The sequence below is a fragment of the Schistocerca serialis genome, chromosome 2, assembly GCF_023864345.2.
Source record: "Schistocerca serialis cubense isolate TAMUIC-IGC-003099 chromosome 2, iqSchSeri2.2, whole genome shotgun sequence".
In the NCBI taxonomy this organism is placed as follows: Eukaryota; Metazoa; Arthropoda; class Insecta; order Orthoptera; family Acrididae; genus Schistocerca; species Schistocerca serialis.
The window spans coordinates 314,602,706-314,674,794 of record NC_064639.1 but is presented as its reverse complement, the minus strand read 5'-3'; the positions used below and the strand labels follow the sequence as shown (position 1 = coordinate 314,674,794).

At 40.6% G+C, this 72,089-nt stretch overlaps 1 protein-coding gene across 1 annotated transcript; it reads right to left on the bottom strand.

Moving 5' to 3' along the window:
• Window positions 1-27,521: 27,521 nt before the first annotated feature.
• LOC126455938 (ankyrin-3-like) lies at window positions 27,522-29,546 on the bottom strand. The gene has a single exon (XM_050091696.1). It carries the CDS (start codon window positions 29,544-29,546, stop codon window positions 27,522-27,524), a length of 2,025 nt encoding a protein of 674 aa, XP_049947653.1.
• Window positions 29,547-72,089: the final 42,543 nt, after the last annotated feature.

The window sequence follows — 72,089 nt, the reverse complement described above, 5'->3', positions numbered from 1 at the left end:
CGTCTGCCACTTCTTGATCACCCGCCTCAAGGAAGCTTTGAAGAGGCTTTCACTGCTTTCGTACCACCATGGGATATATTCCTTCGGTATCCTCTGGGAATGCACTTTTTAGCGGTGCTTAAAACTGCTCCGAGAAACTTGTCGTAATTTTTGCTAATTGGTGGTATCCAGCGTAGGCATTTGTCGAGGGGTGCAGAGCAGTTCGTCTCCACGTGGTTGACCCTGGATAAAGCTAAATGAACAAGGAAATACTGGCGGTCAGACAAATCAAGAAAGGTTTTCCTGACCAAGCAAGACACAAAACAGTAAATCATTTCGTCAATGGTCATAGGTAATATGATATTTGCATTTAAGTAAGACACTGCCCGAAATTCGAAAAAGTTTACTGTGAGAAAATGGGATCGCTATGCTTTTGTGTTTGATCCATATTACATAATATGCAGCTGTAAATGAAATTTAGCTAACACACTGAATTTTTCTTCAGACTTGAGTGGAGGTCTCTACCTGTCACCAATCTCGAGAAAATTGATCTGGTGTAGCACACTCATATGCGATCACGCGTGCCAGTGACAATGCCCCACTGAAATATTCACAACATTCCTCATATTTCATAAATGGTTTTAGATACTGAAAAGAGAATCTGGCAAATGATAGCATGCAAAGAGAAGAGTATTTCGCCATATGGTTAATATGCAAAATATCATTATTTACTATGTTATTCCACTAACTACAGACTTTTTCTACGAAAGAATGTAGTTTTTGGGGGGCATCGATAGCTGGTGGAACAAGAAATATTGTGGATTTGGTACAGCGTAAGTGAAGAAATTACACGTTTATTCTTGTAGTAAGGATGTATTTTTTCATAAGTTATTGACATTACTTTTCCTCAGGTCCTCACTTAAAAAACCACTATTCCAGGATTCTCTCGCAGTTGCGTCTGCAGAACATGTTAGTGACACGATATTGCAGTGCCTGTGTTAATCTGATGAAGATGTGCGACCACAGCCGTTACGAAACACATCAAACGAATTCACTACCAGCAACAGTAGACGCATGATAGACGACGTATGGAAGTTTGGGTCTGAGCGTGAGTCGCGCACGCATAGCCAAATGGTAAGGCGACCGTTCCCGATAAGCGGGAAATCTGGGTTCCAGTCCTGTGTTTTGAAGAAACAAGTACAGTTTAATACGATAACAAGAGAAATGTAGGTTTTTCCCGAAATTCGCCACTTATATTGCTTCTCTGAAAGGGTTAACAAGCCAGGCGAAAATAGATCTCTGTTTTTGTTGCATTTTCAGCGGAATTTTTTGTAGATAATATCCAAAGCAAAGATGACAGTAGATCTTTTAGAGTGGTCACCACATTGCACTTCCCCTCCAGCTCTAGGCATCTCAATGCCTGCCCGCAACTCCTACTACCACCGTTCTCCAGAGGCACGCCCTGCCGACTGAGCATCTACCGACCACGTTATTCTGCACACACTCTACGTGCGTGTGAGTTTGTTGTGTTTAGATGGTGTATAGCACACAAAGAAGTGAATCTGTATAAATGGTTTCATCTCTTGACAGGGCGTCATTCTCCGGCATTTTACTATTTGTACAGTTTGTTCGTCAATTCATGACCATCCTTCACTTTCTTCACAAAGTACCTGTCATAGGATTAAAAGGCGCTAAGCACATGAAGCAATCAGAAGCAATGCACACAGAGAAACCTAACCTATACCCATACCGCTGAAAATACTTGACGTTACAAGAAACATTGGAAAGTGAGCTGGTGCTACTGCACATCTACTCAAAGCAATGCATGTGTATGCGTGCAAACAGACAAATACAATTCCAGTTATTGTAGATCTTGTATCACTGATAATAAACCTGTTGCAAATTTAATGCTCATTCTCAAGCAAAGCCAGGAAACATGATGTTTCTTGGGTTTAGTTCATGTGGTGTTCAGTACAACGGATATTCTCATAGCTAGTGCTTACCTTTCATATGTCCGCCCTATTAGCTGAACGGTCAGTGCGTTTGAATGCCACGTACAGGAGCCCGGGTTCAATTCCCGGGTGGGGTGGGAGATTTTCTCCCTACGGAGACTGGGTGTTGTGCTGTCCTCATCATCATTTCATCCCCATTGTCGACCCGCAAGTCGCCCAATGTGGCGTCGCACTCAATAAGAGTTGCATTTGGCGGCCGAACTCCCCGCCTGGGAACCCCCGGGCACTGACGCCATACGATCGTTTCCATTTTTCCACCTTTCATATTGTTTATTAACTGATTTTGCGTATTCTGAAACTTCTTCAGATCTTTGTGTGGGTACAAACCTTGAATCATATTGCTTCTAGGACTTGTGAGCAAATAATAATCTGGGTGTGGAATGCTTGTGATGACATATGGTTCTTTATAAAGTAGTGCCAATTTGCTGTTTTTTCGTTTGAACTGTGAAGATTTGCGAAGAATTTAAAGTAAAACATAATCTCCTACTTCACAATTTTGCATGTTTCTGAGATTCTTGTCATACTGGGATTTTACAAGATGAGAGGGTCTACCTACTGGTTGCTTTCTCTGACATTTAACATGAAGTCTGCAGGAATGTATTGTGTGTCATAACAGGAAGATGGTTTCCTACCTGCTCAAACAAATCAAGAGACTGCACCCGACGTTATGCATGTGAATCTGTTCAATTTGGGAAATGCTCCTTTGCAGGCATTTGTTTGCGGGTTAAAACGTGATATTAAAATTATTTGTATGCCATTTTCTTGCAAAACTGTCTCCAGTTATAACCAGTGAAGCAAGATGCATTGTCTGTGAGTAGTGACTTGGGTTTATCCACTGTGAGAATAAAATCATTTGAGATTCTTTTGATTATTACAGCAGCTGCAGCAGACTTTGCAGAATAAAGCTTTACAAACTTGGGAAAAAAGTCATATTATGCAATAACATACTTCACACATCCACAGGTGGTCGAATATGGACCAGCGGTATTAAGGGCTACACTTTCGAGAGATTTACTAGGCAAAATTGGGTGGAACTCAGCCTTATTAGTTTTGTTGAATGATTTCACTTTGTGACGGATGATGCAAGTGCTCAGTAACCAATGTATATTTCGACTCATATTGGGAAAGTAAAAAAAAAAATACGTTAATGAAGTTCCAATATAGTGGAGGGTAGGACCAGCAACTTGGGTATGAAATGTTTTATTTTTTCCGGTATCCGTCACAATTGAGATAATAGTCATCTGTTTGTGGCGTCTAGTTTCGAACCACCATGTCCATTTTCAAACCTAGCCTTAAGCGTAAAGTGCAATCATACAGCCCACCAACGTACATATGAGTAACAGATGTCCATATTCATCGTTAGAAACCATTTCTTGAATACATAATGTTACATTTCATTGCAGTTTTTGCGTTCGATTGGAAGGTAACCATACTATATACTCGTGTGAAGTCTAACTTTCTGTATTCATGTAATGGTTTCTAACGACGAATATAAACATTTATTACTCATATGTAAGAGAACCCAGGGCAGAACGAGTTACCGGGGCGGAAAGAAGATCGACGTTTTTAGTTGTCAAGGAAGTGTTGTCTGCGAGCAGCAGTAAGTTGAATTATCGTGTTTTAATGAGCGCTGATGTGTAAAGTTTCTGTTGTGTGATATTTTGTTCCTGTCTTGTGAATCCTGATCATTTTATAACCAAGGTAACGTTTACATACATGTTTACATTACAGCTCTTGTTTGTACATGGTTGAAGTGCAAGTAACTGACTGTTGTGTCGTGTTGTTGAATGCTTGTTTACGTATCTTTCTCAAGTGACTTTACTTCCGAACCTAAATCGTATCCCTGAAGCAGAACAGGTGCGGTGGAGTGGGATAGTAACCCGTTCTGTTCCGCATTGGTCTGAACTAAGAGATGACTAATAACCTCAGCAGTTGAGTCCCATAGTGCTCCGAGCCTCTGAACTAAGAGATCGTTTTTAGAAGGTCCCTAATATATTTTTCATTGATTTCATATGGTTCGAGTATATGAAAGAAAAAGAAAGAGGCCGTCATGATCTACTGAGGTAATGAATAATGCTGTCGATGTGATTATTTCTGGTCATCAAATCAACATGCTGCTCTCCAGTCTACTCCGGAAAGATACGTAGGAAAACAAGAGAAATCGTAGACTAAAGAACTGATAAAACGGCTAGAAAGTTTAAAAACGTATTTAAAAAAACAATGGTGATTAGGTTATTCGGTCTAACAATGAAAAACGTGCGTAACTTAGCTTATTAGTTGGCTGTAATAAATGGCATTGCTTAAAGATTTAAAACTGAAATCGCAGACGAAGATTGAGTTAACGGATTCCTTAAAACCCAAAGCAACATCTGGTACAAGAGCCACGGGCTTTAATAAAGTAGCTGTAGAATCTTTTTTTCGTTGCTAACAAGTTTGTTTGTCAAACACAAACTAACCGCTTCTCAAAGATTTAATTTCGATGAAATAGGCGTTTCACTGAACACCAATCAAAAATCATAGCTTGTAAGAGCAAACGTCAAGTCGAATTGTTAACATCTGCAGAAAGCGGCGAAAGTGTAACCTGTCTCATTTGTACGTCGGCAAGCGGACCTCGATGCTCATTTTTCCTCGAAAGAAGGAACAGAAGGAATCTGAGATAGGATTGCCGCCAGGAAGTTGGACCGAGGTACACAGCACTGGATGGATGATTGCAGAGACATTTTTTGTGTGCTTTAGAAAATCTGTGGAATTTTCTAAGTCATCAAAAGATTTCCGAGTTCTTCTTATATTCGATGGCCACTTAACACATACCAAGAACCCTGAAGTTATAGTCTACACGAGAGAGAGTGGCGTTTCGTTGTTGTTTCTACCACCATACTGCTCTCACAGGATTCACCCTCTTGATGTTTCTTTTATGAAGCCTTTAAGTCTTCATTATGGCAAAGAGTTTCGAAAATTGCGGAAAAGCAACCCAGGAAAAACCGTAACTCTCTTTCAAATTTCGATCCCTTTTTGGATTAGCTTTTGTCAAAAGTGCAGCAATGAAAACTGCAATAAAAGTTTCGAAGCTACTGGAATATGGCCAACTGACCCACCTATACTCATCGACGCCGATTTTGTCCCAGCGGACACAACTGACATTGAACCTGAAAGGCCTATAAGTAAAGAAGTAATTATTTATGGAGCTGATAAGAGGAATTTTCTTCGTATAGTAGGCCCACACAAGTCAAGAGAGACATCCCTACCACGTTAGATGATTAAGCTGTCAAGGTTTCAGCTAACTGTAATGATGGTGCGCCGGCTAAGAAGATCTGCTTTGATGAGGCTAACTGTTCCACTCCTGGGTGCTCGTGTATGACAACAGACAACAGGGCCCCTTCATTTCACGTTTCTCGTGAAATTACAATGCCTTTGCCAAAAGTCAGTGAAAGCATGAAACGGACGAATTGGAATAGGGAGAAAACAACGGTCTTAAGTGATTTCCCATACAAAAAAGAGTTAGAGGCAACTCCTAAGGTAAAAGAAGAAAAGAAATTTGCCAAAGAAGAAAGACTAAGGAAAAAACTATTTAATAAAGATAATAAAATTAGGAATGTAAAAAATACAAGAAACAGCCCGACGATAACTACAAAAAAGAAGAACAGAGAACCAAACACTAATGAGAGTTATTCTGGCGACTGTTCTGACTGTGAATGTTCATACTATAGTGACTTTTCTTCAAAGTCAGTTGAAGACTAGGTCGCTTGTTCCATGTGTAAAAAATGGACACACAGCTCATGTGCGCGACTAGACAGCAAAGGTGATGCGGTCGTCCTAGTGTGTGACGCAGGAGACAGGTCACGCGCGATGAATACTGTAATTAAATCTTTATAATCTCTTAAATATAGAGCAAAACAAGAAATTTGGATTTCCACAAGTTTCGTACGTTTTTATAACTGCTTGTCCTTACCGCCCCATAGTGCCCCATACCCGGGGACATACTTTCCTCTTTTGGAATAGAAAAGTTTTGTTATTTTGTTTTCCTAATATATTATTGTATTTATGTGATAAAAAACCATAATGAGTTTACAGAAAACCTTGCAGCTCCCTTGTTGTGATCATCAGCCCAGAGACTGGATTGATGCAGCTCTCCATGCTACTCTATCCTGTGCAAGCTGCTTCATCTCCCAGTACCTACTGCAACCTACATCCCTCTGAATCTGCTTAGTATATTCATCTCTTGGTCTCCCTCTATGGTTTTTACCCTCCACGCTCCCCTCCAACACTAAATTGGTGATCCCTTGATGCCTCAGAACATGTCCTACCAACCGATCCCTTCTTCTAGTCAAGTTGTGCCACAAAATTCTCCTCTCCCCAATCCTCTCCAATACCTCCTCGTTAGTTATGTGATCTACCCATCTAATCTTCAGCATTCTTCTGTAGCACCACATCTCGAAAGCTTCTATTCCCTTCTTGTCCAAACAATTTATCGTCCATGTTTTACATCCATACATGACTACACTCCATACAAATACTTTCAGAAACGACTTCCTGACACTTAAATCTATACTTGATGTTAACAAATTTCTCTTCTTCAGAAACGCTTTCCTTGCCATTGCAAGTCTACATTTTATATCCTCTCTACTTCGACCATCATGTTATTTTGCTGCCCAAATAGCAAAACTCCTGTACTACTTTACGTGTCTCATTTCCTAATCTAATTCCCTCAGGATCACCCGACTTAATTCGACTACATTCCATTATCCTCGTTTTGCTTTTGTTGATGTTCATCTTATATCCTCCTTTCAAGACACTGTCCATTCCGTTCAACTGCTCTTCCAAGTCCTTTGCTGTCTCTGACAGAATTACAATGTCATCGGCGAACCTCAAAGTTTTTATTTCTTCTACATGGATTTTAATACCTACTCCGAATTTTTCTTTTGTTTCCTTCACTGCTTGCTCAATATACAGATTGAATAACAGCGGGGAGAGGCTACAACCCTCTCTCACTACCTTCCCAACCACTGCTTCCCTTTCATATCCCTCGACTCTTATAAGTGCCATCTGGTTTCTGTACAAATTGTAAATAGCCTTTCACTCCCTGTGTTTTACCCCTGCCACCTTCATAATTTGAAAGAGAGTATTCCAGTCAACATTGTCAAAACTTTCTGTAAGTTTACAAATGCTAGAAACGTAAATTAACTCTTTTGCGTCTTTAAAAAGTATTTTCAACTTTGTTCCTCATTCTACCGCGAGTTCCTCTACATTGGTGGACTGTTTGATTACACTTACGTTTAAGGGTGTGGTTTGGAAATGGTCCAAAACTATTTGGCGCAAACTGTGATGGATACTGGAAGAAATTTAAAAAAGTTAAATTTCCTTACACACTTTGTGGTACCGTAATGTCCCTAGGCATGATGTGTATACCAAATCAGTTTCTCTACACTTTCAGACTGTTTTAATCTGTTTTAACACTGTTCTCACCTTGTACCATCGTGAATCTGTTTCTTTTAGTTCTTTCATGTTTCTGTAATATTACTGGTTCTAGTTAAAAACCGTTCCAAAGCCAAGATAGCACAAAAAATTTTTTGTTCGAGACAACCGCTTTCAACAAACTTTGCTCGGTTTTTAACAGTTAAAGCAGATCCCCCTTCAATGCTCTCGTAATGAGAAAATTCAGTCAACTTGTTCTAATAATTTTGCATTTTCCGTATGACTCTCTAGCAGTCTGGATAATGCGTCAGCTACAGTGTTTGTTTTTCTGCTATATGAATTACGTCAAATGAATATTCATTTAAAACCAATGGCCAATGTTCTAAACATAGGTGTAATAATTTGGACAACATCAGAAAACTCAGAGCTTGGTGAAAGGTATATATCTTTACGTTTCTACCAACTTCAAGGTGACAATATTATTGAACTAGGCGAATAAAAACGTAAATTAGTTACAAACTACGGCGTGCACACACTTTATTCAACATGTAAACGTCGCTGCAGATATTCGGATTTAGGTTATGACATGTTCGATATGCCTGCCATCATTGGCGATAGCGAAATTCTGCATGACCCGCTGAAGTGTGGGCACATCGATGTTGTCAATGACCTCCTGAATGGCTGTTTTCAGCTCAGCAGTGGTTTTGGGGTCATTGCTGTACCTCTTGTCTTTAATATAGCACCACAAAAGAAATCGCATGTGTTCAGTTCTGGAGAATATGGCGGACAATCGGGGCCCATGCCAGTGGCCTCTGGGTACCTCAGAGCCAGGATACAGTCCCCGGAGTGCTCCTCCAGGACATCAAACACTATCCTGCTTCAACCGGGTGGAGCTCCGTCTTACGTGAATCAGGGTCACCGTGCCATCAAGAAATATCGCATCGATTATTCCATGACTGGACACTGCACACCACACAGTCACCTGTTGTTGTTGAAGAATCTTCTCGATCGCGAAATGCGAATTCTCAGACCCCCAAATGCGCCAATTTTGCTTACTGACGAACCTATCCAAGTGAAAGTGGCCTTCGTCGCTTAACCAAACCATGCATGCCCATTCTAATTCCAATCATGCCCCACGACCAACCGTACAGTTTGGACGTCCAAAAGCAGATGATTTTGTTTCATATAATTCAATAATTGTCACCCTGTACCCAATTGCTAGTGTTTCTAATGCTCGCATTCAGTGAGTGTTCTACTTGCCGATTTGATCTCTTTTACTTCATACTTACCATGTTCTCGATCAATCTGAAACAGACGTGAGCCCAAGCCTGTGTATGAGCCATCTGTATCGACACAAAAATCTTGGCTCATATCAGGATGACGCAAGATATCTGAATTAACTAATACGTCTTTAATTGTGTTAAAGTCATTGGTGTATTCTTGTGTCCAAAACCATGAAGCTTTCTTCTTTAGTAAACTTAGTAATGCTGTATTATTTAATAATTGGGTTCGATCGAAAAGTCAGAATAATGAGCAGAGGCCAAAAAAATGATTTTAACTGCTTCTTGGTGTTTGGATATGTGACATTCTTGACTGCACTAATTTTATCAGTATCCGGTCGTATTCCTTGTGAGGATAATATGTGCCTTGAAAATATAATCTCCCCTCTTTCAGCCTTAGATTTTGTAAATTTGCCTTTACACCCGCTTATGAAACTTTTCTAGTATTCCTCCTAGACTGTGTAGGTGTTTTTGTCAAGTATACGTTGCTGTGAGAATGTCTCAACATAAAGTGTTGCACTTTCTACCAGCTCTTGGACCTAGACTGTGTCTGAAGCAGTGAGGAATACTTCAGAGTGTGAGGTAACGGGCGAATTGTGGCGCCCTGAAAATATTGTCGGGCGCGGCCCGCCCCCACGTGGTGCCGGACGTTGGCCGCAGCAAGAAGGGTCCAGCCGGATCGCGTGGCTGGGAATTCCATGTTGAAGCTGCGACGAGGATGGTGCTTTGCGTCGATGAAGGAGATGCCTATGCCGGGAGTGCCAAAGATGGTGGACTTTGTGAAACCATAATAGCAGACATTTCACAGTTCATAGAAATTAATAGTAGCCAGATGAATGATGATACGTCAAAAAGAAACATGTACATTACCATTATTTGCACGAAGATTCTGATGGTGTAATCAGATTTTGAATATCTTAATATAAGTTTAAAGTTTATTATCTGAGTGTAAATTATACAAGTAACACCCAGCAATGAATTTCCAAAATGTAAACGCTTCATCCGATTTTCTCGATCGACGTGTCTTTAGAAAGCTATTAGTGTAAACCTAAATTGGTGTAAATTACATGCATTTAACTTGAATAGTACATGAGTTATTGGAGGTCAAAGTGGCCGATTGCTCTCGATCGCGTCAGGCGTAAGTACTCCACAATTACACGAAAAAACGGTAGTAGCATGCTTATAAATATATTTATTCATCTATGTCTTTGTTTATATCCGATATACGCTATTCATGAAGAAATTGGTCAGTTATTTACTATATTTTAGAAAGCACAGAGACGTTAGGCTACTAGCCTACTTTTGCTTGCCCTTCCTTTGATATATGTCTATTTAATTTGTTTATGTATTTAATAATGTGTGTTAGAGCGTGTTTATGGTCCAGCCATAGGAATATTTATTTAATTTCAAATTGTTAAATGTAAATCCAGCATTTCGTATGTGTTTCAATATGTTTGTGAGTATGCGTTGGCTTGGATACATGGAGGGAGCCAATCACAGCGCTCGTGAATGGGGAGACTGGATGGAAGGGGGAGAAGAGCATCGTTTCCGGGGTGGACACGAGGGGTAGGGAAGGGTGCAGCTCGAGGGGTGCGACGGCGTGACGGAGGCGGACGCAGGAATGCCAGGGTCGCGGGGAGAGACTTGGAGAGTGTGGAGCGGTTTGTGTGTGGTCGCGGCAGATAAAAATACTTCGGAATGCCGACTTGTGCACTTGTGAGATATCCGTGGCTTCTACAGTGAAGACGTAGTGTGCGTTTAGAAGTGAATATCTCACGAGCTATGTTGTTGTTCATGATCAATTACGTGCAGTAGGAATCTATTATTTCCCTGTTATTCAACTTATATTTTATTTAATTGCTGGGCCATCGATACCAATAAGTGTTTTGCAGAACTATACCGCATTTTCAAAACTACTTCTACTATCGTAATCATCATTTAAAGTCGTTAAGATAGTACCTGCAGATTTTATTTAACTACAATCTTTCATTTATGAATTTCTACGTTACATTCGAGTGATAGGAACCTTCGAGCATTCGAGTCACGTGTATATTCATATTGCATACTGTAGACTCAGCAGTATTTGGCTTGTAATGCGGCAACTACGTATCCCAGCATCTAGACAACATAACCAGCCAAAACTTTTAATATTTCAGCTCTGAGTCAGAACGAAAGGTAGCACACAAAACTGATGACTGCTACTGCCAAAGATAAAAGCCGTATACCTTATAAATTCTCGTGTTAGTTTAACCTGCCAGTATGAACTTTTCAAATCAGTACTCGTAATGTATTTAACGCAGTGGAATTTTTGTAACTGCTCATCAAGGTTTCCAGATCTTGTGCATAGAGGTACAAATATTTTACTTATGGCTTTTGCGTCTAACACAAGATTAATACTTCCATTGGGCTTCGTTACCGGTAACAATTTACTACAGTTTGGTGATATAGATGGTTCGGTTATGTTCCAGTCTAGCATTTGCTTGCTCTCATCTGTCACTACTGCTCGCTTCAACTGGGGGGATCATATATGTGTTGTGGCATCAAAATGGTTTCAAATGGCTCTGAGCACCATGGGACTTAACTTCTGAGGTCATCAGTCCCCTAGAACTTAGAACTATTTAAACTTAACCTAAGGACAGCACACACATCCATGCCCAAGGCAGGATTCGAACCTGAGACCGTAGCAGCAGCGCGGTTCCGGACTGAAGCGCCTACAACCGCTCGGACACAACGGCCGGCCAAAATACATCATGGGGGCGAACTTCCATATTGTAAACATGGGTTTTAATAAGATTTGGTTTTCGTGTAGATACCTGTAAATGGTGTAATAGTAGATCCTATAACTTACCTTGTTGTTCTTTTGTAATTACTGTAGAGTCAATCACTTTGTTGCCTACGAGTTCCTTTAAGTCTGAGATTTCGTCTTTTGTTACAGGGTGCCTAACGTTATGACTATCATAGAGTGTTCCATAGCTCTGGCAGTATTTGACATGATTTAACTTTTGTCTGTACAGAATTACGTCAATTTTGTCGCTATTGTGCACCAAGAAGTATTTTCCTACGGAGAAATCAATTATTGCTTCTTTCTCTCCCAGAAAATCTACACCTATAGGACAGTCAGTAACTAAATAATCAGTTACTAGGAGCAGGCATTCCATAGCTCTATCATTATAATATAACTGTCACAAAAATCTGCATCCCTACCCAGTGTGACTTAACGCCAACGTCACTCAAGATTCGGCATTTGTGCACAGGAGAAAACAGAATAGGGCCTAGTTTCCTCAGTCTCTTATGTAAATTGTATGGTACAGCGTATATTGCTGCTCCCATACTTATAACAGTTATGTTTGGTAGACTGCCCACGATAGCTTGTGTCCGGCCCGTATCACTTCATTCTTTGGGTACGACGTTTCATGTTTTCTTTTCTTAATTTCTCATGAAAAACCATGTTTGCGTTATACCGTAACAAAAATGTAGGATCTATCTGATTACTACGTGGTTCATTATGGTTCTTCTAACTAACTCGTGACAAAGTGGTGCCCGGTTAAAACTTATTATTTGTCATATTGTGCCCTTCTAATGTTGTTTATTTGTTACTAGCATAGATTGATAACACTTTCCGCTGCAGCTCTGAATGTAACGTGGCGTATCGTTTGATTGTTGTTTTACTTATCCATTACCTGTAACACGGCCAAGTTGCAGTAATGCAAGTGAGAGTCCGGCTGATACCATCTATAATTTCTTTCTTTTCTTACAGTCATGATTTAGATTTCATACGACTGCAGAATCATTTGATTTAGATTTGATACAACTGCGGAATCATTTAGTAATAAAATTCTTTGCACAGTGTTTCTGATCTGAATAATTAATTGTTTGTGTTTAATGTTGTGGAACATGAAACTTGTGAACATTTCATTACTGTTCCCAGATTGCATGATAGGTGGTAGAACAGTGGCTTGTTGTGACTTTTTTCATGCGTGTTACCAAGCTGGTTGGTCATGTGTCACGTTACCGTAGCACAAAATCATTGCGAAAGCAAGCACTGCTTCCAGATCGTAGGGAGGGTTGTGACAAAACAAATTTTGTGCAGCCTGTTACTGTCGTGGCTGGTTTCAAAACAGTCTTTCTTGTTTGGTAAAACACCTCTGAAATTTGGATAGCGTACACGCAGAATAACATGGTCAGTAGATACGCAGTCGCCAGGGCTCGCGTGGGGGGGGGGGGGGGGGGGGGGGGAGCAGTAGTGGCAGGGTTTGCGGGCAGGCACCTAAGCGTCGGCCACACTTGTAAGGTGACGTTTCAAAACGCCCACTGTCAGCTCTGTTTTGTTTAGTATCTTACAAGAATTCCGTATCTAATAAGAATTCTGCTGAAAATATGACAAAAACAGTGATTTATTTTCGCCTGGCTTGTTAACTTAACAGAGAAGCGCCATGAGTGGCGAATGTTGAGTAAAACCTACATTCCTCTTGTTGCCATATCAAAATTTGCTTCTTTTGTCAAAACAGTGGAGTTTACTTAGTGCCACATCACGAACATGATGTGCAAATACAATTGCGAGAAAATTCTGAAGCAAATTTTCAAGTTTTATTACATGAGGAAACGTTCAATTCAATAGTTTATGAAAAAGCACATCCTAATAACAATAATAAACGTGTAAGTCTTCTCTCATGTTGTTCCAAAACCCACACCATTTTTCGCTTCACCAGCTATCGACAGCCCTTAAAATTACAGTCGTTCATTGATAAAGTTTGTACACAGTGGAATAACACGTTAGATGATGAAGTTTTAAATAATAACCATCTGGAAAATACACTTCTCTCCGCATGCTATCATTTGCTAAAATCTCGTTTCGATATCTCAAACGGTCTATGCAATATAAAGAATGTTGTGAATACTTCATTCTGACTTTATCGCTGACGCCGGCAATCGTAAATGAGTGAGCTACATCAGATGAATGGTCTCGAAACTGGAGACATACAGAGATCGCCACGCAAGTCTAAAGAAAAATTCAGCACTTCAGTTACATTTCATACACAGCAACATATTACTAACGTGCACCAAACGCAAAGTCTTAGCGATCCCTATCTTTCATTACAAACTTTTTGAATTTCGTGCAGCATTCCAGTAACTTTGACCACTAACTATGGGCACGTCATCAAGAATCTGACATATAAAGCTATAAGTAATGCAAAAATGAATTTTTTTATCGAATAGTTTCTGTAAAATCGATTGAGGAAGATAGCAAGGTGGGTGTCTGGATTCTATCATCGCCGACCGGCCGAAAGCCGGCAAACAGACGGCCTCCCCTTCCGGACAAACGAATGGACTCGCCCAGCACTCTGGACGAAAATTGGTCACTGCACATTGGTCACCGTATCCTTCATGAACTCAGATTGTCGAGAGTGCACAAAAATGCATCAAAACCAACTCATGTTTTCATTTGTTCGTGAGTCATAGAGAGACTGTATGACCATGTTGTTGCCTTCTTGTAGACAATTCTTGAGCAAACACTCATAACAGCCTCATAGTAGATTTAGTCCCCCATGAAGCTGATTTTCAACAATGTGTCACAGTTTGAAAACAATAGTACCATTCGTAAATATAAAACTTGACGGATAAATGATTTTACTATCCATCGTTCAGCCTTAGTAGGGCACAGCCACAGAAAACTTTGACCGCCTGCCCACTGATATAAAGCATTTAATGGATAATGAAATTAATTTTAAACACAAACTGAAATTATATATCCTTCACAACTCCTTCTTCTCGATAGGAGAATCTCTGAATGCGTACTGGCATGAATTTGTGTGTGTGGAAGGCCTGTTTAAGAGGGAAAGAGAGAACATAGTTGAGGATTTTCCGTGAAGTCGGTAGATAAAATTTTACTTTCGAATTTCTGAACGCTTCATGCTCAGCCCTGCCAAGCGGCGTCCACAAAGGACGTGTCGCTGAGCGCAGCGCAGCCGGCATGGACTGCAAACCGCGCCGCTCTGCCCACGCAACACCGAACAAGTTCGGCTGTGTCGGAACATCAAAGGAAACGGCTCGTTCGTACGTGTTCCTTTTGGTCGGGTTTCTCGCCACCGGTCAACAAAGAGACAGTAGTGTATAGAGACAGTATATGTGTAAATTAATTTGCATTCTATCTCAAAACGGGTTTCGAGAGAAACCATCAGAAAATAGAAAGCTTGATGGATTTGTGCCGAGAACAACTGGAATTGTGGAAATGGAGACATAATGAAGACCACGTAAAAAACGGAAAAAAATGTTACAGAAACGCACTCCTGAGTTATAATCCTGTTCAGGACAATACTGAACCAGCGGGCCATCAATCACCTCTTAATCCTTCAGTTCTATATTCTCCACGTCAGATAGCCCAGTTGCCCCTACAAAGACGACATTGTTTGCTTCCCCATAGGCCTCCTAAGTTGTAATGGTAATAAAGGAAATTTGAGTTCAGTGTATCGTTAAGAGCTCTGCACACTTGAGGTACCATCGTCGAAATGATTTGCTTGGGTACTTTGAAGAAATACATCAAGCTTATAAAGGAATTCATAAAACGAGTTTGATTGCCATTCTCTTTTTAGTGTGTTCTGCATCTGTATAATTAGTGCATATGACTATTTCCATCATGTATGACTGCAAAAATGTATCTAGGTGAGACGGCAAGATTCTAAAACTCCCATTTTTTATATTGCACACTTGCAAGAAGTGACACAAGTCGAAAAATGGCAATTTTTAGTTTGTGTCATTAAAAACTACGTATGAAGTGCCCCAACGTGCACGCAAAACGACCATCTTTATCCCGCAAATCGTCCACTTGAGGGCAACTGTGTCAGTTTTATAGTACACCACTTCATGATTCGCCACGGCAACGTTGCTACCGTCAAGTGTGCATGCGTTATTCAAGAAGAGCGCCACATTTGAAGTTGTACACACTTTTCGTGTATAATCTAAATGGAATGTATTTATTATTACAATGTCTGTGTTATTGCAGTATCTGTGTCTTACATTACATTGCCCTGCAGATATGCACGCATGTCTGTAAAAGCAGACATTGTTTTGACGATTACATCTGTTGCAAATAGTACGAAATCTCGTAACACTGACGACATCTAGACACAGTATAAACACAGACATCCTAATAATCGAAGATACAGATGCCTCGTGGGGTAAAATGGCGATAATAAATAAATCTTTGTTCTACCTGTGCGGGAATGGCAAGTGGGAGGATAAATGATATGTACAACGTGACATATAAGTATTCAAAGTGCAGAAGAATGACCCAGGAATTCCTTTTGTGAAAACATGTAGGAGCAAAAAGAATAAGCACAACAATACCACGCGCAAACAACTAAACATCTCTGCAATGGAGTACGTTGCAGCGTGCGTGAAAAAATGGAAATTTCTGCTATAAAGAAAGCTCATGTTGATCCCTTTTCTACGCGAATTTATTCCTGCACTTTACAGGCCCACTTCTGATTCTATATTTTCGTAAACTGTGTTTCTTACAATGTACCTAATTTATGTTTCTTATTAAATTATATTAATTTTCATAAATAATAATTTTGCGTTTTGTACTTTTCTAATGTAGCAATTTCTACCCGTTTTTCGTTCGTTATTATAACGTAAGTACTAATTTTGCCTATTTAGGTTCTAATGTCAGTGAGTGAAAAAATATATTTCTTGGAGTTCGAAAGAGGCAAAATTGTAACATGAGAAATTATATCAAAAAAAGTTAATGATTTTACTTGTGTGTGGAGCCACAATCATATAAACTTTTTGAAAGATATAACCACCATTTGATTGTACAACAGGTTTTATTCCACAATCTAGATTTCGTCCTTAGACCATTATCAAGTGTTACACGTATTACAAGTCATTAGACTTCAGTAGAACACAAGTCATCGTCAAAATATGTATCTTAACTTATATAAACCAATTTCGTTCAAAGTAAAAGCGAGAACGTTTGTCTAATTGGCTAATTTACTGGCAATTAGCATGCCTTCTTCACTTGATATGTTTGTGGAATAAAATGACCTGTGATTTGCTCAACTATTTTATTCCGCAACCATATCAAGAGAAGGAGATGCTAATTGTCAGTAAATTAGCTTATTATACAAATGTTCTCGTATTTGTTGTTGACAATAGTGGTTTATATAACCGAAGACACATATTTTGACGAAGAGTTGTGTTCTGTTCATGTCTAATGATTTTTAATATTTGCCGTGAACAGAACTACACGTCCATGTTCATACTGTATAGAATACAATGTGAGTTACTGCCAAAATAAGCCACTTACTTGAAATGTAAAGAATATTTATACTATATACTATTTCAGTATGTGTCCATAGAATTCTTTAAGTCCTTTTCTCTAGTATTGCATTTTTGAGTTGTGTCACTGCTCTTGCCAGGGTGCGATATGGATGACATAATTTTATAAACTACACACAAAATTTATTACACACCACAGAATTAATGGTTACACATGGCATATGATAGTTCTGTAATCTAACCACACAGCTGGTCTGATATTTTGTACGGTCGTATTTTGAATAATGAGGTAATGCATAGTAGTCTGCAGTGGGGCTTTTGTGTAACGGTTCGTATCAAATTTTGAAGATTAAAATGTTAGTGCAGATTCTGTGAGGATTTCCCAGCCCTCATAATTTTGATCATCATATGCCTGTCAAAAGCGCATTTACAATAGTCTTTATCCACTCAGGCTTAACGTTATCAGTGCCGGACATGAAATTTTCGTGTTGGCTGCTCAGATAACCAGAAATGTTTCATGTCGCTCTTCCTATTTTTTTTTATATTTCTGTTTACACCCGTATTCAGTGATACTATAAGGGACTTATGATCAGTGATCGCCTGTTCTACAGTGAGTCGAAAAGTCCGGGCCTGTTGGTCGACCAGAGGATCTAATACGTTATTTTCACGAGTTGAGTCTCTAATTGACTGCTAATTGTTAGTATAACAATACGTATGCAGTAAACAAGTCGCGCATTAGAGAAACATGAGAGGTTGCTAACTTTTTACAGAGAAAATAAGGGCTCGCGGACGATGCCTACAAAACAAACATTTCTGGAAATAACAGTAGAAATATATTTAAAAAGTGCATGCATACTTTATTTTACACTATTTTTATATTTATGTATAATCTTTGACTATTTTGGCAAAGATTCTACCAATTTTACATTTGTAAAGAACTCTCTACAGTTAAAATTTCAGTTGTGCTTTTAGCAATTGATATCTTGGCAGAGTCCTTTGAGGTCTTCTCCTTGTTTGTATGACCTAATGATATTAAAAATATTGATTCCTAAATTAAATTCATATCTACGTAATTTTAATTTGCACCAAATAAAATAAAAAAATAGTATTACGAAATTAACTTACGGCTTACCTATAATTTTTGATTGCTGAGAACAGTCGGTATTGCCACTATGAGCCACACTAAATTCGCATTTGCAAACAGAACAGAAGGTTTTTAAACCATTACCTTTCACAGGGTGAGTTCAGTAAAACGTTTCTTCTCAACATGAACGATAAGCGCATATGTTTTTATTTTTTTCTTTGAGGATGACTTCACGCTACCTTCACCGCTACTCGTATTAAAACAAGAAATCACAAACTTCGAATCCGACATCCGACAAGAACACTGCTCACGTCCTCTATCTTGATGTAATGTCGTCCTTCCTCCAAGGGGGGAGAGGGGGGGGTCCGCCTTCCTTTGTTCTGAGGTAGGGTTGCGACCACAATAATATGAAACTGAGAGTGTGTCACAAATGAACGCAACCCCTCTTGCCCAAAAATATGTCGCATTAACCGCTTGCTAGTTGTCATGGCACCTTGCGGACCCTGGAGGTAGAAACACCCCCTCTTTTCTCCCACGCTCCAGTTACGCTCACGAAGGGTCAGCCAGTATTATAAGGCGATAGCCCGTAAAATACAAACAGGAGACACTATGCAATGCTGAGAGTTACTTCAATATTTCCTCCAAAGTAAAAGCTTTAAATGCATACATTTTAGGTTATGCTTTACCGTGACTGTTATTGGCAGTAAATGAAATAACAATTTTACTGTTACCAGTCACTGTTCAGAAATGTGTTTAATCTCTTTTTGTATTCTGACTGTTGGATCATTATGCATTTCTGTTATGTTCTTGGTTTGGAAGAAGTCTAAAGTTTTTTTATATGTATGTTGCTGTGTTTATTACAACAATTGTATTACCTTTGTCAGCTCTTACAATTATTGAATTATTCATGTTTAATTTATTTTAATGGTACACGTAAGGGCTTTTTCTCCTTTCTTGTATGCTAGGAATGGTTTTGCAATTCCCTTCTCAATAATTTCGTTAATTTTGTGGCAGGTTGCTGTTCTGTCATTTTGCTTCTTTAAGGCGATGGTTAAATCTGAGTGATAGTAGTGACGAGCTTCTCTTGGTTCTTTTGGCCCAGTGGAGCTTCAACATTGTGTTTTAAACATTTACAGAGTAGTGCCTCTTCTACTGCAGTGAACACTATATTGGTGTTGTGGTGGCTAGTAACAGTAAAATTGTTGTTTCAAAGGAAAAGCAGTGAACAGAGCTTAATTTAAGCACTCTCTGGCTGACCGACAAAAATTCATCAGTTAAGACAGGACATAGTTGGCAGCCATGGTACTAAGCAACGAAACAGAGCAACTGAGTCGCAGCAGACTAAGTTAAATTGAATAATACATACATTCAGGCATATAGTGACAAACAATTGCTTTAAAACAAAGGCAAGCAGTACTGTCGTTAAGCAATGTTTCATTGTTGCACCATTCATTACTCCACTCATCGTGTTCTACAGATACCATCAAGAAAGATATCCTTCAGAGATATTTAACCAGTCAAGGTATTCGTTAGCAAAAGATCAGCAAATTGCAGAAGCTACTGTGCTAGCAACAGCCTGTATACTACCCACTGGCTAACAAAACTTTTCCCATCATTCTATCTAACCACGTAGCTTGGACATGGGAGGTTGGTGGGGTACGTTTCTAATTTATTGTAGAGATTTCCAAATTCTATCTTCATGGTAGATGGGAGATTCTGAATAACTTAACACCTCAACCCTGGACAAGGATTCAGCAAACAGCATATTTTAAGAAAAAAAGTTTTATGTCTGTTCAGCAGCCATTGTATCATCTAAGCCAGGGATCCCCAAACTATTTTGGACAAGTGACCCCTTTTCCAAAATGAACTGTTACCTCAGACCCCCATGGCCAAATTACCTACTTTTAAGATTAACCCCCTTATTCATAATGGTCCGTTTTTCATCTTGTACGAACTTGAGACTTTACATTACTAGAACAATGCTATTTCCTACAAAAATATTAATTATTCTTAGTACACGTAACACAACATAAACAATACAGTACCTACCTATCTTGAAAGTTTTAAATAAGAACTTGTGTTAATTTAATAGGGGCCGATTCTTAGACCTCGTCGACATCCAAAATCAGTTTTCGTTTATGTCGACTCCTAGGAATCCGATATTGACCCCAAGGGGTCGATACCGACCACTTTGGGAATCCCTGATCCAAACGGAGATCGGGAAAACTTGTTTCGAATTTGGAAAGCAATGCTGACACTCCCCTTTAATGTCTTAAAAATAACGCGTTAGTCTTTTGTTATTGTAACTTTAGATGAACAGCAGCAGATCATAATTTTAAAAATGTGTGATAATCAAAATGCTGTACGTTGAAACATCAAGTACCGTAATGTCAATCAACATGTACTTAAATAGAATCATCATTAATATTCTCGTTACTAGTCAATCCGACAATGTGTCTAATTAAGAAGTTGGCTGGATTAATGTGTGCCAAGAGCGCGGGGGATACCCTCGAATCACTGAGTTAAAACTCTAAAGTGACGTCTCTGGAGATACCGTTATCATCTGGGAGCCACAGGTGCAAAGCTGACATCGTCAGAGGAGCTGGGTCGCGACTGAGGCTGCTCTAAGGCATGAGCAACGCTGTCCGTAGAAGAATACATGCGGATGTAGAACAAATGAAGGATTTCGTAATCGATTTTCTTATTGAATTCAGAATTAACCACTTTAATCGTGCGGGTCTAGTATCAGCACCGGTGCTTGCCAGAGAGATAAGTGAAGTGTTACCGCCGACTGCAAGAGTTTTGTACGGAAAGAGCGTTGCTGTAGCGGGTGACGCACACTTCACATGACTCACGATGTATCAAAGACGAAAAGAGCTGTCTACAGACTTACACGATCGTCTGGTTCACAACACGCGAGGCGAACATGACGTTCAAACGATAACATTCACTTCACCTAGAGAGAATTGGAGTTACGCTTTTTCTTTACTGCGGAGTAAGTGAACCACGAAGTTACATCTTTTATAAATGTGTAAAGTTCTACTTTCACATGGACTGGTCTGTGGATAAGGGAGAAGTTAAAAGTTTGGCAAGATTTAACTCCGAAACTTACTGAACAAGTTGTACTAACCATTTTTCATAACACGCCTTCATCAACCCAGAAAGTGAGACGACTTACTGTTTTACAAGCAAATAAAAACCTGAAACTAGCCAGCATTGAATCCAGTAATATATATATTCAACAGTGTTCGTCAAGGTATCTGAACAAAATACGCTTATTTTTAGAAACTCAAAACTAGTTTCAGGAATTGGTCTGTAATTGGAAAAGGTGGGGAGCCATCCCAGCAGGCGAGTTAAAGTAGAAGCTCTTTTATCTTGTGTCCAATGAATAAATGCTGTTTCAAAAAACCAACACACCGAGGAGCTCTCGAAAACGCGTTGCTATTGGTAAAATTTGTTGTGATAAAATGACGAAAAGCATTAGTATTGGTGGTTAAAGATGTACTTTAATTGTGACTTCTGTTTGGAAAAGAAGTGTAGTAAAAAAACAAGTAAATTGTCTTTTATACACTTTACAGATGGCTGAGACTAAGTTATCTTTTAATTCTGAAGCAAATGTGTTAGTTTTTCGGTGCTTTTTATTCTTAATGGTAGTTCGCTTTACCATATGTGAATATTTATTCGCATTTGCATGTTTCATGATTAATCTGTAAATTGATAATGACAATTCAGAAATGAGAAAGAGAGAGAGAGAGGCGGGGCTCACTTTGCACACAACATAGATTATTACAGAAGAAACATACTTCTTTTAGCTTACTAACGACTTCCCAGAACAGTGAAGGTGTAAAAAAAGGCGAACCACCTTCATAGCTAACGTACAGTTTGAAACTAAACGCTTACAATCACTACACCACAATGCATGCCTTTGTACTGCAAATCACACCTAATAAAGGCTTTCACAGCCGATATGTCATTATTCGATGTTCAAGCATAACAAATCGCACTGAGAATGAAGCGCTTTTTACAAATTTTTATGTGCGATTGCTTGAGACGACATGTTTTCATAATGCGCAAGTTACGATATGAAATTACGAAATCCAATATGGTGTTTCCCAAACACCCAGCATGAATGTTAACGAAAGCCGATAGCAGTTCCTGCGGTCATCAATCAGTGCGTGAATCGTCAAAATGGTCATATTTGCACAAAGTCTTGTGAACTGTAGGTTAACCTGTTGTGGCTGGGTGCATTCCAGCCAGCGGTCCTCACCTGGAGACAGTTCAAGCTTAGTAAATCCGCCGGCAGCTGAGCTATCTCTCTGCAGAAGCTGCACTTTCCGTAGTAGAAGCTCACTGCACCTGCCGACGACCGCTGTCAGTAGGCCATTGTGTTTACGTAGGAGAGGAACACTGAGGTACATAAGCAACCAACATCCCGCACTTACGCGCAACCCGAGTACGGTACATTGCCAGAAAGCAACCATCAGGATCATATTTTCTGTCTACCTGCTGCTCGCGTTAACCAAAATGCAATTGGTATTTTAGATCGAACCTTTTTCACTGATGAAGTCTGGTTTCGTTAACTCACAAAATTCACGAATTTGGTCATCAGAAAATCCACATGTCTTAAGAGAAACGCCATTGCACGCAGAGAAAATCGGAGTGTGAGTTGCCATAGCGCGAGCAGAAATTATAGGACCGATCTTTTTCGATTCTACCATCACTTCCGATGCCTATTGTTCCATGTAATTTACCCATTTATTGCCCTGCTGAATGAAAATGAAATCTCATTTATTTTCTAACAAGACAACGCTACTGCTCGTACGGTACACCAGTGGCTACGACTTTTATATTAAATCTTTGGAGACCGAGTAATTAAAAAAGGTACTTGACGCCCACGCTCACTGGATCGGTCTCCGCCCAAATATTTCCTTCGCTGTGTGGTTAAAACATTTGAGACAAGAAGAAACAGATGAGACAAGAAAGAGGTAAACATTTGCAGCAACTTCTTTGATATTGCTGAGTACAGTGTATTTAATTGTATTTAATGTAAGTAATTCATTTCATTGTTTTACTTGTAATAATGTAGAATCGCGCCTCCCAACATTACTGCAGCCACTAGCAGTGAATCCCTGCCCCTATCTTATACAGCGACATGAATGTGATGCCAACCTTACGCACACCGCAATGCGAAACACGCGGAGCTTGCCGTTGCGGAGTGACTTATGGAAGCAGTGTAGATAACGTTCTAGTAATTAAGCCCAAAGCAAGAAAATAACTGTTTACCCAGTAACAATTGCTCTTACAGCACGGAAAATCGTCATTGGAAATCAGATAGAACAATTTTTAATGACCCAGGAACAAATGTTTTGGTAGTGGTTTGCAGGAGATGATCTAGGGCGAAATCTATAATGAACCAAATGCTGAAATAAAATTTGTTCTATTCCATCATATATTCATATCATTATTTGAAAATAGTTTTCCACATAACCTGATCACAAAGGACAGAAAACTGCCACGTAAAAAACCATGGCTCACTAGAGGGACTAAAGTATCTTGTAAAAGGGAAAAGGGAAAGTATCTGGTGGCCAGAACAAGTAAAGATCCTGCAGCAGTTGCACACTACTCAAAATTACTTAGAAAAGTTGTTAAAAACTCAAGGAACATGCACTTTACGTCATAAGTCAGAAATTCCGACAGCAAACTTAGACTATATGGAAAGTGGTGAAATGAGAGACAGGACAATTGGCTACAGAACAAGCTAACATCTCTATTAAATTAAATGGAAGGCTTATAAACAATGTGTCACATGTTGCAGATACGTTTAGTAATAATTTCTTAAATATTTTACACTACAAAGTATAGGGACAACAGTTTAAGAAAAAAATCACAACAGTATGTAGAAAAAGCAACTCTCATAAAATTCCATCATAAGAATGTATGACCAGCTTCTCCTTCTGAAATTAAGAAAATTATATATTCTCGCAAAAAAAAGGTTCATCTGGATTTGATGGTGTTTCCAACAGAGTAACAAAAGCATGTTCCTGTATAATAAGCCCTACCTTAACTGAAATATGCAATACAGCATTAACTCAAGGCATTTTGTCCAGAGTGATTGAAATATGGTGTTGTTCAACCACTCTATAAGAAAGGTGATAGGAAAGATGTAATTAACTATCAACCTGTTTCACTACTGACATCATTTCCCAAAATTTTTGAGAGAGTGGTGTATTCTAGAATAGTATCCCAACTGAGCAACAATAATATCCTCAGTAAATCGCTGTTTGGAGCTAAGAGGAGTTGGCAGTTGATATTTTCTGTGACCTATCCAAGGCATATTATTGTATAAATCACAGAATTCTCTTAGATAAACTGAGGACTTACAGAGTCGATGATATAGCCAACCAATGCAATATCAAATCAAAAACTGCAGGAAATTGTACTTAGTAATTTAGCCAAAGTAATCAGGGAAGATTCTTCTGACTGAAGAGAAATCACATATGGAGTTCCTTAGGATACAAACATAGCTCCACAATTGTTCGTCAAACATGTAAACAATCTTCCACGTAGTATACAACAAGCAGAATTAGTTCTTTTTTCAGATAACATTAATATTGCAATCAAACCAAGCATACATACAGCAACAGAAAAAACTGTAGATGATTTTCTTTAAAGTATCGCTGCCTGGTTTTCTGCGAATTTTCTCACTCTCAATTTTGAGGTGTCCATATCAACGAGAATTTAAATGGGAGAAAGCGCATTTTGAAACTCTTAAAGCAACTTAGTTCAGCCACATAAGCTCTTAGTGTCATTGGAAATCTTGAGGGGAGAGAAATCAGTAATTTACATATTTTCATTTAATAGTGTCAAATAGAATAATGTTTTGGGAAACTCATCTTTAGGAAAGGGAGCGTACGTTGCTAAAAACCATGTTGTAATAGTAATATGTGATGCTCACCCAAGATCATCTTGTAGACATCTATTTAAGAAGTTGGTAATTTCCACTAACACTTCACAGTATATCTTTTTCCTTATGAAACTGTTGTGGGTAATCCACTGCAGTTCAAAAGGAACAATAATGGATATAATTACAATATGAGAAGAGATAAGTGAAATACATTACTCCACATTCAGGGTGTCTTTAGCACAGAAAGGGGTGCTCAATAGTGCAACTGAAATGTTTGATCATTTGCCCAATGATGCAAAATATCTGAAACACACTGAAGGTTTCTCCTTGACAATTCCTTCTATTCTGTAGATGAATTTCTATTATTTTTATGTGTAAATGGTGGTGGGTAGGAATTACTAGCTCACATTTGTATATTTAAAAAAACACATGAATGTTCAGCTTGGAGCCATATTTACAAATTAATTTCTGATATGGATGTGATATTACTTCTTCCACCTTACTACAATTTATTGTGCAAGATCTGTGGAACATGAAACTAACTAAACCTCCCCTATTTTCTGTTGAAGTGTCCTATATCTGTATGAGATGTCACAGAACCAAAACAAATAATTGAATTATATTCAGGGGCAATGTAGATGATGTAAATAATGTTTGTATTCAGCAAAACCAAATGGTGATAGTATTGTTTCAATTTGTTAACCATGTCTCTTTAGAGACCCTACATTTCCTACACTCACTTTCGAATACATTTCCTGTATGATGATATGATTCAGATGAGCTGCAATTTACAGAATCACAATGGAAGATACATTGTTAATTTCCATGTAAACTGTATGCCTTTGTCAAAATTTGGGGTGAGTTCCAAATCTTGTGATCAGGTATTCAACATTATTGGCTGCATAACACGTAGCAGTGATCACTTAAACAGGCTTTTATAGGTACATATATTGATAACTATAAATCTTTTTTTCTAAATGTGAAATAACAATAGGAGTTAAACACCAGTGAGTTAATACACTTGAGGAAACAGTTATTCCACTTTTTCCAAAATAGTGTATTTTCTCCTAATTTAACTATGTTAAATTTAGTTTGTGTAAAAGAAGAAGAGAAAGAGAAAGAGAGAGGGAGAGAGGCAAAGAGAAAGAGAGAGAAATTTTAGTAGTCTATACTGGGAGTTACCAGAAGTAGAAAATGTTCACATACTACATCAAACCACATTTGCATAATTCTTCCATATACAGATGGATAATAAAACCAAGTTATAATGAACAAACATAGTTGGCTACTCAAAAGGTTTTAAGCCCTCCATACTCTGTGCCACCCCACGCTATATTCACCTACAGATTAATTTTAACTAATTGTCCTCATCGTCTGATGGTTTCTAGAAACTGGTATCACAATCATGAAAGAGTAATAATAAAAAATTATAGGCATTTACTGGCAAAAAACCTCTTATTTGACACATTGACTGCTGTGTGGCCACAGCCGTCACAGCAGAATGGTATGTCTGATGTCATGTGAATTTGGCAGCCGCAGTAGAGCCTTATGCCTAATGCCATGTGCCTGACCTGTCAATGGAACATCCATCACTAAGCATGCAGCAGTCAGCATGTTATAGCTATACATAAATAAAAAATGAGAAATATTGAGGTATGCTTTGATTATGTTCCCATTTGTATCCATTATGTCACTTTTTCCATTTTCACTTTTAATCATTACTGCTGTTACTTGTGCCTCAGTAATGATTCCAAATCAGACAGTTATGGGCATTGTACCTATTTTAATGTTACCAGTAGCTGTTTATTTAAACTGTACAAGTTTTATATGTGTAAGTACATTAATTGGAAGTTCTCAGTTGGTTTCATGTTTTATTATAAAAGTACTTTAGGTGGTGCAAATACAACAAAAGCTGCTAGAAAGTTGTGAGTAGATTTCATAAACACAAGTAAAGCTTAGACCTATACAGTTTACAAATATGCATAGACTAAATACAAATTATTTTTTTCTATCCTGTAACTCAAGTTACCATACATTTTAGACCAAATTTTTTGTCATAAAGACCATTATTTTTTATTTGCTGTAGAAATGCCCGAAATCTTCATTCAGTTATTATAAAATGAGAATCGTAAGATTCAAATAGTTCACAAATGTCAACTGCAGTATATATCTTAGCAGCATCCCATATAGTTATTTCAATAAAGGGAATAAGTTTCTGTTATTTTAAAATACATCTTAAAAAGCGAAACTTCGTTCATTATAAAATGTCATCTTGAACACGATTCTCACAGTTAACAAATTGTATAGCTGATGTGCTGTTCTGGCCTTGTGTGGTTTGAAAAGAAATATTTAACACACTTATCATGGTATCTTCACATTCTTCTAACTGTAAGCTGAGAGATAACATAAAATACATATGGAAATAACAGACAAAATTGTGATTACAAAAACACTAAAATATACTTTGACAGTGTGCAAAATAACAGAAAATGAATATCAATTCACATAATTTGAACTACTTCTGTCAGAATACTCAGTGATATGAATGAATAATAAACAAGTATTCTTCTCCATTACAAATCACAAAACAATTCACAAAGTTCTTCATATCCATTTCTTGAAGCTATTTCTATCATAGTTTCTTTGTTTTCATTCTTGCAGTTTTTTATGGCAAAAAATTCTGCATATTTTATCACTTTTAATTCGTTTAACTCTTTTATCACTGTGTTATCGTTCCCGCTTATTCTAATGAACATACATTCAATCAATTTTAGAGTCTCTGCAACTTCTTTTTTTCCTCCTTCTTCGGCGAAATGTAGTGGTGTCTTTTTACCTATTTTGGTTCTTGCATTGTATACTGCACCATTTTGCAATAAGGCGCACAGTATTTCATGATGCCCAAATTTTGCTGCGTAATGTAGTGGAGTGACGCCATTACTGTTGCTCAAATTAATATCAGCCCCATTTTTAAGCAAAACATTAACAACGGCCAAATGTCCTTTCCAAGATGCATGGATAAGCGGTGTTCCATACTTCACACTGCTGCTGTTGACTGGTGCCCCATCCTGAATACATTTTTCAATTTCAGCACACTTAGATTTTTTCAGAGCTTGAAATAGCGCTTCAGTAGCACGCAATAAGGCATTTATATTCTCGTTCCTTTTCTTCGCAGCAGTCTCTGAGACGGTCATGTTTCCTAAGTAGGGGGCAGTCTTCACATCATAATGTGCACCATTTTCTAACAGCCATCTTGCAATGACGGGCTCATCACACTGTACTGTAACATGGAGTGCTGTTTCATTATGGAGTCCCCTTGCATTTATATCTGCTCCGTTTTCGATGAGAGCTCTCATGGTATTTAGTTTAGAGGCCTGCATCTGTGCACTCGATAGTCCCGACTCTTTGAGAAGGACTTGGATGGGACCCTGATGTGCTGCAAAGTGAAGTGGCGTCCATTTTCTGTGATCAACTGCACTGACTTTGGCTCCTTTTACCAAAAGGTATTTAACGACTTCGACGTTACAGTAGTCTGCTGCGAAATGCAATGGTGTAGTTAGCTCGTGAGTCTTCACATCAACTTCTGCACCCCTAGCGATAAGAATTTTTATGGTATCCAGATGGCCCTCGTAGGCGGCGCTATGCAGTGGCGTCCACATTCGATTATTAGTGACATTAACGTCAGCTTTGCTTTCGATCAGGATGTTTACTACAGCAGTGAAATTGTTACGTGCAGCAAGGTGTAAGGGTGTTGTTCCAGTCCTGTCCCTCGTATTCACGCTAGCACCTTTCGCAATCAAAAGTGTGGCGATTTCTGCTGAGTTTTCGCTCTGTGCTACACTAAGCAATGGCGTCCATCCGTCGTTATCTCTCACATTCACATCTGCCCCACTGTTTATCAAAAACTGACTTACTGCGGTGTGTCTATTTTGTACGGCCAAGTGCAATGCAGTGGAGCCTTCTCCATTCTTTGCGTTAATCGCGGCCTTATTCTGGAGCAGCAGCTTTGTTATTTTGATATTTCCCTTTTTTGCTGCGAAATGTAGTGGTGTCGAACGCTCCGAATTTCTGGCATTTACAACAGCACCGCTTTGCACAAGAAATTCGGCTACGTCTTCGAAATTCTGCGTCACAGCGACAATTAGCGGAGTGTCTTTCCTGACGTTGTCCCCGGCATTCACGTCTGCATTCGCCGAAATCAGTGCCTTCACTACAGGCAAATGTCCGTGGTGTGCTGCAAGGTGTAACGGATATACTCTGGAACTACTCTTGGCGTTAACATTAGCGCCTGCAGTGATCAAAGTTTGCGCGATGTTTGGGTCAGCAATTCTGGCCGCTGAATGTAACGGCGTCAGACCCCTTTCAAGGACCCCCACTGGAGAAGGGGCAGATGCTTCTGCATTTACATCACAGCCCTTTTCGAGAAGCGCTTTAATAATTTCCAAATGGCCTTGCTCCGCAGCAATGTGGAGCGGTCGTACCTTAAAACAGTCTGCTGCATCGGCGTCTGCTCCTTCCGCCAGCATTCGCAAGACAGCTTGCAAGTCGCCGAAAGCTACTGCTGCGTGGAGTTGCTCTGTCTTGCTGTCGCTCGCGAACATTGTTCACAGAATATGTCGCGGAGACTAACACGGAGAACCACCGCACTGTCACACACGCGCACTACCCTCCGGACAACACTCCACACTGTCGCATCTCAAACTGACGTTCTCCCCACACAAGCACTCATATAAAAGATGTACGCCATACAGGTTCACCAACATTTGAGACACTAAACCATCTTAGGAATACAGAAGCAAGAAAAACTTCCTTACAGAAGTAGCCAAGCTGCTACTATCGCAAAATAACACTGAAAAGCCACACTGAAATATTAATAGGCTACTATACTTCTACACTGGTAAGATACGTTCCCGTAACAGTGCTGGTCAAATACATTGAGGTATAATAAGGGGAGATGCTACAGCGCTAGTCTGTTCCACACATATGTTCGGTGCCATTCTGTTTGGTTCGGTTCGGTCACAGCCGACAAGTGTGAAACGATGCTTCGGTTTCTATTCAGTATCTAACAAACAGTAGAGCACCGAATACTCCCTCGACACGAACAAGTTTCATCAGGTTTCTATAAGGGGCAAGCAGACAGCAATCGAGGCGTTCACACACGCTCGGTTCAGTTTCTGCTTCAACCTGTCAGCCAGTAGATCTCTTTAAAAATTATCTCTTATTTTTGGTCACTTTTTTCTAAAAAAGTGAACATTTTACCAGATGTTGACGTGGCTCAGCTGATTTCTGTTGTGCAATCAATCCAGTGCTGTGGGGCAAAAGTTGTGAAAGACATAAGGATTAATTTAAGACACAGGAAGAAATTGTCAACGACTTTGATGGATTTGGCATCACTAAGTACTGAATAACTGATTTTTGTCGAGTAAGAGCCATATTACCTAGGAAAACTGGTAAATTTTCCGCTATTTTGACGAAATGAAAACGTTGTGCTTTGAAAATTAAAAAAAAAACCATGACATTTATTAAAATACCTTACATATCAAATTACAATACAGTAAACGGTTGATTACATTCCCTTATAAATGTATCTTGCCGTAGAAGACGGTCCTTTAGCACCTGTAATTCATCAAATGATGTCGACATCCTGAAGTAATTAAAAAAATTTATTCATGGTCTCGCAACTTCGGGAAAATCGTATAGAATGCTCTAAATTCCTTCTGTAAAGCGATGAGAGGGTGTCTCAGTGAATTCTGGTATTCCTCCTTTGCTTTTTATTTATTCTTCTATAGAGAAACAAAATGGCAACAACTTGACTTCTCTCCGTGATCACTACTGAGCCGGTATACGGGAGAAAACATAAAACCTAATATGAGTCGTTTGAGAACCTTGTATGTGTGCGTTGCAACGGAAAACGAAGCGAACCGAGTGCAACTGCATACGGGCGAAACAGGTCTTATGCTGTACGCTTCTTTGAAGTTGGTACCGCCATGTTAGTTTGTTTAAAACGGTAGCGGACGATCACTTCTTGTTCTTAATTTCTGTCGTCTACTCGCAACGGTTATTTTAAACAGTAAATGATACAGTGCTTTTGTGAGTAACTCAGCATCAGGAAACCATTTTTTTGTCTTAAGTGCCTATTTGATCCAATAATACTACACATATCGCCTCATTAATGAAACTTTCAATTTGTTATAGGCCTACGTTTCTAAACACCAAGAAGAGAAATATTTGATATGAAAATGTTGCTTTCATAATCCAGCATTTTTCTTAATATGGACTGACGAAACTGATATTCAGTCAATGTTGTCTACCCAGAAATGATGAGAACATACTCGTATGGCGCCATGTTTGGTTGGTTTCTAGTCTTTCCTTTACACAGCGTTCACAAGAGTGATTTTCCAGAAGTCTAAATTCAAATGACAGAAATTGAACCAGTGCAACAAAAAGTCATGTGCGGAATTTCAAAAATCTCGCTTGAATCCGCTTACGAATGAAATGTGATTCCTTCACTCTTTAGATTATAAACAGGACGACTAGCACACCTACAAATTTTGCAAGCTCTCATTTTTTATCAAAACACTTCCACAGGAAGCTAATATTTGGGCATATTAACATGACGACCGTCGGCTTCAAGTTTGTGACGTCATGGCAACTCCCTTTATTAAACTTCATGGTCAAATAGGAACGCCGCTGTGGACAAGTAGATCTGTTTAAAAAAATGTGTACAGGGTGAATCCCTTTAGTGATATCAACAGGTACATCCAACTGAAGTAAAGTAATTCGTGCGATTAACAATTGTATACAAGTTTATTCTCGGTAAATGTACAGGAATCAGTGATACTACAAATCCGTAAGCAAAAAGTAACGTCCGACCTTTTCAGAATATGTGCTCGCAGTCTACCGGGAGCCGTCGCCACTTGTCTGCTGGCAAACGCCTCGCGCTTTCCCCAACAGATGGCGATTGTGCTTCTTACGGCTGCGGTCGCAGTGGAACAGGAATCTGTCTGTTGTTTCCGCCGACGGGCGACATCGGCCGAAGATGGACGATCTTTTCAAATTAGTGCGCCATTACATATACGTCTTCATTCTTCATCTACACTATGGAAACCTCCCTGAAGTGCATGGCAGGGGGTACATGCCATTGTACTCGTTCCAATCACGTATGGAGCGCGGGAAGAGAGATGGTTTGAATGCCTCTGTGTGCGTTGTAATAATTATGCTAATCTTGTCTTCACGATATCTATGTGAGCAATATAGGTGTTGTAGTATATTTGTACAACCACCATTTAAAGCCTGTTTTTGAAACTTTGTTAGTAGACTTTCTTGGGGCAGTTACGTCTATCTTCCAGAGCTTCCAGTTCAGTTTCTTCAAAATCTCTGCGACGCTTTCCCACGGGAAACCTGTGACCATTCGTGCTGCTCTTCTCTGTATGCGTTGAATACCCCTGTTAGTCCTATTTGGTATGAGTCTCATACATTTTAGCAATATTCTAGAACGGCTTGCACGAGTGATATGTAAGCAATATCCGTTGTAGATTGACTGCACTTCCTCAGTATTATACCAATAAACGGAATTCTACCACCTGCTTTACCGACTACTGAGCCTATGTGATCGTTCCATTTCATATCTCTACAAAGTGTTTCGTCCAGGTATTTCTACGAGTTGGTCGCTTCCAACAGTTGCTCTTTGATATTATAGTCATAGGATACTACAGTTTTACGTTTTGTGAAGTGCGCAATTTTACGTTTCTGAACATTTAAAGCAAGTTGCCGATCTTTGCGCCACTTTGAAATCTTATCAAAATCTGACTGAATATTTATACATTTTATTTCAGACAGTACTTCATTATACAGTAGATATCTACATCACCTGCAACAAGTCGGAGGTTATCATTAATATTGTCCGCAAGGTAATTAATATATAACATGAGCAGCAAGGATCGCAGCACACTTCCCTGGAGCATACACAAAGTTACTCCCATATGTGACGTTGACTCTCAACACAAGATAACATGCTGTGTTCATCCTACCAAAAAGTGCTAGCTAAAAATTCAGTTGATGTCTCATATGACCGTATTTTTACCAATAACTGTAGGTGTGGTATTGAGTTAAATGCTTTTCGGAAATCAAGGTAAACTGCAAGTACCTGACAGCCTTGCTCCAAAGCTTTTAGTATTTCATGTAAGAAAAGTGCGAGTTGAGTTCACATAGTGGATGTTTTCCAACATAGTTATTGGGGGATTGGGGCACACCTGAAGTTACTTCTACATCTGCCAGTGACTCTCCATCACAGACAACATGCTGCATACCCCCTATCAAAATGTTCTTAATCGAAATTTCACTTTGTATCCCATATGATCGTACTTTTGACAATAAGGGTAGGTGTGGTACTGAGCCAAATGTTTTTCTGAAATCAAGAAATATTGCATTACCTGACTGCCATGGTTATAAATTATAACTTCAAAAAACAATTTGTTCGAGTGAGAAGACGGGCGTACTTCTGTTTATTGTCACTGTAATGGATCTTTTTTGGAATGTGTTGGAGTGGGTATAAGCTGCTTACAGATTATTTGGGTTTTATACCAGTATGGTGCTGATACTGTTATATGAACTGGTTTGAAAATGTGGTGTTTGTTTTTTCTCTTTTCTGTATGTTACATTGTAGTGAGAAGAGTCATGGGATAGCGATATACGTATATACCAGGGTCGTTCAATAAGTAGTGGGCCACATTTTTTTTTCTCAGAACATATTTATTGTTAAGAGTCAGAATTTGGTGACAACATATATCAGCAAGTCTTGTCCGTGTCCTATTTTTCTATGTAGTCTCCATCAAGTTCTAAGGAAGAGCATGTATTCCCTGCTGGTAAAAGCTCTTGTCCTATAGGCGTAGCCATGTTTTCACAGCCATGTTTTCACAGCATGACTGACACAATCGTCACCCTCAAAGTGTGCTCCTTGTCGGTCTCAAAACGCTCCAAAAGTTGAAATGAAATAGCCCTTCTTTGAATCTTGTGGTCCGTTGTGAGCATTCGCAGAAGCCATCGTGAGCACCTCTTTGAATATCGGACAGTCTCGATCAATGCAGACGCATTTCCAATGCTGACCAACAACTCTGGAGCCAACTGTTAAGTTGTGATGTGCCTGTCAGCACGAATAATGGCATCAGCACGATTTAGCCTGTCTTCGGCAGTGGCTGTGACAGGACATCCCGAGCATGGCTGATCATGACCTCTGTTTATGCATTTCCTGAGGCTATAACTTTCTTTACCCATCGCCCAACTGTACTCCAATCAACTGCAGCATCGCCGTGTACTGTACACAAACGTTTATGTATGTTTGCCATGGGTCCGTTTTCTGCACACAGGAACTCAGTAACAGCATGCTGCTTGTAACGTGAGTCGTATGCAGATGCCACTTTGACACTGTACTATGGCTCTGCCATCCTCCAGAAGGGTTTGAACCTTCACTGGCGCACAGAACAAACATCAAATGTGAAGCGCCAACAAGTACATTTGTTAATGTATATTAATGGCTTTTTAAAAAAAAATGTGGGGCATTACTTATTGAATGACCTTCGTATGTATGCCGGTAGTATCGTGTACACAAGGCAGAGCTGTCATTTTTACTTAGGTGATCAATGTGAAAAGGTTTCCGACTTGATTATGGCCGCACGACGGGAATTAACAGACTTTGAACGCGGAATGTTAGTTGAAGCTGGACACATGGGACATTCCATTGCGGAACTCGTTAGGGAATTCAGTATTCCGAGATCCGCAGTGTTAAGAGAGAGCCGAGAATACCACATTTCAGGCATTACCTCTCATCACAGACAATGCAGTGGCCGAGGGTGTTTGCGTAGAGTAGTCAGTTCTTGTAGGCAAGCAACATTGCATGAAATAACCACAGAAATCAACGTCAGATCCACAACGAACATATCCGTTAGGACAGTGTGAAGAAATTTGGCGTTAATGGGCTATGCCAGCAACGTCAGACGCGAGTGCTTTGATAAATGGTGAAAAATAAGTATACAATTTTGACTATGATTTCATACATAAAAGGATTATCATTGTTGGTGAAAATATAAATAGAGATTTAAAAGTTGATGATTTTGATATAATAGTAAGTGTAACTAATGAGCTATATTCAATAAAAATAGTAATCAATCAATAAAGGTACACAAGTTTTATAACTCTAACATTAATAGATTCCATTGAAACTATTCCTGTAGATGTAAATATAATTCTATTTAGTGAAATAATTTAAAATTTAATAGATTTTTGATCTATATAAATGAATAATCATAATTCACATTTAGTTCTTAAAGGTGATTATATTTATTGTTCGAAAAGTAAAAAGTTTACAGAAACACATAATCCGCATAAAGTAACAACTAAAAATGGAACACAAGGAATCTTTTGTAAATCTAAAAAATAAATTTTTAAAAAAATTGTAAATGGTGAAGGATTAAATAATATTTGTGAAAATATAATTAATGACTTAATAAACCAATTAGAAAGAATTTTAAAAAGAAGAAATGTTGTTTCTTTTGGTATAAATGATTTATGACAAGCTGAACTAGTTGAAATGGATTCAGGTAGTTCAAAAGGAATTTCAAAAATAGACAAATGTTATAAATATTTATGAACAATAAATGATGTTTTTTCAAAATATGCATTTGCTGTTCCTATTAAAAATAAAGAAGCTAAAAATATAGTTCATGCTTTTCAAAGAATGTTAATAGTTAGAAAGCCAAATAACTTACAAACAGATAATGGTAAAGAATTTTATAAGAAACATTTTCAAGAATTAATGAAGAAATATAACATTAATATTATTCAAATTTTTCAGAATTAAAAGCATCTGTTGTTGAACGATTTAACAAAACACTAAAAGAAAAAATGTGGAAGAAATTTGCTTTACAGGGAAATTACAAATGGTTAAATTTTTTAAGAAATCGATGTGATGAATACAATAACACAAAACCTTCTACACTAAAAATGAAACCAATAGAAGTTAATGAAAAAATTTTAAAATAATTAACATTATACTTAATGAAAATGCTATGTTTAAAAAATGTGATAAAGTTAAAATTACTAAACTTAAAAATCTTTCTGAAAAAGGATATAAAGCTAAATTGGTCATCAGAAATATTTGAAATTGAAGATGTTATATATTCTAATCCAATTAAATATTAATTAAAGACATAAAAGGAAATTTATACAAACAAAAACTACAAAAACAAAACAACCACATGTATTATACATGTTTAAGTTAAATGGTTAGATTTTGATAATTCACATAACAATTGGATAAATAAAGTTCAAGTAATTTTATGAAGAATTAGTTTCCTATTCAATTTAACAATCAATAAGTTTTTAAACAATTAGTTTTGTAAAAGAATCAGTTTGCTATTTAGTTTAAAAATCAGTTAGTTTTTAAATATATAGTTTTTAAAAGATTGAGATTACTATTTAATTTAACAAGCAATTAGTTTTTCAAAAGGATTACTTGACTATATATTTAAACAACCAATTTAAAAAATTAGTTTTTAAGCAATTAGCTTTTTAAATAATTAGTTAACAATTTAGCCTACTATTTAGTTTAACACTCATTTAGTTGTTAAATAAGTATCCTTATTTTCAATTTGAACATCTTTTGATTTAATTATTTCATCTTTTATATTAATTCTTCCTTGTTTTACTTTAATACTTTCATCTTTCATTTTAATTCTATCACCTTTAGTTTAATTGTTTCTTTGATTATTTTATTCAATGATTGTAGCTTTTGTGTACAAAAATTTTTGTGTTTTATTTGAAGTTTGTAAGAAGCTTCCATTAATATAGAAAATATTTTAAATATAAATTTTTTTTAATTTTATGTAGAAGTAATTTTATTAATTTTATATATAAAACATTTATTACATTTTTAATAACTTACAATGACCATATGGCAGTCAGTCTATCTTTTATTATCATGAGGACTATTTCGTTTACTTGAATTTTGAATATTTCATGTTTTTCACCTTAATTAAATTATTTTTTTGTATTGTGAATATTTAAATACTAGATACGGAGAGCAACTTTGTCTAGAACTCAATAATGATTTTTAAGTTATTTTATCAAATAGATTTTATAAATTAATTGATGATTTTGATTTTGAAATAATTGAAAAGCGACAAATGAAATTGAAATATAATGGAATGAAAAAACTTCAAAATAGAAATAATGAATTTCATGATATAGAGTTCACAATATAAAATTTTTAAAATAATGTACTTATTTTTTAACTAATACATTTTACTATCTTACAATCATGTCATAAATTTATATATTTTACTTCTGTTAACCAATACATTTTATTTAATTTACTTATGTTCACAATGTGATTTTTTTAAATAATGTAATTTGTTAACCAATACTTTTTAATTTATTTACTTTCATTCACAATATGATTTTTTATAATAATTTACTTTGTTAACTAATACCTTTTTATTAATGGACATACACTGACAGTTTAAAATTTTTATAAATAACTTACTTTTTAACTAATACATTTTAATTAATTTACTTACCTTCACAGAGTAAAATTTTTAAAAATGACATACGTTTGTTTACTAAAACAAGTTATTGTGTAAAAACCACGTTGTAAATGAAGTTAGGAATCTGTTGTTTATTTTAATTGGTTGTATTATTGTAAATAATAGGTAATTAGTTAACATTATTAACTCAGTTTAGTTAATTAGTTATACTAAATTTTTAAAAAAGTTTTTTAAAGCAGTTGTGTTATTTATAAAATACAGAATTTATTTTAAGATTGCATTAGTGCGTCAGAGCCTACAAAAACATTCTACAGTTCCAGGTGTTAAAAATCAATATATCTTCTTTCTCCAGCTTTTCATAGGAGACCACTTACGCTGTGGACTAAGTAGACATTTGTTTTCTTTTTTTGTCAATATTTCAACATGATATTTAAGACATTCAAATTTCGAACTTTACAATTCCCTGTTATTTACATCAAACAATTGCATTTCAAAGTTGCCAACGTCATTATTAATGAGAGAAAAATTTAATTTCGTTACAGCAGAATGAAGCATTTTTGTTAACAAAGGCTAATGTCGCTTTGTTGTTTCTGAATTCCTGAAACCCATTGACAAAAGCTTCCCCCACATTTTAAATTTGTTTTTATGAAATACAAAATTATTTCCTTGGTGATGTTTCAAACAGATTGGAAAGTGAATCAGTGTTTCTGTTTCAAAATTTTGAAGAAAAAGAGAGAATACTTTTTTGAACAAATATATTTTCTAACAAAGGAGACATTGTGCTCCCCAATAGTTTACAATTAAGTTTATTTAGATGAGACGTAATGTCTACTATGAAATAAAATTATTGGATCCAGTGATCGCTCTCTAGTTCTGGAAAGTGAGCACACTTGTCAAGGAGGAATGCCTTCATCTTTGATAATAAGGTAGCGTTACATTTCCTATTAATAACTAACTTACCTTGTTATGCAGCAGAAGATCTGCATAATCACTCTCCATTTCAGCTGACAATCGTTGAATCTGGCAATGATTAAGAGCTTTAATAATCACCAATGTCATAGCTTCGCAAATTTCCTCAGTAAATGTCTGCATACAAAGCATTTGTTGATAAATGAAGCAATGGTAAGTAATTATCTTGTGATTAAGTTTTACCTTCAAAAAGCAACAAACCCAAAAGCCAGTGTAGAAGTGTGTACAGAAACAGATAAGTGAGAAAACCGCGCAGTATGCATGTTTATTTGTATATAACTGCCGACTTCGAATTTTCCTTTTTATATGACTGCATATACAGGGTGAGTCACCTAACGTTACCGCTGGATATATTTCGTAAACCACATCAAATACTGACGAATCGATTCCACAGACCGAACGTGAGAAGAGGGACTAGTGTAATTGTTTAATACAAACCATACAAAAATGCGCGGAAGTATGTTTTTTAACACAAATCTACGTTTTTTTAATGGAACCACGTTAGTTTTGTTAGCACATCTGAACATATAAACAAATACGTAATCAGTGCCGTTTGTTGCATTGTAAAATGTTAATTACATCCGGAGATATTGTAACCTAAAGTTGACGCTTGAAACCTCCGACGTTCAGTTGCATGTTGTAACAAACACGGGCCACGGTCAGCGAGCAGCATCTGCAGGGACATGTTTACGATGACGACCGTGTTTACGAGTGTGGATGTAGTGCACTGTTGTTGTTTGGTCTAGCTGTCGCAGTGTCCGCATGTAGCGCTTGCTGCTATTGTTATTCTGCATTCATCTCCGCATGCAGACCAACTGTAGTACACCGTGTTACCAGACGTCTGTGATAGTGTAGTGTTGTAGGAACTGTGACCATGGTGTATTCGAACTCTGAAAAGGCGGAGATGATACTCATCTATGGCGAGTGTCGACGAAATGCTGCTGAAGCCTGCAGGGTGTATGCAGAACGGTACCCGGACAGAGAGCATCCAGCGTGCCGCACATTGCAAAACATCTACCGCCAACTGTATGCAACAGGTATGGTCGTAGCACGCAAACGGGTCCGTAACAGGCCCGTCACAGGAGAAGCTGGTGCAGCTGGTGTGTTCCTGCTGTTACCATGAACCCATACATGAGAACATGGGACATTGCGAGAGCTGGTGGACTGAGTCAAAGTAGTGTCATGCGCATACTGCATCGTCAGCGCTTTCACCCATTTCAAGTGTTGCTACATCAGCAATTACATGGTGATGACTTTAATCATCGAGTGCAATTCTGTCAATGGGCATTAACGGAGAATGCGTTGCAGTTCTACCTGTTTACCGATGAAGCGGGTTTCACAAACCACGGGGCAGTGAATCTACGGAACATGCATTACTGGTCCGTGGACAATCCTCGCTGGCTCAGACAGGTAGAGCGACGGCGACCATGGACTGTAAATGTATGGTACGGAATCATTGGCGACCACCTCATTGGTCCTCACTTCATTGCAGGGGCCCCAACAGCTGCAACATATATCGCGTTTCTACAGAATGATCTGACAACGTTGCTCGAAAACGTCCCACTGGAAACGCGTCGACGTATGTGGTATCAGCATGATGGTGCACCTGCACATTCCGCAATTAACACTAGGCTGACCATTGACAGAATGTTCGACGGGCGTTTCATAGGACGTGGAGGACGCATAAATTGGCCAGCCCATTCTCCTGATCTTACACCTCTGGACTTCTTTCTGTGGGATATGATAAAGGAGAATGTGTACCGTGATGTGCCTACAAGCCCAGAGGATATGAAACAACGTATTGTGGCAGCCTGCGGCGACATTACACCAGATGTACTGCGGCGTGTACGACATTCATTACGCCAGAGATTGCAATTGTGTGCAGCAAATGATGGCCACCACATTGAACATCTATTGGCCTGACATGTCGGGACACACTCTATTCCACTCCGTAATTGAAAACGGAAACCACGTGTGTACGTGCACCTCACCCCTCATGGTAAGGTACATGTGCATCATTGAAAAAGACCAGTAAAAAGGTGTTAGCATGTGGATGTAATGTGCTGTTCCAGTCTCTTCTGTACCTAAGGTCCATCACCGTTCCCTTTGGATCCCTACGTAATTCGGTGCTCTCTGATACACACGATCGAACAGCGGAGGAGTGGTACTCAAGCGTCAACTTTATGTTACAATATCTCCGGATGTAATTAACATTTTACAATGCAACAAACGGCACTGATTACGTATTTGTTTATATGTTCAGATGTGCTAACAAAACTAACGGGGTTCCATTTAAAAAAACGTAGGTTTGTGTTAAGAAACATACTTCCGTGCATTTTTTTATGGTTTGTGTTAACCAATTACACTAGCCCCTCTCCTCACGTTCGGTCTGTGGAATCGATTCGTCAGTATTTGATGTGGTTTACGAAATATATCCAGCGGTAATGTTTGGTGACTCACCCTGTATATGATTCGTGATCCGATTTGAAGTGCTAGATTTGCATATTTTATTGTCACGTCACTTCTGCATTATCTTTCATTGATTGTATCAATACCCAAATGTATCTTGATATGTACTGTGTAATTTAGAACATTCACGAGTGCCGCGATAAACTTGTTCTGTTATCGTCATTTGTAGGCTTAAACGTATTTATCGTCTTTTAAAGTTTGTGAGAACAGTAGGCCTGTCCACGTTCGAAACATTCGTTCTAATAATTCCATTGTAGAGTTATGTGAGAAATAGCTTACCTTTGAGAATTGTGGAATTAGCAACTTTTTAGCTCAACTGATTAAAAGATAATCAGTGGGCTTAATTTAAAGTTCTTTGTTCACTGCCTTGTAATACAATGCGTTAGCAAAACTGCAGCCCCACTGTGAAAACTATTCTTGAACTCGGAGTGGGTTGGTTGACTTTTGTAAACAGCTGGAAATCGCCCTAACTACTGTCAAACGATTGGCAGCTGCTGCGCATTTGGGGTGTTGGAAGAGCTCCTGAGAATCGTGTGCCTGTGATACTAGTACTGGAGGTACCTCGTACTGCTCTCTTCTGTGGATTCTGTCTCCTCTGCAGAAAGTACAGGATCTGTCATTACTCGTCGACTTGACTGCGAGTGGCGTCTCAGTGTTGGATCTAGTCATCCTGCACAGAGGTGGACAGGGACCAGGGAGGACTCAGGGTGTCGTACTAATCCCTCCATCCCACAAATTTGAGAATCTGTCTTTCACTGAAACTGAAACTGAACCAGTAGGACTCACTTCACCTGTGTGGAGGAAACCTAGTTTGTCTAATGTCGAGAGGAGGCAAACACAAAAGGGTAGGGTCTATTAATCGTCGGCAGTTCAAACATACAGCGAATGATGGTACCATTTAGGGAAATGGCAGCAAGGGACAGGAAAGGGTACTAGGTGCACCCAGTGGGTATTCCTGGGGGCCTCATTCAATACGTTGAAGGGGCCATTGAGCAGCCATTAAGAAGATGCAACTAACTGCAGATTGTGAAGCACGTTGGAACAAATGATGCCTGTTGTGTGGGTTCCGAGGTCATACTTGGGTCATTCCAGCGACAGCAGAGAAGGTTTGGAAGACCAGCCTTGTGCATGGAGTTTCAACGAAGATCACAATTTGTAGCATTATCCCCAGGAACGATCGTGGCCCTCTGGTTCTGAGTCGAGTTGAAGGACTGGACCAGATACTTCAAAGGTTCTGTGACAAGCGAGGCTGCGACTTCTTTGGCCTACAAGATAGGGTTGAGAGCTGTGGGTCCTCGGGCGTTCACTATACATAAGAGGGTGCTACTCAGGTAGTTGACTGTGTGTGGGGTGCACACAAGGGTTTTTTACACAAGGCGACTCTCCATCAAGTTCAGATAACGATAGCCGTAGGGAACCCAGAAGTACCAATGTGAGAGCGAAAGAAGTATATCCCACAGATGATGGTAAACTCGCTAAGCATTCAGAACAAGGTTCTGGAGATTGAAGCACTCAGGAAAAGTAGTGAGGCTCACATAATACTAAGTACAGAAATGGAGGTGGTGTATTTCTCACAGCAGGCAAGAATCTCGTATCCACCGAGATAGTAACTGAAGCTGCATGTGAGATTGCTTGGGCTAGACTCAGTATCAGAGGTGGGCAAAAAATGATAACTGGATCCTTCTATCACCCACCAGGCTCGTGTCTTGATGTAACCGAAAACTTCGTAGAAAATATCAGTTCGTGCATATGTAAGTTCCCTAATGATATTATAATCGTCCCTGGAGAGTTTAATCATTCACCAATTAATTGGGAAAATTATAGTTTTGTTAGTGGTGGGCAAGATAAGACATCCTCTGAAACGTTATTAAATGATTCCAAACTACAAACAACTGAAACAAGCAGAAAGATGTATATGTTCAGTAAACTAGATAAAATATCAGTAGTGTCGTATCCCATTGAGGAATTTGAAATTTTCAGCACAAGGCAGGAGCATGTAGATGAACTATGGTTGAACTTTAAAGGAAACGTTGGCCATACACTGGATAGATATGTTTTCAGTAGAACATTTCTAAACAAACAGAAACCGCTGCATGATGGCTGTAGAACAAAGCGTAAGACTATGGATCGAGAGATGTTGAATGAAATGTGTTTGGTCTCAATAGAGCAATTCGTGAAGCCTTCAGTGACTACCATAGCAGAATATTGGTAAGTTATCTTTCACAAAACCCACAGAAATTCTGTTAGTGGCACCAAAGTTAGTGTCCAGTCCCTACTGAATGAGGCGGGAACTGAATTTGAAGGTAGCAAAGCAAAAGCTGAAATACATAAATCCTTTTTAAAAGTTCCTTTCCAAAGTAAAACCCAGGAGAACTACCCCAGTGTAATCCGCATACCACTGAAAACATGAGTGAAATAAGTATTAGTGACAGTGGTGTCAATAAACGGCTGAAATCGTTAAAATTGAACAAAGTTTCAGGAAGCGATGAAATCCCTGTCAGATTCTATACTGAATTTGCGGCTGAGTTAACTTCGAATAAAAACCCGTACCCAGTTCTTGGAAAAAGCACAGGTGACATCCGTCACAAGAAGGGTAGTAGAAGTGATCCACAAAACTACCATTCTGTATCCTTGACATCGATTTGTTGCAAGATCTAGGAACATATTCTGAGCTCAAAAACAATGAGGTATCTAGAACAGAATGACCTCCTCACTGGCAACCAGCATGGATTCCGAAATTTTATTTGACACCCAGCTCGCACTTTTCTCACATGACATACTGAAAGCTTTAGATCAAGGCAGTTGGGTAGATGCAGTATTTCTTGATTTCCGAAAATAATTTGACTCAGTGCCACACCTCTAATTATTATTAAAAGTACGGTGACAAGGGCCATCAACTGAAATTTTTGACTGGATTCAGTACCTTTTGGTAGGGAGTATGCAGCATGTTACCTTGGATGGAGAGTATACGTCAGATGTGGAATTAACTTCAAGTGTGCCCTAGGGAAGTGTGTTGGGACCCTCGCTGTTCATGATGTATATTAATGACCTTGAAGACAATATTATAGTAACCTGACACTTTTTGCAGACGATGCAGTTATCTGTAATGAAGTACTATGTGATTAAATGTTCAGATCTTGATAAGATTTCAAAGTGGTGCAAAGATTGGAAGTTTGCTTTAAACGTTCAGCAATGTAAAATTGTGCACTTTACAAAACGAAAAAAACTTTGTATATGAGTACAATATCAGCGAGTCACCGCTGGAATCGGCCTACTCATAGAAATACCTGGGCGAAACACTTTGTAGGAGTATGAAATGGAATGACCACATAGGATCAGTCGTGGGTAAAGCAGGTGGTAGATTTCGGTTTATTGGTAGAATACTGGGCAAGTGCAGTCAGTCTACAAATGAGACTGCTTACAAATCACTCATGTGACCGGCTCTAGAATATTACTCAAGTGTGGGGTACCCATACCAAATAGGACTGTCAGGGAATAGTGAAAGTATACAGAGAAGGGCAGCACGAATTGTCACAGATTCGTTTGATCCGTGGGAGAGTGTCACAGAGATATTGAAGGGACTGAACATGGAACGTTCTTGAAGATAGATGTAAGCTATCCCGAGAAAGTCTATTAATTAATTTTGAAGAACCGGGTTTAAATGATGACTGTAGGAATATACTACAATACCCTACGTATCGCTCTCATAGATATGTGAATATGAGATTAGAATAATTACTACACGCACAGACGCAATCAAACAATCATTCTTCCCGCGCTCCATACGTGAATGGCACGGGAAGAAACGCTAAGAATTGGTACAATGGGACGTACCCTCTGCCATCCTCATGGTGGTTTGCAGTTTCTTTGTATATGCAGTTGTAGGCGTAAACCTATTTCTTACACCATCCATATTTTGTTGAAACTGAGACAACTTTATCGAATGCAGTATGATTTTTTTTCAGTTGACTCAGCTACGGCTTTTGCTGTATCCTCCACACGTATTTAATAACCTTCGAGAGGCTATAATCCCAAAAGTCCTTTAAAACCTGTAGCTGAAATAATCGTACAAAAAGTGAAACTTGTGCTGTACCATTTGTCACAAGACTCGTCAATTTCGATTGATAAACCTGAAAGCAGTTTAATATCTGTGACACGGTTGTTTATATTTGAAGAGCTTTTCACTGTTTAGCAGACAAGGGTTACACTGCTGGAAGAGCCACACTCAAAGAGACGAAGAGTCGCACGTGTCTCGTAAGCTAGAGTTTGCCAAACTCTTCTCTAGGCGATTAAGAAACAAGATCACCCTCCTCACCTACCCTCTACGCTTTTTACACTTCCACGCGTGATCGGAGCGTCCAGAAGGCAGAGACCACCCCTGCGACTGTTAAAACGAAATGAAAGCTGCGCAGCATCCGCACACTGCGAATGTCGTCTCTCTCGATAAGCTTTGCTGTGTGTCGCCCTTAGGGAGCGCTGTGCAGCCAGCGGGAACTGTATGACTTAGGACGCACCAAATCCGTGGGAGAAAAATACGTGGATTTTGTTATTTATAAAAGTTGAATGGAATGGACAGTGTCTTGAAAGGAGGATATAAGATGAACATCAACAAAAGCAAAACAAGGATAATGGAATGTAGTCGATTTAAGTCGGGTGATGCTGAGGGAATTAGATTAGGAAATGAGACACTTAAAGTAGTAAAGGAGTTTTGCTATTTGGGGAGCAAAATAACTGATGATGGTCGAAGTAGAGAGGATATAAAATGTAGGCTGGCAATGGCAAGGAAAGCGTTTCTGAAGAAGAGAAATTTTTTAACATCCAGTATTGATTTAAGTGTCAGGAAGTCATTTCTGAAAGTATTCGTATGGAGTGTAGCCATGTATGGAAGTGAAACATGGACGATAAATAGTTTGGACAAGAAGAGAATAGAAGCTTTCGAAATGTGGTGCTACAGAAGAATGCTGAAGATTAGATGGGTAGATCACATAACTAATGAGGAAGTATTGAATAGGATTGGGGAGAAGAGAAGTTTGTGGCACAACTTGACCAGAAGAAGGGATCGGTTGGTAGGACATGTTCTGAGGCATCAAGGGATCACCAACTTAGTATTGGAGGGCAGCGTGGAGGGTAAAAATCGTAGAGGGAGACCAAGAGATGAATACACTAAGCAGATTCAGAAGGATGTAGGTTGCAGTAGGTACTGGGAGATGAAAAAGCTTGCACAGGATAGAGTAGCATGGAGAGTTGCATCAAACCAGTCTCAGGACTGAAGACCACAACAAACAACAAAAGGGAGGGATTGACATTTTACCACAAATATACGCAGAAGAAACAAAATCATAATACACATTGTGTAATCCGTCGAGAGGAGCTGTAACGAGAAGATGTAAGGGAGGCAGTGACATCACGTATGACATGAGTGAAACAATAGTGCATTCTAGAGAAACGAGACGGAATTATACTCCCACAGCTTTGTGTACGTGGGGAAACGATAATATTATTTTATTCTGAATGATGTGGCATTCTCCATCCAATACGTGCTAGCTCCATTTCATACATATTTGGAATCATAAAAAAAAAAAAAAATTGAATGCAGTGTAAACGGAACGATTTCAGAACCGAAAGAAGCGGAAAACAATAACTGTGTATTGATGTCACTATAGATTAAATAACAAGACGTTTGCTGGTGGAGGAGAAAAGGGAGCTCCTTGGACAACATGGATGTCATTATTTTTATCTACATGACCGAGATTATCTCCTAATGCTATTGCTTAGCGTTTGTCTAATTATTAAATTCATTTTTGACCTTTTTCGATTGTTTTTACCGGCGGTATCAACTGTGGAAAAATTACTGTTTTCGACACAAATAACACTGACTATTTTGGTGGAGAGTGAACGCACGTTGGCGATGGATGATCTAAGACGCCGTCAACGCAGATACTGCTTCGTATCTCAACCTCAGGTTTGTTGTGGTAGCCGACAGAGAGCTCTATCTGTCATCCTGTGGCCTCTTGTCGATACAATCTGTGTGACATTTTACTGTCATAAGTTATTACTTAAGTAAACCATTACTATCTTGCTATAAAGCTACTTGCGTGTGAATTTCCTCCATTGGTAGGCGCTTTGCATACAGAAATAAATCACGTCCATCCTACTCCTTGGCCTTGTGGTATTCACGTTGCAGCAGACACGTAAAAAGAATATAATTGCGTATGACTTAGAGGATATAATCGAAAGTGCTGCCATCCTGAGTCTTCCCGGTTGTTTTATACGAAACATCGACTAAATTGCGTTTGACTTGGGGCGACTAGTGTGGTATGTTATCTATCTGTTTATAATTTTAATTATTTAACATGAACATCGAATTCGCCAACTCGTGCTGTTGATGTGCACACGTATATAGGGGAAAAAGTATTCTGAATGTTTACTACAGAGGGTACAGTAACACTGAACCGAAGGCTCAAGTCTAGATTACGTGTATTATTTTATCAAATTGCGTATCTTAATTCTAATTAAAATTACACCATTGTCATGTATATATCATGACAAGCATAGGGTAGCATTATCACATTCTTCCATATGGTTGTCGGGCTTTGGAGCTATATCTCACACTTTTTTTTTATAGACATCGAGGACGATACTTTAATAAATATACACCGTTAAGTATGCGTTTCTGGAGTGCTGAGTAGCACTACCCATCTACCCATGACGCTTTGTCATTGCTGGACCCCCACCACCAAGCTCCCATCCTCCGAGCCCCCGCCCCCCCCCCCCCCCCCCCCCCGCGCCGCACCACGCCACCCATCGGTCCTGGGATATTCCACGTCATGTCACACACAACATATCGCAAGTTCAGTCGTACTTAGAAGATCATGTGACTGGAAGTTTTACCATCATGGTCTTTACCCGGTAGGTTTGTGCTACTACAGTGAATAATCACCATCAGCAAAAAAAAGCATTTGGTGTTGGTGGTCATATCGCCATGATATGACGCATTCGATATTTGTTGCACACTTTTACGAATACTCAAAAGGCGCTAGCACTATGGGACTTAACATCTGAGGTCATCAGTCCCCTAGACTTAGAACTACTTAAACCTAACTAACTTAAGGACATCACACACATCCATGCCCGAGGCAGGATTCGAACCTGCGACCGTAGCAACAGCGCGGTTCCCGACTCAAGCACTTAGAACCGTTCGGCCACAGCGGTCGGCTTTTTACGAATACTAAGGCAGATTAACCTGATGTCTAAGCCGACATCTTCTGGAGAAGTAAATACTGTTGACTTGTGAGGTTGTGCATGTATTCCATGTAACCACAATAGACAATTGATTATAAAGCTATGCTATAGTTTTAATTATTGGATCTGGAAATTGATTACATGATGCTCTAAACAACAATGCTGACAGTTCTACTGTGCACCGTTCGTAAGTTGGATGACAGTCTACCCGTCGTAAACAAACCAGTATGAGATACAATGCTAACCCATACTTTATTTTTATAGTGTTATCAATATGGCAAATTCTAGTGACCATAAATATGAGGAAAGCGAAGAACAACTATGCATCTCTAGAGGCTCTGACTGTCTTACTGGCAGAGACATAGAATCTCCCCACTTCTGATACGTAAAGGAGGCAACGTGGGTCGAGCAGACTTAGATTACATATTAAATTGATCGTTCTGCAATTTGTTTACTGGCGGAGTAATACTAGTTTAGAAGTTTTATTTTTATTACCCCTCCCTACAATTCGAATATACAAACGTTATATTTTTAGCATGATGTGAACATGTTGTGGATAACAGTAGTTTCAATAGATTATTTGATAATGGCGTGATGCCTTACTCAACATTCTTCTTTGAAAACAAGGGCCGGCCGGTGTGGCCGTGCGGTTCTAAGCGCGTCAGTTTGGAACCGCGTGACCGCTACGGTCGCAGGTTCGAATCCTGCCTCGGGCATGGATGTGTGTGATGTCCTTAGGTTAGTTAGGTTTAAGTAGTTCTAAGTTCTAGGGGACTGATGACCTCAGTAGTTAAGTCCCATAGTGCTCAGAGCCATTTTTTTTAAAAAACAAGGTGATCAGGACCTATAATGGTTTATAAAACGATGTGCTGTATTATTCCTATAGTTTTAACGTGGAAATCGATTACGCAAAAACGTCGATACTGGCAGCTCTTTCGTAGCTAATGTAATGGCGGAATTCAAAGTTACTCCGCTGAACGTGAAACTGTTGTGTCGTCTACACAGGAATCTTCCAGAGAATTAAAGTAAATACTATTGATTTGTGTGGCTTCATGTACATTTCATATAATAGGGTCCAGCGCTACTTCCTATAGATCCTAGACTGGGAAACTTGCTTCATTATGCCCCTGGCAGTTATGACTGGCAGAAACATAATTTTTCCAGGTGTGTTACGCTCCCAGTACGCAGTGCTAATGTCAGTATAGTGCTGTTAATACACTGAAGAGCCAAAGAAACTGGTACACCTGCCTAACATCGTGTAGGGCCAACGCGAGCATGCAGAAGCACCACAACACTACGTGGCATGGACTCGACTAATGTCTGAAGCAGTGCTGGAGGGGACTGACACCATGAATCCTGCAGGGCCGTCCATAAATCCATAAGAGGAGGAGGGGGTGGAGATCTCTTCTGAACAGCACGTTGCAAGGCTTTCCGGATATACTCAAAAATGGCTCTGAGCACTATGGGACTTAACATCTATGGTCATCAGTCCCCTAGAACTTAGAGCTACTTAAACCTAACTAACCTAAGGACAGCACACAACACCCAGCCATCACGAGGCAGAGAACATCTCTGACCCCGCCGGGAATCGAACCCGGGAACGGATATACTCAATAATGTTCATGTCTGGGGAGTCTGGTGGCCATCGGAACTGTTTAAACTCAGAAGAATGTTCCAGGAGCCACTCCGTAGAAGTTCTGGATTTGTGGGGTGTCGCATTGTCCTGCTGGAATTGCCCAAGTCCGTCGGAACGCACAATGAACTTGAATGGATGCAGGTAATCAGACAGGGTGCTTACGTACGTGCCACATGTCAGAGTCGTAGCTAGACGTATCAGGGTCCCATATCACTCCAACTGCACAAGCCCCACGCCATTACAGAGCCTCCATCAGCTTGAACAGACCCCCGCTGATTTGCAGGGTGCATGGATTCATGAGGTTGTCTCCATACCCGTACACGTCCATCCGCTAGATACAATTTGAAATGAGGCTTGTCCGACCAGGCAACATGTTTCGAGTCATCAACAGTTCTTCGGCTCAGAAAGCCCATATCGATTATGTTTCGTTGAATGATTCGCACGCTGACACTTGTTGATGGCCCAGCAATGAAACCTGTACCAATTTGCGGAAGGGTTGTGCTTCTGTCACGCTGAACGATTCTCCTCAGTCGTCGTTGGTCCCGTTCTTGCAGGATCTTTTTCTGGCCGCAGCAATGTCGGAGATTTGATGTTTTACCAGATTCCTGATATTCACGGTACACTCTAGAATGATCGTACGGGAAAGTCCCCACTTCATCGCTACCTCGAAGATGCTGTGTCTCATCGCTTGTGCGCAGACTGTAACACAACGTTCAACCTCATTTAAATCTTGATAACCTGCCATTGTAGCAGCAGTAACCGATCTAACAGCTGCGCCAGACACTTGTCTTATATAGGCGTTGCCGACAGCAGCGCCGTACTCTGGCTGTTTACGTACCTCCGTATTTGAATACGCATGTCTATACCAATTTATATATATATATATGGCACTTCAGTGTAAATGTCTACGATTGACATTTGAATCTATAACTGTTTATCACATACACGACATGTTTAGGATTTCCGTGGTGTGTCACGATAAAATACGAGATTTGATCAACAGTCTGAGACACTTCTCATGTTGGTTTAATGGATGTGGGCTATAATTATCGCAAGAGCTGCTTCCACGGAATCTTATTTTGATGACAGTCCAGTGCTTGCAGACATATACTTCCAAACAAACATTAGACAGGGATTCATTGTGTTTTTTAAATGCTTGTCGAAACTCTAGGTCGCTTATAAGAGCATGACGCGAACATGACGTCTCTCTTCCTGAGACACACACACACACACACACACACACAAACACAAACAATATGGTGCCTTGTACCACTCACAAAAATGGTGCTAGAGAGGAACACATCTATCGATTTCTAATTTCTCTTACTTTATGGGAAAATGCACACTGGCTATGTATGTCACTCTCCTCAATAGCGTTTTCGCAAAAAGACTGCTGTACAATATGAGTTCACATAGTTCTACGTTACTGATTGAAAAAGTCCATCATTACGTTACTGCTGTTTGGAGAAGTCTTCTACATAGTAGGGATTGTGTTACAAGCACAAAAGTTTCAATGCTACGAAGTGTGGGCAGCAACACATGGGTTGATCATACTACTGTTTTCCTTCTTCATCAGCAACTATATGTGAGTCATCCTGTGATCCATTGATCGCAGTTTACTATCACATACTTAGCTACAACGTATTTTTAATGGCTCCCAGCATAATGGTAAACATGACACAAGCTACTGCATATTTTTCTCAAAATGTTTTTTTTTTTTGTTAGTACATTCGACTTAATAAATTCTTGCTGTTCAGAAAACACTGCTGTTGTTCCTCTCAGAAACATCAGGCTCTGAACTTGACTCCAGTACTAGCTGATTTGCGCTTCGTTATCAGTAATGTGTCCTAGAGACTTTTGTCAGAGCTGTAACGATATAGGTGAACCAGGAGAGAGATGGATTCACGGTCAAATCTTGAGGTCCAACACTGTACATCTGAAGATTTAATGGAATGGTGAACAAGTAGGATTTATTTTGCTATTAAATAATGCATTTTTGTTCATGAGACTGTGAGGTAAATCCAGCAGCTCACAGACACGTAATAAAAATAACTAAGTGGGTGTGTATTCTTACGGCTCCCACTGGTTGCAGAGCGCTTCCGCAACAAAGCTTATCGAGTACAGGCTTCTTGCGATTGGAGAGTCGTCACTAGCAGTGTTTGGACGCCGTTCGGTTTACGTTTCGTTTTAACAGTTGCAGGCGTGGTCTGAGTCTTCTAGACCCTCCGATCATGGATGGGGGAAAGGAATTTCTCAGCCGTTACTGCGGGCGACACACATTGGTCCGTGATCCCTTCCATTTATCAGTTTGCGTTTGCCTTTTTTCTTGCGGTTTCTTGGGGCCAATGAGATGGCTCGTCACCAGGACTGGCGATTGCAAATATGGATAGTTGACGGACGGCCACAGTGTGGTCATTGCTCCCAGGGCTGGTTGCAGGCTCGCAATGCCGGCGTAGGAGCCGCGGCCTCCACATGCAGTATCTCAGATATGGTGGTGTTTGTACTGTTATCACGTATTTGAGTACCTTTTTTTCCAACAGCATTGCGTGTGTTCATGTTGGTCGCAATCTAAAACCACGTGGTAGTAAGTTACACTACTGGCCATTAAAATTGCTACACCAAGATGAAATGCAGATGATAAACGGGTATTCAATGGACAAATATATTATACATGTGATTACATTTTCACGCAATTTGGGTGCATAGATCCTGAGAAATCAGTACCCAGAACAACCACCTCGGGCCGTAATAACGGCCTTGATACCCCTGGGCATTGAGTCAAACAGAGCTTGGATGGCGCGTACAGGTACAGAGCTGCCCATGCAGCTTCAACAAGATACCACAGCTCATCAACAGTAGCGACTGGCGTATTGTGACGAGCCAGTTGCTCGGCCACCATTGACCAGACGTTTTCAATTGGGGAGAGATCTGGAGAATGTGCTGGCCAGGACAGCAGTCGAACATTTTCTGTATCCAGAAAGGAACGTACAGGACCTGCAACATGCGGTCGTGCATTATCCTGCTGAAATGTAGGGCTTCGCAGGGGTGGAATGAAGGGTGGAGCCACGGGTCGTAACACATCTGAAATGTTACGTCCACTGTTCAAAGTGCCGTCAATGCGAACAAGAGGTGACCGAGACGTGTAACCAATGGCACCCCATACCATCACGCCGGGTGATACGCCAGTATGCCGATGACGAATACACGCTTCCAATGCGCGTTCTCCACGATGTCGCCAAACACGGATGCGACAATCATGATGCTGTAAACAGAACCTGGATTCATGACGTTTTGCCATTCAGGTTCGTCGTTGAGTATACCATCGCAGGCGTTCTTGTCTGTGATGCAGCGTCAAGGGTAACCGCAGCCATGGTCTCCGAGCTGATAGTCCATGCTGCTGCAAACGTCATCGAACTGTTCGTGCAGATGGTTGCTGTCTTGCAAACGTCCCCATCTGTTGACACAGGGATCGAGACGTGGCTCCACGATTCGTTACAGCCATGCGGATAAGATGCCTGTCATCTCGACTGCTAGTGATACGAGAGCGTTGGGATCCAGCACGGCGTTCCGTATTACCCTCCTGAACCCACCTATTCCATATTCTGCTAACAGTCATTGGATCTCGACCAACGCGAGCAGCAATGTCGTGATACGATAAACCGCAATCGCGATAGGCTACAATCCGACCTTTATCAAAGTCGGAAACGTGATGGTACGCATTTCTCCTCCTTACACGAGTTATCACAACAACGTTTCACCAGGCAACGCCGGTGAACTGCTGTTTGTGTATGAGAAATCGGTTGGAAATTTCCTCATGTCAGTACGTTGTAGATGTCACCACCGGCGCCAACCTTATGTGAAAGCTCTGAAAAGCTAATCATTTGCATATCATAGCATATTCTTCCTGTCGGTTAAATTTCGCGTCTGTAGCACGTCATCTTCGTGGTGTAGCAATTTTAATGGCCAGTAGTGTAACTGCGTCTTTGGAGAATTTGTTTATCAGCAGATTACGGACGATCTCTACATTTCTCTAAGGTAGTCTTTTCTTATAGTATAGTGGGAGAGAAGTCGCGACCCCTGTGAGTCGTTGACTCTGTGTGTAGGAACAAGTTATTTTTGCTGCAGTGTGCTGCTTGCTCAGTCTCATGTGTGTGCGGCGACGGCCCTGACGGATCTTGTCCACAGCCAGGATTCTTGCGGGATTGTATTTACAAGCCTTACAGCATTGCCAAAAACTAATTCTATTGCAAGGTTTATTTTATTTGGATACAGTAATTACGTGTATTCACTCCACCTGGGAGCACTGCCTGGCTGAAAATGGGTTCGCCTATACATAAGCACAAGTTTTAAAAGCATGATTGTTGGCTGAATAGGGTTATCTTGTTTCTTATTGGTCTAGAGAGAAAGGAGTGCTTGGCGTTTAAATTGTTAGCAACATTTATCTGTAAAGGCCTCCATAGATTTCTTCTGGTGAACGTATAGGTGTCTGCGAATTACGGCTGATTTGCGTAGGTGGTATGCCCTCTCCGTGAATGACTGAGTGTCTTTTGCGCCACCCACCAGGCTGCAGGTGATCATACATATAATTATGGAACTTTCTCTACCATACTTGGGGAGATGGTCTGGTTAACACTGGGCAGACATATAGAGGTCTCTCGCTCCAGTCACGTATTTGGTGGCGTCGCTTAAGATGTTCCATACCTTACAAGCATATCACTAGGCTTCTTCGACCTGTGAATGCTGGGGAGAATTCCTTTTTCTCTGAGTATGTATTCATAGCAGTCTTTGATATTTCCACCGGTTTATTGGGATCTGTTTCCTGTTATTACCATGGATGGCAGATCCCTCGGTCAAAACTGATATTGCCTCAGTGGCTTTTGTGTCAGCCAGCAGACTGGAGAAGGTTATGCATCTTCTGAGCCGTTGCTAGCATATTGCTCTTTGGTATACCACACATCAGGAGTGTGTTCGAGGAGTGTGGGCTGCCCTGCAGGCGACATGCTTTTCGCTGGGGTTGCTACACTTCTCTAGAGCACTGTGCTACTATCTTTGATTGAATCCACCAGAAGTTTACTATGATGTCACACAATTTAGAAATGCAGTAGTTGTTTGACAGAGGTTTATCTGTCACAGAGCGGTATTTCTTATACACACAATATCTTTGGTTGGAAATCGATAGTACTTACAGAATTTGCTATGACGTCATTTCAATGGCATGATGTCATTATTTCTACCAATGTGTTCGTTTCTAGCACATACACTATGAAATCACACACACGCTAGTAATGGAGTAGTGGCTTAGCAACGGCAAATAAATCGGGACCATGCTGCATTGTGATTGGCTGAGAGCATCATGACGGTGACTTGACGTGATATGATGTTGATGTGACTACATGATACGACGTGATATGATGTTGATGTGACTACATGATATGAAGTGATGTTGACATGACGTCGAGATTGAACTCACATAATTGGATAAAATGCTTAAAATTGTGGAAAATACTAAAAAATTAGAGTACTTACATATCTGTCTGGGTGTGGTGTCTGGTGGTGCTTAGAGTGACAGAATATTAAATTGCCATTAACAAAAGTGAGCGAGGTGGTACAGTAGTTAGCACACTGGACTTGGATTTGGGAGGACTTTGATTCAAATCCCCATCTGGCCACCCAGATTTAAGTTTTCCATGATTTCTCTAAATCACTCATGGGAAATGCTGGGATGGTTCCTTTCAAAGGGAATGGCCGATTTCCTCCCCACCCTTTCTTTATCCAAGCTTGTGCTCCATTTCTAATGACCTCACTGTAGACAAAAGTTATAATCTGATCTTCTTTGTTATTAATAAATAGGCCTTGAGCGACATAATTTGTTATTAACAAATAGACACTGCTTAGAACCTCTCCCTATGCTACCCAGCTCCTGAGTGACTTAATGCACCCAAATGGCTCATCGTAAAAGATGAAAATGAGGAAGGGGAGGGGTGGAGGAGGGGGTGCTCGATCCTCATTGGCTCACTGAGTTCCCTGCGATTTTATTGTGCCGCCATTGGCTGAGAGGGGTTCCCTGCCAGTTTTATATCACACCATCAGTGTCTAGTCTACTTGCATAAGGAATATTGGTAGAACCACGTGACCACTGTCTAATTACATCATGATCTGGAATGTAGTTCGCACAATTGCCTGGGTAATTCTCCAGCGTGACCTTGATCAATTCCCAGTGATTATCTGGTAGAGAGGAGTGGGGGCACAAAGGAGCAAGTGTGAAACCTGACACTGTATGTGTAACATGACATCGGATCTGATAAGCCGCTCGGAGTGGCCGCGCGGTTAGAGGCACTGTATCATGGATTGTGCCACTCCCGCCGGAGGTTCGAGTCCTTCCTCGGGCATGGGTGTGTGTGTTGTTCTTAGCATAAGTTAGTTTAAGTTAGTTTATGTAGTGTGTAAGTCTAGGGACCGATGACCTCTGCAGTTTGGTCCCTTAGGAATTCACATACATTTGAACATTTGATGTGATAAGATCATTATCTCTTCCAGAAACGGCCCTTTTTTGTGTACGTTTTTATGTCGCTGGTGGTAGAGTCATGCTGTTAAGTTCGTTGACATGAACTGCATTTGATTTTAAGACGCTGACCATGTCACGTGAATTTTCGTTTTAATTGTTACACTAACGTATTTCAAGGTGTTGTCCAATGTCACAGTGACAAAACCGACGCAGGCGTCGTATTTTTTCCCCTTCTTACATATGGATATCGCTTCTGAAGTAATAAATTGTTTCATCGTTTAAAGGCAATACCACATAAAATTTGCATTTTCACGTCTTAAAAAGCGGGAAATATGTGAAATAGTGATATATACATACAGTTAGTTCCTGCAACTACTGTGGTTATTAGTTATCCCTTATTAGGGACACCATCACATATTACTCCCCAGAACCACATCCCTCTTCACTCTCCCTAATCCCTCCACGAAACACTCATGTGAAACGCTACAGATCCCGTTATATTCCTGCCCCTGGCAATCTACATTAAGTCATCACTGCTTTCATCTGTGTATATATCTTAATTCCCATCAAAACAGCTTTTTTTCTTTTGACTTATGCAACTCAACATCTGTATTTTATTTTGTGAAAACATACATTTTTCTAGCGCCATGCAAATTTTTACTGAGTTTTAAATTTGTAGCATCGTTGGCTGAAGATCGGCATACTGTAATGGCTAACAGGGTACACCCCCCCACCCGCCCGTACGGAGCGAGGGGGGATGAAATAGCAATAAAGGAAATGTGATGTTAGTTCCTCCGAGCAGATGAGTAAAATCTGTCATGCTATGTACATTGCAATTTTTTCGCTCTGATTTAAGTTACAGAGGCATGTAAATATTTCTATATAAGTATGTATTTTATTCTGTGTCATGGTTCTACTTGAAGCTGCTTTAACTTCAGGTATTGTTTTTAACGCTAGGCAGTTGATAATGCCAGAGGGGGATGAAATTATCTAAACACTAAATAATGAAATACTGTGGTTATTTCAAAATAGACAGCAGACGCGAGAAAATGACTTCCCTCAAGAAATTCAAGGCGGTTGTGGACCCATACACACGAAAGATCGTTGGAAGAATCTTAAAGAAATGAATTCATCTGCCAAAGAAGTGATTTCCAAACATTCTCGTGTATTGTTTACCAGTATGGGACCCTTAACAAGTAGGATTATCAGAAGAGATAGAGGGAGGGAGGGAGAGAGAGGGAGAGAGAGAGAGAGAGAGAGAGAGAGAGAGAGAGAGAGAGAGAGAGAAGATTCACTGAAGAGAGGCGTTTCGTCTCGAAGATGCTCAAAAAGCTCCAGTGGGAGTTGCTGTGAGAGAGGTGTACCGTGGACTGCGTTACTGTTGGAACTGGGAGCAAAGACGTCGAACAACATATTACTTCCTCTCACATATCTGTCGCAGAATGACCACGACGAGAAAATCCGTTAATTCAGAGCGGTCGTGGATCAGAAGGGCTCCCCAATCATTGTGGTACTGTGGCGTTTCTACCCGCATTACATTTTACTTTACTTCTACTTGCTATCAGTTAGACAAGAACTTGAGTAGCAACAGGGTAGGGAGAGAGTATTGTGCACTGAGTCGCGCGGCAGATGGTGAAGCGTTTACTGTGTCATTCTGGAGTACCCCGTAGACAGACGGAAATCACACACTGAGCATGGCGCGGCGCAGTACAATGTTGTTAGATAATATATATTATTTGAACACTGCTATGCTCCTCCAGTCATACCGTCAACATTAGTTGCACTGTTAGAAGGTTAATATTAATTTCGTTAAGCCAAGAAAAAATCAAGAAGAAGGGACAGGATGTAGGATGTCTGTTAAGTGGGAACGACAGGTGACGTACGAAAATATAGCTCAAATTCAGGATTTTGTTTTCCTCAGTACAGGAATGTAATACACAAATGGTTTTTGCCACAATGAATAAAGCATACATTCAAGTTTTTCTTAGTTTTTTATTGAAAATTATTATATTCACTGTGTAATTGGGATTTTCCCGAGGCAGCTCTGAAAGGAGATAGATCGACAGTTGTAGCTGCAAGTCCAGTTACTTTTATCTGAAACATGAAATTAATATATCACATTGATCCTTAAACATGTAATTTTAGTTCATCGTAGGGATTTGCAAAGAAAAAAAAAGAAAAAATTACAGTTATTTGAAAAATGGACCACTCTTTTTGGGCAGAAAAGATACTAAATATCAACATAAAAATATCGACTACGATGAACCGAAGAGAGACTGAAGGGAGACCAAAAGTTATCAAAATCGGATGAAAATTGTAACGTGGGTGACGACAACCATGCCCAAAAACATGGTTTTGAGAAGAACGCGTTTGAAGTTTGACAAACATTTACCATATAAAAAAAGGGACAAAGCTTGAAACTTACGGGATAACGTCGAGGCCTGATCTATAATAACTATCGCCCCGGCAAGTGGGTGGCCACCTTCGGCTTTGACCTGATAAGCCCTCACTTTCTTCCTGAAAACCCTTTTCGTCGCTGAGCGCATCGCCGCTAGCGTTTCTGTCTTCACAGAATAGGCGCATTTCATCACCGATTTTGATTTGAAAGGCATTTGCCACGTGCATTAATGGAGTTTGGCATTGAATAGACATACGACCAAATTTGAAGCAATATTGACAATTTCGCTTCGGCTGGATGTTGTTTTTGGAGCGTATCTCCAAATTAGACTTGATGGATCTCGATCTTCCACCATAATCGAGTCCATCGACATGAGGTAGCAAATATGAGGTAGCCAAGGAGGTGGAAACGTAGTTTCTACTATGCCAAAAAATGGCTCTGAGCACTATGGGACTTAACTGCTGTGGTCATCAGTCCCCTAGAACTTATAACTACTTAAAACTAACTAATCTAAGGACATCACACACATCCATGCCCGAGGCAGGATTCGAACCTGCAACCGTAGCGGTCGCTCGGTTCCAGACTGTAGCGCCTAGAACCGCTCGGCCACTCTGACCGGCCTACTATGCCAAGACTGCTTGGTAGCTACAGCAGGAAAACACAATTAATTAGCAGGAGTACAAAATAAGAAAGTATTTATTACTTAACTTTGCTGTAGTCCATGATCAGTTGGTTGAAAATTATACAAGATGCGACTGGACTAAGCGTCTGTAGAATGACATAATTTTCAAGTCACAAATCTTGCAGTGACGAATTAATCTCTCGTACTCTTGAATGTCGAATCCGGTGAATCTGAAGACTAACTTGGAACGCAGCTACAAAGACTTCATGGCAGCAATGACTGAGCTGCAGACGATGACTAACATCGGCGCTGGCTGACCACTGAGCGCGGCTACGAACTGTAGACTGGCTCAACTGCACTACTCTCCTGCTACACATGAAGTGGCCTAGCGGCGCCTTGCGGCGAGCAAAGTACTGCGACTGGCTGTGTATTCTTTGGCTAACACAGCCGTTCTTCTGTTCCGTTTATCGAGAGGCGGCGGTGTGGTCGTATGACTGACGACATCACAAGACTATTGAAACCTTCGTTCACATTTTGAGTAAAACCGCCCAAACAACTCTCCAGCAAATCAGGTTTACTCAAATCGGGATAAATAGGGTCGAAGGCATCGGTAACGACTTGTGGCAAACGGTTCTCTACTGCGGAGGCGTGCCGTGCACACCCGGCTTCAAACGCTCACAGAATAGATGCTTTTTGGAGTTCGCGCATAATATTTTGGGGAATAATTATTCAATATGTATACATTAGAATTCCGTAATTAAAAAAATGTCTAATTTTTTCGACCGTCCCCCTGTCATTCCCCCTTAAGACCTCAGGTAACTTCCATGGTATTAGAGGGAGCTGTAGAGGAAAAAATTGTAGAGGAAGACAGAGATTGGGATACATGCAGCAAATAATTGAGGACATAAGTTGCAAGGGCTACTCTGAGATCAAAAGATTGGCACAGGAGAAGAATTCGTGGCAGGCCAAATCAAACCAGTACGAAGACTGATGACACTACGTTACCCATAATTGCTCGTCGCAGTTAACAATGCTTCAGGAAACGTTTTTGTGTGATAACTTACTGGAAGTCTTCCATCAAGTATGAATTAACACGAAACGCGCTGTGGATGGTACTGCGAAACGAGTTAAGGAAATAATTTGTCCTGTTGAACAGTGCCTTGGGGAACGGTCGTGTGAATTTATGAACATCTTGTAATGCTGTGAATCATTAGATTGGGACCTGGTGCGGTGCTCTGAACATAGCTTCCGCGGAATTTGATTTAATGAATTACCATAATCGGGCTCTTACTTACGTTTCTTGACTACCGCAAACGTTAATGAATAAAAATCAATTGGCATTCTATGTTTCGATAACTTTATTTCGTAGCCCTGGATTTTCTGCGAGACCGCCACTTCAGTTTAGTACAGTTTGTTGTTTGTACGTCGAATCCTGCGGCCATGTAGAGCAGAAGCCGATCAGGACGAGATCTACAGGTCAACTTTAGAAGACGCGAGGTAAGCAAACCGAAGTCAGCGATGCTGTTGTTGTTGTTGTGGTCTCCAGTCCTGAGACTGGTTTTATGCAGCTCTCCATGCTACTCTATCCTGTGCAAGCTTCTTCATCTCCCAGTACCTACATGCAGCCTACATCCTTCTGAATCTGCTTAGTGTATTCATTTCTTGGTCTCCCTCTACGATTTTCACCCTCCACCCTGCCCTCGAGTACTAAATTGGTGATCCCTTGATTCCTCAGAACATGTCCTACCAGCCGATCCCTTCTTCTAGTCAAGTTGTGCCACAAACTCCTCTTCTCCCCAATTCTATTCAATACCTCCTCATTAGTTATGTGATCTACCCATCTAATCTTCAGCATTATTCTGTAGCACCACATTTCGAAAGCTTCTATTCTCTTCTTGTCTAAACTATTTATCGTCCATGTTTCACTTCCATACATGGCTACACTCCATACAAATACTTTCAGAAACGACTTCCTGACACATAAATCTATACTCGATACTAACAAATTTCTCTTCTTCAGAAACGCTTTCCTTGCCATTGCCAGTCTACATTTTATATCCTCTCTACTTCGACCATCATCAGTTATCTTGCTCCCCAAATAGCAAAACTCCTTCACTGCTTTAAGCGTCTCCTTTCCTAATCTAATTCCCGCAGCATCACCCGACTTAATTCGACTAAATAGCCTTTCGCTCCCTGTATTTTACTCCTGCCACCTTCAGAATTTGAAAGAGAGTATTCCAGTTAACATTGTCAAAAGCTTTCTACAAATGCTAGAAACATAGTTTCGCATTTCCTTAATCTTTCTTCTAGGATCAGTCGTAGGGTCAGTATTGCCTCACGTGTCCCATCACTTCTACGGAATCCAAACTGATCTTCCCCGAAGTCGGCTTCTACCAGTTTTTCCATTTGTCTGTAAAGAATTCGCCTTAGTATTTTGCAGCTGTGACTTATTAAACTGATTGTTCGGTAATTTTCACATCTGCAACACCTGCTTTCTTTGGGATTGGAATTATTATATTCTTCTTGAAGTCTGAGGGAATTTCGCCTGTCTCATACATCTTGCTCACCAGATGGTAGTGTTTTGTCAGAACTGGCTCTCCCAAGTCTGTCAGTAGTTCCAATGGAATGTTGTCTACTCCCGGGGCCTTGTTTCGACTTAGGTCTTTCAGTGCTCTGTCAAACTCTTCAAGCAGTGTCATATCTCCCATTTCATCTGTAAGTAGGCTGTTTATGTTTTCTTATATGTAAGTAGGCTGTTTATGTTTTCTTATTGGCAACGTTACGTAGCGCTCTGGCTGTGCTGTGTGCAGCCTGTGGCTAGTTTGCATTGTTGTCTGCCATTGTAGTGTTGGGCAGCGGCGGCTGGATGTGAACAGCGCGTAGCGTTGCGCAGTTGGAGGTGAGCCGCCAGCAGTGGTGGATGTGGGGAGAGAGATGGCGGAGTTTTGAAATTTGTCATGAACTGCTATATATATATTATGACTATTATGGTAAATACATTATTTGTTCTCTATCAAAATCTTTCATTTGCTAACTTTGCATATCAGTAGTTAGTGCCTTCGGTAGTTTGAATCTTTTATTTAGCTGGCAGTAGTGGCGCTCGCTGTATTGCTGTAGCTAGAGTAACGAAGATTTTTGTGAGGTAAGTGATTTGTGAAAGGTTTAGGTTAATGTTAGTCAGGGCCATTCTTTTGTAGGGATTTTTGAAAATTAGATTACGTTGCGCTAAAAAAATATTGTGTGTCAGTTTAAGCTCAGTCTTGTATAAATTGTTCAAAGTGGACGTTTCATATCTTCATCTACATCCTCTTCCATTTCCATAATATTGTCCTCTAGAACATCGCCCTTGTATAGACCCTCTATATACGCCTTCCACCTTTCTGCTACCCATTCTTTGCTTAGAACTGGGTTTCCATCTGAGTTCTTGACGTTCATGCAAGTGGTTCTCTTTTCTCCAAAGGTCTCTTTAATTTTCCTGTGGGCGGTATCTATCTTACCCCTCGCGATATAAGCCTCTACATCCTTACATTTGTCCTCTAGCCATTCCTCCTTAGCCATTTTGCACTTCCTGTCGATTTCATTTTTGAGACGTTTGTATTCCTTTTTGCCTGCTTCACTTACTGCAGTTTTGTATTTTCTCCTTTCATCAATTAAATTCAGTATCTCTTCTGTTACCCAAGTATTTCTACTAGCCCTCGTCTTTATACCTACTTGATCCTCTGCTGGCTTCACTACTTCATCCCTCAGAGCTATTCATTCTTCTTCTACTGTATTTCTTTCCTCCATTCCTGTCAATTGTTCCCTTATGCCCTCCCTGAACTCTGTACAACTTCTGGTTCTTTCAGTACATCCAGGTCCCACCTCCTTAAATTCACACCTTTTTGCTGTTTCTTCTGTGTTAATCTACAGTTCGTAACCAATAGATTGTGGTCAGAGTCCACATCTGCCCCTGGTAATGTCTTACAATTTAAAACCTGGTTCCTAAATCTCTGTCTTACCATTATATAATCAATCTGAAACCTGTGAGTATATCCAGGGTTCTTCCATGTATCAACCTTCTTTCATGATTCTTGAACCAAGTGTGAGCTATGATTAAGTTATGCTCTGTGCAAAATTTTACCAGGCGGCTTCCTCTTGCATTTCTTAGCCCCAATCCGTATTCACCTACTACGTTTCCTACTCTTCCTTTTCCTACTGTCGAATTCCAGTCACCCATGACTATTAAATTTTCGTCTACTTTCACTACCTGAATACATTCTTTTATCTCATCATACATTTCATCAATTTCTTCATAATCTGCAGAGCTAGTTGGCATATAAACTTGTACTACTGTAGTAGTCGTGGGCATCGTGTCTATCCTGGCTACAATAATGCGTTCACTATGCTGTTTGTAGTAGCTTACCCGCACTCCTATTTTTTTTATTCATTATTAACTCTTCTCCTGCATTACCCCTATTTGATTTTGTATTTATAACCCTTTATTCACCTGACCAAAAGTCTTGTTCGTCCTGCCACCGAACTTCACTATTTCCCACTATATCTAACTTTAACCTATCCATTACCCTTTTTAAATTTTCTTACCTACCTGCCCGATTAAGGGATCTGACATTCCACGCTCCGATCCATAGAACGCCAGTTTTCTTTCTCCTGATAAGACGTCCTCTTGAGTAGTCCCCGCCCAGAGATCCGAATGGGGGACTATTTTATCTCCGGAATATCTTACCCAAGAGGACGCCATCATCATTTAATCATACAGTAAAGCTGCATGCCCTCGGAAAAAATTACGGCTGTAGTTTTCCCTTGCTTTCAACCGTTCGCAGTACCACAACAGCAAGGCCGTTTTGGTTAGTGTTACAGGGCCAAATCAGTCAATCATGCAGACTATTGCCTCTGCAACTACTGAAAAGGCTGCCGCCCCTCTTCAGGAACCACACGTTTGTCTGCCCTCTCAACAGATACCCCTCCGTTGTGGTTGCACCTACGGTACGGCTAGCTGTATCGTTGAGGCACGCAAGCCTCCCCACCAACGGCAAGGTCCATGGTTCATGGGGGTGGGTGGGGGGGGGGGGGATTTCTGCAGGGTGGGTTGGGAATTTTATGAAACCCACCGTGTAACGGATAGGTGGACAAATATTATAATAATGCCGTCGTGTTGTGTTGTTTTGGTCAGTGTTTGCGCAGGATTTTGCTGATTGGTGTTTGTTTTTTGCTGATTGGCGTTTGTTTCTTCGCGCATGGTTAGCTGGACGCCACGCCGCAGACTTGGGAACGGCGTCTGCTAGCCAGCGATGACAAGCGCAGGACGCGGGGAACACAAACGAAAGATGCCGACAGAGCAACGAACCGCCAGTGACGTTTGAGCCCTGTGTTCTACTGACGTCAGAGAGCGCGTGAGCTGGAGTGCGGGCACAACTAGCGCGTGGTCTGCTTTGTGGCTGCGAACGAGGTTCATCGCTATCGGCGGAATGAGGCGTAGAGGGACTGGGCAACACGAGTTCAAGGGCACGAGACCGGCTGCGGCTCCAAAGGACTTAAGCGGAAACAATGACTAAATTTTCTGATTCTAGGGTATGATACCAATTATTTTCGAGTTTGTTAAGTCTTGTCACATTGTCTTTCCAAGCGCATCCCTATCTTACCACATAGCTCCTTTCTTCCCCTTCCTTCCGTTACTAACGTCACTTGCTTTGTGCTGTCTTTTCTTAGACTTTGTTTTATTCTTGATGCTTTTCCTGCATTCTAGCAATCTTGCCCCATTTTCGTATGTGACCATACCAATTGTTGTGGCCCTCAGTCTTATTGATTTGACGAAACTCTCCGTGTCAGTCTGTGCAAGTTGCTTTATCTCCGCACAGATATCCTACATTCATGTTCCTGCTCAAATAGTACAATTCCTCTGGAACTTTAGTGTTCGTTTCTTAATCTAATTCCGTCTGCATGACTTGACAATCGTTTTTCTTGGTATTCATCTTATAAACTCCTCCGTTCAACAGATTTCCAAATCCTTTCCCATCTCTGCCGGAATTACAGTGTCATCGGCAAACCTTTCTGTGGTATCGATAGCTACGATGCCACGGCGTAGGTGCAAGTTCATAGGTTGGCACTACGACACCGCCACCGACGACAGCACCCTGGCGCTGTCCAGATCTACGAGCTCCGCTCCAGATTCAGCCCATTTCATCAAGAGCAGACGGCTGGGACACTGCGCTACAGCTTCGCTTTTGCTTACGGCGGGTCTAAGACTTCGCACCCTAGTGCAAAGTTATGTGTTCACTTAAAAAGCATATCCAAGAGCAGTACTGAGAGATTTTCACCTTTTCGTGCTCCTACTCACTCCAGTTAATATTGTGATACAGTAAAGCCATTTCTAAGAGCAGTACCGAGAGATTTTCACCTTCTCCTGCTCCTACTCACTTCCTACATTCGGCCTACCCTTCAGTTTACAGGAGCAGACCCACGCGCCGCCTTCCTGGCGCGATACAAAACTTTCCTTTTCAAACTTATCTTTCATTTCCATTATTATCTGTTTGAAATGCATATTGCTGGAATTGCCCTTCTTCTTTTGTCTGTCTTCTAAGGCAAGTCTTAGGGTCTATTTTGCATCGTATGTTCTTGCTTTCTTCCGTACCCCAAACGGGTCTTCCCCGACGCTGGCTTCTACCAGTCTGTCCATCCTTCTGTAAATAATCCGTGTTAGTGTTTTATAGCCGGCCGTTGTGACCGAGAGGTTCTGGGTGCTAGAGTCAGGAACCGCGCTGCTGCTACGGTTGCAGGTTCGAATCCTGCCTTGGGCATGGATGTGTGTGATGTCTTTAGGTTAGTTAAGTTTAAGTAGTTCTAAGTCTAGGGGACTGATGACCTCAGATGTTAAGTCCCATAGTACTTAGAGCCCCCCCCCCTCCCCCTTTTGAGTATTTTTCAGCCACGAGTTACTAAACTGATGGTTTCAAAATATATCCACATCTGTCAGTACCTTCTTTCTTTGGAATTCGCATGTTGTTGAAGTATGATGGTGTTTCACGTACACTTCTCTATTTCTTCACGAACATTTCTTTCTATCCCCCATTAGTCTTTTTATTCCTTCACTAATTTTTGGTGTTATTACGATATTCGACAGCTTCTCCTAACAATAATTTTTCACGGCCGCTGGTCTTCGCCAATCTCTCTGCGTCATTGTCCGTGCTTCTGCACCATCTTGCTGTTGCTGTGGTCTTTGATCCTTAGCCAGCCGGAGTGGCCGAGCGGTTCTAAGCGCTACAGAGTGGAACCGCGCGACCGCTACGATCGCAGGTTCGAATCCTGCCTCGGGCGTGGATGTGTGTGATGTACTTAGGTTAGTTAGGTTTAAGTAGTTCTATGTTCTAGGGGACTGATGACCTCAGAAGTTAAGTCCCATAGTGCTCAGAGCCATTTGAACCATTTAGGTCCTTAGAGTAATGTAATTTTAATACTTGTTCCATACATTCCTCTCTTTGTAACCTTCGTAAACCTTACTGAACGTAATAGGGAACTGGTTTATTTATAACTTGTCTAGCCTAGGTATTCTTACTGAAATTTTTCTCGTTTTAGTCTACTCGCTTTCCTTAGAAATTAACAGAGTTGAATTGTTGCACTCTACACACTAATAGATAGTGCCTCCGCTTGCTCTAATAGCCGGTATCTGCTGTCAGATCTTTTGCCTTTTGCTTTTGCCATTAGTAAACCCTATTATCATCCTTGTTACTATGTTCTGTTAACGTATTTCGACTTTTCCGAAAAAGGGATATTTTCTCATAAATTCACTTTCGCCGTCCAGGCGCCACATCGGAAACCATACAGGCCTGATAAATCAAGAAAATGTAGCGATTCTGTGAAAACGAAAACGAAAACGACTGCACGTGACAGACTAGACTCATTAGAGGAATAAAACGAAAGAGGTGCTGCAGTAGACTTACTTCCAACTAATAGTCTACTGAGACAGGAAAGACGTCGAATTAAGGGGGCATTTTACCGCGTGACACTGGGGCCGATATGCGCACGAGAGTGCAGCGCGAGCAGAACCATGACGCTCAGATACTTCGGGAGAGATCGGTGCACACGAGCGAGTACCAGCCGCGCGTGCTCGCAGCCATATCGCGGCGCGAGAAGTCGTTTCAGTGCAGACACGGCGACATAGCAGCAACAGTCGCGCAACAGTACTGGACTGGTAATCAAGGAGCGTGCGCGTAAGTGAATGGAAGCAGTGTTTGCTGATTTCATTGATGAAAACGTTGAAAGAGCGGCAGGATGTTTTGGACTCACCCACTGCTTGTTACTACACGGCTGCTGAAAGGAACTTTCGTGATTCTTCAACTTTTATAGTCCTGTCTTCCTCAGTTGCGTGTAATATTACGGTATATTAATAATTTTTACTTATGGACCGTCTGACAGCAACTGAATAAAACACAATTTTAGTGCCGTACGCGTTTCGCCTTTATCTGCAAGGCATCATCAGTGGCCTGGAATATGTACGTATGTTAGCTATTTTATTTACATTTTTGTCATTGTGCCTATAGGTTATAAACAGTTCTGGTGGTTGGTATTTCCTATTAAGTAGTAATGTTTTGAACTGTACTTACAGGCTGCGTGGACAATTTCCTACATATTTCGCTCCTGTTGCATTTTTGGTGTTGTTCTTCTTCTTATGAACGCCAATTTGCGGTTTTTTCCCCATTCCACAACACTATGCACTATGGCACTAAAATTGTGTTTTATTCAGTTGATGTCAGACGGTCCGTAAGTAAAAATTATTAATATACCGTAAGTTCGTGATTCTGTTTATGGATTTAAGAGCAGAAAGTAAATTCTTTATTTCCGAATGAATGTCTAGTCGTTTGATGAAGTAACATTAATACAACAGCTTTAACGTCTGCTGATCATCTTTTACAAATATCTGGTAGTGGCTACTATCTGATCTGCATTATCAATATATAATCGGACACACAACACTGTGTAAAATAAGAATGTTTGTAAATCTGTGTGGGATGTCTTACAGAGACAGCTGTCACGGCCCGGGCGGCTACCCCCGTCGGAGGTTCGAGTCCTCCCTCGGGCATGGGTGTGTGTGTTGTCCTTAGATTAAGTTAGATTAAGTAGTGCGTAAGCTTAGGGACCGATGACCTCAGCAGGTAGGTCTCATAAGACCTTACCAAAAATTTCCATTTTCCAATAGACACCGAAATTCGCAGAAAGAAGACGGCTGAAAAATGCCGGGGCATTTGAAAAGCGTACTGTGTGATCTGGACAATGCAGTCCCATAACGCAAGGGGAAATGTTTTCGCTCATTACTTTATAGACAGTGCTGGCAAAGTAGCATGGCAAAACAACTGTAGCTAAATCTGATCGGTAACAATCGTAGTGAACACTGAATCACTTTATTCCCAAACTATTGAAACGAGTACAATTATATATTTTGTAGTTGCAGTGCAAAATACCGGCTCTAGTAACAGACATTAAACTGTTATTGTTAACTGAAGCTTTGTTTATTCCGATGAAAGTGCTCTCGCCATGGAGCAAAGCATTTGCTGCTTAGCGCTGTTTCAAGTATTAAATGACCACATTTAAGCAAAAAATCATCTCTACCATACAAAATAGTTTAACAGAGGTGTTTATGTATTATCAATTCTCTCCTGAATAGGTTTCGCATCCAAACCTCCACAAAACTTTAGACACACTGGAAACCATGAGGTTCACATGATTATACATTCGAAGAGCCAAAGAAACTGGTATAGGCATGTAAACAGAGGTATGTAAACAAGCACAAGACGGCGCTACGGTCGGCAACGCAAGTATAAGACAACAAGTGTCAGCGCAGTTGTTGATCGGTTACTACTGCTACAATGGCAGGTTGTCAAGATCTGACTTTGAACGTGGTGTTATTTTCGGCTCACGAGTGGTAGGACACAGCATGTCCGAGGTAGCGATGAAGTGGAGACTTTCCCGTACGACCATTTCACGAGTCTACCATGAATATCAGGAATTCGGTAAAACATCAAATCTCCGACATCGCTGAAACAGAAAAAAGATCCTGCAAGAACGGGACCAACGACGTCTGAAGAGAATCGTTCAGCGTGACGGAAGAGCGACCCTTACGCAGATTGCTGCAGATTTCAATGATAGGCCATCAACAAGTGTCAGCGTGCGAACCATTCAACGAAACATCATCAATATGGGCTTTCGGAGCCGAAGGCCCACTCTTGTGCCCTTGATGACTGCATGACACAAAGCTTTACGCCTCGCCTGGGCCCATTAACACCGACATTGGCCAGCTGATGACTCGAAACATGTTGCCTGGTCGGACGAGTCTCGTTTCAAATTGTATCGAGCGAATGCTCATGTACGTATGGAGACAATCTCATGAATCCATGGACCCTGCCTGTCAACAGGGGCCGAGCGGTTCTAGGCGCTTCAGCGAGGAACCGCGCTGCTGCTACGGTCGCAGGTTCGAATCCTGCCTCGGGCATGGATGTGTGTGATGTCCTTAGGTTAGTTAGGCTTAAGTAGTTCTAAGTCTAGGGGACTGATGACCTCAGATGTTAAGTCCCATAGTGCTTAGAGCCATTTGAACCATTTGTCAACAGGGCATTGTTCAGGCTGATGGAGGCTCTGTAATGGTGTGGGGCGTGTGCAGCAGGAGTGATCGGGATCACTGGTACGTCTGGATACGGTGACACATACGTAAACAGCCTGTCTGATCACCTGTATCCATTCATGTCCATTGTGCATTTCGACGGACTTGGGCAATTCCAGGTGGACAATGCGACACCCCACACATCCAGAATTGCTACAGAGTGGCTCCAGGAACACTCTTCTGAGTTTAAACACTTCGCTGGCCACCAAACTCCCCGGACGTGAGCATTATTGAGCATATCTGGGATACCTTGCTACGTGCTGTTCAGAAGAGATCTCCACCCCCTCGTACTCTTACGGATTTATGGACAGTCCTGCATGATTCATGGTGTCAGTTCCCTCCAACACCACTTCAGACGTTAGTCGAATCCATGCCAGGTCGTGTTGCGGCAGTTCTGCGTGTTCGCGGGGGCCCTACACGATATTAGTCAGGTGTACCAGTTTCTTTGGCTCTAAAGTGTATAAACGACTATGAAGTTTAAGCTATATTAACTAGAGAAAATCGGATTTATATACCCCTTGAAATATGTGCGTTTAAGCTATTTTAACTTGGCAAAATAAGATTTATATACGACCCGAAATACACTCCTGGAAATGGAAAAAAGAACACATTGACACCGGTGTGTCAGACCCACCATACTTGCTCCGGACACTGCGAGAGGGCTGTACAAGCAATGATCACACGCACGGCACAGCGGACACAACAGGAACCGCGGTGTTGGCCGTCGAATGGCGCTAGCTGCGCAGCATTTGTGCACCGCCGCCGTCACTGTCAGCCAGTTTGCCGTGGCATACGGAGCTCCATCGCAGTCTTTAACACTGGTAGCATGCCGCGACAGCGTGGACGTGAACCGTATGTGCAGTTGACGGACTTTGAGCGAGGGCGTATAGTGGGCATGCGGGAGGCCGGGTGGACGTACCGCCGAATTGCTCAACACGTGGGGCGTGAGGTCTCCACAGTACATCGATGTTGTCGCCAGTGGTCGGCGGAAGGTGCACGTGCCCGTCGACCTGGGACCGGACCGCAGCGACGCACGGATGCACGCCAAGACCGTAGGATCCTACGCAGTGCCGTAGGGGACCGCACCGCCACTTCCCAGCAAATTAGGGACACTGTTGCTCCTGGGGTATTGGCGAGGACCATTCGCAACCGTCTCCATGAAACTGGGCTACGGTCCCGCACACCGTTAGGCCGTCTTCCGCTCACGCCCCAACATCGTGCAGCCCGCCTCCAGTGGTGTCGCGACAGGCGTGAATGGAGGGACGAATGGAGACGTGTCGTCTTCAGCGATGAGAGTCGCTTCTGCCTTGGTGCCAATGATGGTCGTATGCGTGTTTGGCGCCGTGCAGGTGAGCTCCACAATCAGGACTGCATACGACCGAGGCACACAGGGCCAACACCCGGCATCGTGGTGTGGAGAGCGATCTCCTACACTGGCCGTACACCACTGGTGATCGTCGAGGGGACACTGAATAGTGCACGGTACATCCAAACCGTCATCGAACCCATCGTTCTACCATTCCTAGACCGGCAAGGGAACTTGCTGTTCCAACAGGACAATGCACGTCCGCATGTATCCCGTGCCACCCAACGTGCTCTAGAAGGTGTAAGTCAACTACCCTGGCCAGCAAGATCTCCGGATCTGTCCCCCATTGAGCATGTTTGGGACTGGATGAAGCGTCGTCTCACGCGGTCTGCACGTCCAGCACGAACGCTGGTCCAACTGAGGCGCCAGGTGGAAATGGCATGGCAAGCCGTTCCACAGGACTACATCCAGCATCTCTACGATCGTCTCCATGGGAGAATAGCAGCCTGCATTGCTGCGAAAGGTGGATATACACTGTACTAGTGCCGACATTGTGCATGCTCTGTTGCCTGTGTCTATGTGCCTGTGGTTCTGTCAGTGTGATCATGTGATGTATCTGACCCCAGGAATGTGTCAATAAAGTTTCCCCTTCCTGGGACAATGAATTCACGGTGTTCTTATTTCAATTTCCAGGAGTGTATTTATGCCAACGCATGTATTGAACACCTCAAAACAATGTTCTCCAAAATCCTTTAAAACTTATACTGTAACAATGTTGTTACGATGTACGTTCTTTGTACTTTGTGATAA

Excerpts from the sequence above, each read along its gene's own strand:
- LOC126455938 (XM_050091696.1), bottom strand. The coding sequence starts at position 29,546 with ATGTTCGCGAGCGACAGCAAGACAGAGCAACTCCACGCAGCAGTAGCT.